This window comes from Athene noctua, chromosome 4 (genome assembly GCF_965140245.1).
Source record: "Athene noctua chromosome 4, bAthNoc1.hap1.1, whole genome shotgun sequence".
Lineage (NCBI taxonomy): Eukaryota > Metazoa > Chordata > Aves > Strigiformes > Strigidae > Athene > Athene noctua.
The window spans coordinates 79,310,995-79,382,188 of record NC_134040.1 but is presented as its reverse complement, the minus strand read 5'-3'; the positions used below and the strand labels follow the sequence as shown (position 1 = coordinate 79,382,188).

The 71,194-nt window shown below is 44.9% G+C and overlaps 1 protein-coding gene across 2 annotated transcripts; it reads left to right on the top strand.

The window, feature by feature from the left end:
* The first annotated feature begins 14,278 nt into the window (after positions 1-14,278).
* On the top strand, positions 14,279-63,318 carry IRF2 (interferon regulatory factor 2). Of its 2 annotated transcripts, none has more exons than XM_074905810.1 (10): positions 14,279-14,508; positions 32,288-32,414; positions 33,357-33,464; positions 44,568-44,667; positions 45,273-45,449; positions 47,478-47,524; positions 51,428-51,539; positions 55,115-55,279; positions 60,493-60,539; positions 61,956-63,318. In XM_074905810.1, exons 3-10 carry the CDS (start codon positions 33,378-33,380, stop codon positions 62,265-62,267), a joined length of 1,047 nt encoding a protein of 348 aa, XP_074761911.1. In that variant the 5' UTR covers positions 14,279-14,508; positions 32,288-32,414; positions 33,357-33,377; the 3' UTR covers positions 62,268-63,318. The 2 variants fall into 2 exon arrangements, with proteins under 2 accessions (XP_074761911.1, XP_074761913.1); XM_074905812.1 differs by lacking the exon at positions 14,279-14,508 and adding an exon at positions 29,203-29,223.
* Positions 63,319-71,194: the final 7,876 nt, after the last annotated feature.

Sequence of the window (71,194 nt, the reverse complement as noted above, 5' to 3'; positions counted from 1 at the left end):
GGCCCACAGCACTCTGGGTTTCTGTAGGCAAGCCCAAAGGGTGGCACTGGCTTATTTTTGTAAGTCAGTCATGGAAAAAGAGTGGAGGTTTGGGTCATGCTGAAATCAGTTAAAAACCAACAGGTGGCTTAGCTGCCCAAAGCAACCTGGATCTGTGATGATGGCGGGAAAACAGACACCTACTGCTGAAACCCTGAGCAGCAGGGAGGGACAGGAGCCCAGTGAGCATTGTCACCTGTGCCTCCTGTCCTCAGCTGGGTGCTTCGAGGCTGTATTCCCTCGGGGCCAGACACAGTCTGGGTGAGCTGGAGAGACCCTGCTGGAGTTTATGGTACACAGGCTTGACCTGCTGAGGCATGTCAACATAGGTACTTTTTGATCAGCTTTCCCCAAATGTACCTCTGTAGGAGGCAGTGGAGAGGGCAGGGAAAGAAAGAGGGGCAGCAGCAAGGTGGGAGATCTGAGAGAGAGGTGGGACCTCCAACTGCAGCCTTTAAATACCACCCAGCAGCTTTGGAAACATCTCTGGGAGAGGAGGCTTTGCAGCAGTGTATCAGCTACTCTGAGTATTTTAACTTGGACGTTGACCTTAGGAATGTAATCAGAGAGCTGATTATAAATAGTTTGTGCAGTTGTTGATGAGATTAAAATGTGCTGTGGCAGGCGGTTGGAAGCGGAGGGTTACTCCAGTGTGTGCCTGGGATGCTGTACCCTCAGTCATCTACGGCTTCACAGCAAGCGTGAAAAGGGGAAGTGGCTAAAAAAATGCTCAGAAAATGGTCCCAGCACAGGGGGAAGGAGGAAGCAGCCTGGCTTACAAAACACGGGGTGAGGGGCAAGGGGAAATGGGTCAGGGAGCAGAGAAAATTAGAGGAGGGACAACAGTCACCGTGAGGGATCATAGTGTAGGCATGAGGTGGACTTACCTTAGAGCTAAAACACAAAAACATTCTGCAAGCAAAAAGACTAAAAAAAAAAAAAAAAAAAAACCAAAAAAAAACCTAAAACCAGAGGAATGTCCTAAATAGTAGAACTGAAAACCTCCAGGTAAACCATTTGTGCCAATTTGTGTTCAGATGGCAGAGTGTGATGGAGCTTGGGAGAAAGAGAGGGAAAAGGAGGTGGGGAAGGAGAAGTGTAAGAGGTGGGTGACCCAGCAGGTCGGGGCACTTGCTCTAGCTGAGAGCTCCAGCAGCACTGTGAGATGGGCACAAAATGTCCAAAGAATGGCCAGTTGTATCAGCCATGAGTTTCGGCAGGAGTTGCTGCCAGACCTGTGATGCCTTGGTGAGTGAAGGAAAGCTACTGCCTCCCGGAAAGCCCCAAACTACAACCTCAAACTCTTCAGAAGCAAAGGATGGGCAAGGAAACAGCAGGCATGTCCAGTGGGGCAGGAAAAGGAGGTGAGGACATGGTGCTGGACAGTGTAGAGGACAGCAGTATCAACCTGCTGTGGAGTTTTCTGCAGTTACTATGAAGAGTTTTAAGCAGAAATTGGAGAGATGCCAGGAGCTGCCAAATGTGGGTGGCAGCTGGGAAGAAAATGGAGGAGCACTTGTTGGGCAACGGGGCAAAGACGGCTTTGGTGGACAGTGGGGACCAGGAAAGGCCTTGAAAGCAAAGACAAGCAGACTATGCCAGAAAACTGTATTTGGAAGAGAACAATGAGGAGCAGAGATATTCAGGAGGAATGGGGCAATGACCAGCGGTGGGCTGGTAAAGCCACCAGTACAGCCACCTCCAGAAAGCAGTCCATAGGCAAAACCATGGGCGTGATGCCCCAGCAAAGTATTGGCTCTGGCCAAGATGTGGAGCTCTTTAACAAGAATCGTAGCTGTATGGATGCCCAGGAAAGGCTGGGTCACTGGATCCTTCGCAGGTGAGTGTTTAGGTAAGGCCAGCTCTGACAGAGTCCCTCGTGGGCTGCTCCCACATTTGGAGAGGTCCTGGGGTGCCCCCATGCTGGTTCCCTGCCAGCTCACGGTGCAGGCAGATAGACAGATATTGTTCAGGACAGATGGACCTGGAATATTTAGGTTTCTGTCAGTCCTGCCTCTGAGGACCACCTGGTTTTTAGTTTGACAGGGGGATGGTGCTGGAGCACAGGGTGGACCTGTCAGTCGGCAGCACAGGGGATGGAGTGGAGTTTGTGTCTGTGGATGAAGAAATCCCTGAGGAAAGGTGTGTCAGGACAAGAGGAGGAGATAACTATGAAGTATCCCTCATTCACTGCTGAAAGCTGGAGGATTTGGGAGAAAAACTGCTCATCTGTGTAATTCATAGATGGGAAAATTTTGCTGAGAGAAGCAGCAAAAAAATGCTATGAAGGATTAAAAGGAGTGCTCTGGAAGATGCTACAGAGCACATTATTTTCCCCCCTTATGTCAAAACAAAATAGTAGTTACCACCTTGTCCTGGTGACTGAAATGCATAGGGCAACTGAAGGATGTCTTATCACTGACACCTGGGTGCATGCACAGCGTGACAGCACCAACTTTCACAGATGCCAAGCTCTATGAACCCATTTAAATCTATACAATACTCCCACTGAGCCAGTCTTCCCAAATTCTGGTTGGAGCTGTGTCCCTATGGCTGGATTTCAGCATCCCCTGCTGTGAATTTTTAGGGTTCAGTGTTACCAGGTTGTTAACATTGCAGGAGGCAGAATGTAAAGCAATCCATTACCTAAAAGTCTGACCAGAGTGAGAAAATGAATGCTCTTTACTGACATAAGACATAGTGGTAGAGCTAGTAAAAATAATGCTTCTATGAACGGTGAAACTTCCGTCATCGAATTTCCTGTGGCTTTATGCTTCCTGTTTATGTTCCTTTCATGCCACGCGTATGAAGGGGTGAGCTCTTCTCGGGGCTTTTTCGGTGCTTTTCACAGTCCTGCTTGTCTTGGCCAGAGCCAATGGCTGTGGCGGGGCTTGTCCTGCAGCACCACAGCTCCTCTGCACCTCTCCTCCATACGCTGCTCAAGTCAGGCAGCAGCCATTTGGGATGATGAAGGCCAGGGAAAAGGGGCATTGACAAAACATGGTCATGGCTTTGGCCTTTTTGCTTTGGGAAGACTGTCTGAAAAACAAAATACAAACCTTTGTCAGAACACATGACTCCTGTGCACATGTTTCTTCACAGGGGAGAGGGTGACAGTAACAGCTGCCATGGGTGATTTGTTCTTGCCCTGATTGTCACGGGGGTCTCCAGTGCCCCAGAGATTATTGCAGTGTTGAAACCTTTGTGCAGCGGAGCAGAGTGAAAGCAGTGCAAAGAGAGCATGACCTTCTAAGATTCATTAATTTTAATGCCAGAGGTGACTTTAAAAGAAAACCAAACCTACATTTCACAGGACTGGTAATAACCCCACTAAACTAGCCACCTTTCCTTTGCTATCTAGCATTTAGGTTACAGTTGGGAAGCATTGGGGATCTTCACGGGGAGCCAATTCACTCACTGGCTTTACTCTGGGTTTAAGCTGAAAGCCACATTACTTATAATCAGGCCTACAGTTAAATTGTGATAATAGGGGAATAAAACCATGGTGGTATGAAGTTTAAGCTGGGAAACGAGGTTCCAGTGTGGACATACGTGCAGATGCTGGCACTGAGTGATGAGGCATTATCTGTGCAAGGACCCTGCAAATGATTGGAGCAAAATGTCGCAAACCTCTGGAACACAAAAATATGAGTTGAAAAAGTGTAAAAATACAGAAGCAAGCTTCTTCTGCCTCAGGCTGCTTGTTTTGACTGTGTCTTGATCTCTTCATAACTGCAAGAGATAAGGTATCTGCAGTGGAGTTCACCACTTACCTCCTTTCTAAAACAGAGGATGGTTTGTTTTGCCATCTTGCAAAATGTTGCAAAACACTCCAAACACTAATTACAGAGGTAAGTCAACAGCGTTGCAGGTGCCACTAGTTTCCAGGCTGCTTTTACTCCCTGTCTTGGAGCATATATGAGAGCCAGTAGCACTGCCACAGCAAAACTCATGCAACTCAACTTGGTGAGGTCCTGTGGCGATTTTGGTTGGGAAATGGGAAAACTGAAACTCAGATCTAAGGAGATTACAGTGAGATCCTGAGGGAGAAAAAAAAAATGTCAAGGAGAATTTAGCCCAGGATTTTCAATATTGTTTTAAGGTGCAGGCAGACCTGTCAGCCTCACCACCATTGTGCTGGGCAGCGAGGGGAGATCTTACCTGCATGCTCGCACTTAGTGCTGTGGTACCTGGCAGTGCATCAGGCCTTGCTGTACTCCATCTGGCCTTGTTTGACTTTGGCCTGCCAAAATCAAAAGAGCTGTGTTGAGTCAGGTAGGCTGAGGGCTGCGCTTCTGCCATTCCCAGTTTACCATAAACATGGAGTAACAGAGATGACCTGTGGACAGAAGGAGCCCTGTGATGATGGACATTCAACAAGCCCTCCAAACCCCATGGCTTTTGTCCTTTAGGCATTTCCTTCAAGTTAGCAAAATAGCCAGCTGCTTTGCATGCAAACAACAGCATCTGAGTTCTGGTGGGAAGTGGGAGGTGAAGAGATGACGAGCAAATTTGCAGCACTGGGCTTGTAGACAGAGGTCATGTCTTTCACCAGAACCATTAATAAAGAGGGAGAAAGAGGGGCACTTTGAGCAACCTGTCTGTCTTCTTTTGCCTTTCTCATGTCCTCAGCTCATCAGGACTGCCACAACCCAGAGCCCATGACTTGAGGAGAAAAAAAACATTGTGTCTCAATCTTCTTTTTTTGGTTGATACAGTTTAGCTGTGCTGTCAGGTCAAGAGACAGAAGAGCAACGGTGAAGTACTTGACATGAGGAGTCAATAGGCCAAATAACGAAGCTCTTCTCAGAGCTACCTTCCATGTCTGGTCCCTTTTGCACATGAAACTGTTTAACGCAGAGGCATTTGGCTTTGGCCAACGGGGAGAAGCCGTTCAACTGGACAGGCTGCGATTTCTCACTTGGAGGAACGAGAGATGTTGCTGCTGAGAGAGCTGGGTGCTAAAGATTGCATGGCTTTGGACAACCGGCCGTGGACCAGCACCTACAGTCAAGCAAGTACTTGCAGATGAGCTGAAATGTTCTTCTTAAGGAACAAGATTCCCGAGGCTGGGAAGAGAGGGGAGATAATATGATGAAAACTTGAAATACACAGTCAGAAAAAAGAGGGGAAGCCTGTGCAAACAGCACCAGCACATCTGCTAACATCTTATGTGTAAATGTTCTCTGCAACTGTTCCACAAATTATTTACAACTGGTTTATGTGCATTAAGTGTTGGCTTGTCAAGCAATGAAACATTACCCTTTCTTTGAAGCTGACTGGGAACTATTAACACCTGCTTATCAGGATTTTACATATCTAGCCCAAGGTATAATTTTATGAAGCTTTCCCACGCAGAGAACTCTTGACTCTTCAGCCAGGTCTACTCTACAAGCGAAATGGTGGTGCGGGAGGAAAAGAAATGCAGTGAAATTATACATAATTGCTTTTCCTCCACCTCTATTATACAGGGAGCAGGTGAGTCAGCATTGCCATAGAACTACTTTGCTGAGAGAGGAGGAGCTCTGGGCCTGGCAGCTGTCTGCCCTCACCTCTGCTTTTCATATCTGCATAGTAGAACTTTCCTGCAGGGCTGGTTGCTGCTTATCAGCGCCCTAACATGCATGCCTGTGGAGTACTCCTTTCTTCTTTCATTAGAAGGAGGATTTGCTACACTACACGTAATTATTTAAAGCAAGGTGCAAATAGGCAACTAGTAACCACAGGAATGTGACTTGTGTTTTTCAAAATAATCCCACTAATTTAATGTACTGCTGAAGTCCATTTGGGTTCATGGGTCCAGGTGTCATGTCATGACCTACAGAGCTAAGGGAGCAAGCCGCCTTCTAGCTTTAAATCACCTAAATAGCTGCTTCTGGTGGTGGTTGTTGTTTATTTCTTTGAGATACTGAAAACACAAGAATAAATAAATTGTGCTACTGGAGAACCACTGTACAGAACAATTTTATTTCTTGTAGCACCATACAAGAGCAGGGTTCCAGAGAAAGCAAGACACATTTGTACCTGGCACTGCAGAACCAACAAAGACGAGACGGCTGTCATCTCTGGAAGCTTATCACCCACAGGGACATAAAAGACAAAGTCTGAGAGAACTAAGAGTAATGGGGAAACCTCATGGCGGGCAGGTAAGGCAACTTACAATTTCCTGAGTCTGAGCTGGCGCTGACTCCACCAGGCTACATTCAGAGGCCATCTCTCTGAAGATCAAGGTTGATTGATCTCATGGTTATTTTTTAATTTGAGCATTTTAGCTCAACCTATTTAAAACTCCCCTGCACAGCAATGTTTTTTTATCTGGCTGCCTCTCTCCGATCTGCACTTGGGAAGTCAGCAGGTAGAGTGTATCGCAAGCCTTGCTTCTGCATTGCATGTCTCTAATTAAAGAAGCCATTCAAAATAAAGCTCCTACTCATATCCTCTATTAATAGCCAACAGTTTTCCTCCTTCCCCACCTCCCACAACCTCTTTCTTTTAAAGTGATAAAGCAACACTGCCCAGGGTTTTGAAATCCCTTGCACTCAAACACCAACTCAGCACCTTTTCAGCAGCATTTCAGCAGCGTTCCCCAAGGTGGTTTCCCCATCAATACCCTGGTAGCCCCATCCATACCCCAATAACAATGGCAAATTCTGGGAACAGATGACTTAAAATTGATGTTAGCTTTTATTATGCCATGAAAGGTTTCTTGTTCAGCCTCTGATACTGATTATCTACTTGCTTCTTGAGTCTCTCCTCAGCTATGTGGGCTTAGCAAACCTGAGAGTGGGGCAACGGTCAAAGCGACAGAAATGACTTGTCAAAAGAGAAGTGCAGCGAGATGGGCTGCAGGAGAGATGAGTCATGGGTGAGCTGTGCTCCAGAAACAGCTCAGCAGGGCCAGCTGCTGCCTTTCAGAAAATGAACTTGCTGGACTCGACAGGCTGGCAGCAAAGGTGCAACAGAGGAGCTCAGCTTCAGCTAGTTCAATGCATCCAGAAGCTGTATCTGCTCTTGTTTTGGAAGGACAGTCAGTTAGGTGTGCAGAGGCTATGGAGAAGCTCTCTGGAGATCAGTGTTGCCAGGCCAAATGCATGCAGGCAGTCAACAGATGGGACTCATTATCAAAAAATTACTTGTTATCAAAAATTATTGCTGTTAATAATTAAACACTGATTAGGAAAAGCAAAAGAGCCAAAGCTTTAAGCTAAAGAGAGTGGTGACTTGGAAATGGTTTTGTAACTTGCGGTAACCATTTTAACTTAAGGTAGAAGAGCCTTAAATCAAATGTTTATAATTGGCTCTTTTTTCTCTTTTTCTTCTAGTCACATTGGGCTGTTACCCAGGCCAACACAGCCTGGGCTGGGGAGTGCACCAAAGAGGAAAGGCTCAAACTATATTTAAGTAGCCCCTCAGACATTTAGCATCAGAGGCTGCTAGAGGGGCAGACAAGCTGTGGGACACACAGAGCACTACCTGTTTTGCTAGCAGGACACCTTCTGAGCAGGACCTCCCTTACTGGCACATCTCTGCCTCTGCCATCCTCGAGGGGGTTGATGAGGTGGCCACGTCCCAGCAACTGCCTCCCCTCCTGAGCTGGGCAACAGTCCCTGCTGACCCCCCTTGCCCAGCACAGGGACCACAGGAGGCAGGGATGGGAGGTGGGATGCTGGTTCATCTATGTGGGCACATGTGCCAGGTGATGCCCAGGGCGGCCTGGGGAAGGCCCCATAGGTGGGTCAGCTCCCTCTGTTTTCCCATCCTTCTGCTCGGCAGGGGAGAAAAATGGCCCTAGCATGGATGGGGTGGGAACCTTTCTCCCTGTCAAAGCCATGGGACCCTGGCAGGAGTCGCAGAAGAGCATTGTCTGCTTCAGACGGTGATTGATGGGTGAATGTGCCTGGTGAACATTTCTGCGATGAGTGTCCCTGGAAAGACTTTTCTATATGTGAAAATCCACTACAAACAGAAAGTGAAAAGAGAAAAAAGTCCCTTCCCCCTCAACAAAGAAAATTGACCTGATTTTAATAATAAGTAAGTTCTGAATTAATAAATCAAAGCCTGTGTTTACACATGATATGAAGTAAAGCTTTTAATATCTCATTATTATCCAGAAGAAAAAGTATTTGTTCTGCTTTGTCAAGCCAATAGGTGATATATCACGTCTTTTTATTCTACCTCAGTTTCACTGGGAAAATTGCCATAAAAGCTTCCACTTCAGTGAAACGCTCTATTAAAGCAGGGCTAAGCAGGATTGCTTTCAGGTAGGTTCTGCTGAAGCAGCCTGGCTCCTGTCCAGGTTTTATCTGCCAAGCTCCATTCCAGCCCTGAAATGTCAAGATTGCTGTACGTGTTTTTAAAGGACTGCTTTCCTCCCTAAAGTTTGCTGTGAGGGCCAAGAGACGTGAGTAACTAAAACCGTCTCACAATGCTGGTGTTAAGCAAATTCCTTGTTCCTTCTCTTTTCTCCTGGTAAAAAAAAAATGAACTGTGTACAGCAGCTGAGCTGGCAGAGCAATAGACTGAAGTACTGCAGCCAAATAAAAGCAGGGACAAGTAAAATGAACTCTAGCCCTTGGCGGTGTTCTCTGTCATATGTATGTTGTTAGCTCAGAAGACAGGCTCTCCCACCTACCTGTCCTCCTGGAGCACCTGGGTGCCAGACCAGTATCACTGGGAAAGTATAAAAATTCCTTAGTAGAAGAGATGTCTGTTGTAGCTTATTTTATCTCTTGTCTCTTTCTGACTGGATTTGCTAAGGGCTGGATAAAGCAGCCCCTTAATGAGGACACTTGCCTTTACTGAAAGTGTTAAGAGGCTTTGAGTTGTGATGTAAAAGTTTTATTTTGCCATCTAGAGAAGTTACTCTTCAGAGATCTGGTTTGAGCAAATAGATTTTTCCATCCTGGAACAGTTTTCTGTAATTATTACTTTAATTTTATTACAAATAAAAACAAAGCAACACTCCCACCATCTAAATTCTTAGCAATCAGAAGATCCGCACAGCTGGAACATAAGAGCTGAGAAGCACTCACTAATTTAGACACGCTGTTAAGCCTCTCAAGGATAGGTCTCCCTGCTGACGTAACCCAACCAAAGACAAAGAAATTATCCCCTGAATGGATTTGCTCTGAAATGTGTTAAGCAAATTCCCTCTTCTTGATGTGAATAGCGTTGGGGTGGTGCTGCTGGCACACAGCATCGCTGCTGTGGATGGGTCCCTGCTGCAGCTGGCCAGGAGGCCCTCAGGCCATGCTTCTGTTCCCTGAGATGACATGGCTGAGCCCCACCAGGAACAGGCAGCGGTCCACATCCCACGGAAGCAGCCTGACCAAGCTACATGACACCCTGCAACTGTTGGAGTGGGAAAGAAAAGGAAGGGAAGACCTCAAAAAGGTTGAGTTAGGGAACCTGGGCAAAATGAAGGCAAAGAGGGCAAGCAGTGAGGCTCTTCCCATCCACGCTCCTCCGTACCCATGTAACTTAAGGCATTTGAAGACTTTCTCTGAACTCGAGAGTAATTGCTCATGTCCTTGCATTTAGTTGGGACTTAAGCGAGTTATTTTTTTCCCCCCAGATGTTGGGTAAGAAAGAAAAGATCCAGCTGGATCTCCAGGGCTCCACCCATGACAGTTTGTGGATGCTTCCTGATGGCCGCTCCTCTGCCCGTCGCCCTCCCCTTGCCAAGGCTGGGGCCACAGCACAAGCAGCAAAGGAGCAAGAAGTCTGAGTTTCTGTGAATCTTAACATAAGCATAAATACTTCTAGAATACTGCAGAAACACCAAAGACCAGACAGTCCTTTTATTTACAGCAGTATAAACACAAAGTAAATGAAACAGAAAACCCCCTCCATTGACTAAAACTCATTTGAGAGGAGGAATGAATTACTGATTGTTAAAGTGTTAGGCAACATTCTTTCCATTATATTTGGGGTGAGTACTTGTGTTACAGTAACATGCAAATACTTTAAATTCTTAACTATAATCAGAAATCTTGTGGTTTGTTTTGTTTGGGTTTGTTTTGGGTTTTTTTTATAAGAGAGGTGCCATTACTACGTTGTAGCTAAAAATATCAGTGCTACATCAGCATCAGAATGTTCTTCACAGGACAAATTAAAATTGAAAATAAATTTCAATGTGCATCATGATTAAAAAATGGGTGTAGGCACTCAGGAAGATGTGGGTAATAATATTAAAGTAAGAATTATAGGACTCTTGCAACTGGTTTATTTTCTTGATAAGCACTGGCCTGTAATACTAATTACCAACATGGTTTCTGCTGGAGAGCTTTCCTATACTTTAATGTATCAGAAAAATAAACAGGTCGGTTGTGGATGAGTACGTAAGCTTGGGGTCCAACTCCATGAGAAAATTTAACTACTTCTGTTCTACAGATAAAAAGTCACAATGCCTGTGACAGTGGTTTTACAAACCAAAAGGATGGTATAGTCAGCTCCACTTAAAGACAGTGTGAAGCTCCACAACAACAAAAAGAGAAAATTTAATAAATACTATTAAACTTTTCAAAAATATTATCAAACTTTAAAAATAAGCTGGATGGCTTATTTACCCTCTGGAACTTAAAGGATTCCTGATTTCAGTTTTTTTTCTCACAGAAATAAAGGCTAGGCCAGAATAGCAGATCTTTTGGGAAGGAAAGGTGGAATGCTAATGGAAACAACGGTTTCCAGTAGTTGGATCCCTAAGGAAGGTGATTAAAAGAGTATGTTGCAAACTTTGGCAATTCTGCAGAGAAAAAGCTGTGGATATTTGATGCTTCTGGGTTAAATTTTCCAATTTTAAAGCTGCCAGGTCTTACTGAAACAGCAAAGTCATGAGAGGTAAAAGTCTCTTTTTGGAGGGAATGAGTCACTGCTGAAAGTTAAATTTAGAAAACAAAAGCTGCCCATTCCCATTACCTTTCAACATCAAAAAAAGTATTACAACAGAAGATTTAACTTCTAGTATATCCTGTGAACTTGTGATGCTAGAAGAGGAGGGAAATGTTTTTGTTAGTGCCTTGAATGTGCTGCATCGAGATCCTTGAATGTGCCCTATTGAGATCAGCTGAAGGTTGTGGGAAGAAATGGCAAGATCGAGCTACAAATTCTGCTCAATGGTTTGGCTAGTGTTTCTCAAGGAAGCCAAATGTGTTTTATTTGACCAAAACCAATTAGTGTCATTCACAGCATTGCCACTTTGTGAATAAACAGTCCTCCAAGTGTAATGCTAAATTATTAATATGACGGTAAGCATTTTTTCCCCACAATATCTGCTGATACATAAACTACAGTCTTTTTCACAGCTGGCTCATTCTGCAAACAAATTAAAAGCACATACTAGAAACAACAACGGCCACTGAGCATTGCAAAAGCCAGCCCCAGCCACTCTTCCCTTTGCTCGGAGAGAGGTGTTGGAGCAGCACCAGGCACCTCTCCTGTCCTGAGCCATTTGCAGGCGTTCCCTGTCTGGCCTTTTTCAAGGCTTTGGACAAGGGCATCTTCCAAACAGCTTCTAGCCCCTAAAAATTCGTGGCTTAGGGGGCTGCTTGAGGCAGAGTGGGTATCTTTGCATTTAATAGTACCTTGTAGCATTTTTTTTCTTCCGTGAATATGTGTGGGTGCTTTTTTTGGATCCTCTGTGAACTTATGGCACCTCAAAGCAGGATGTTCCACTGTTTAATTACCTGCTGTGTGAGGATCCACCTCCTTCTGCTGGCTTTAAATATGCCACCTGCTAGTTTCACTTGATGCTCTCTAGTTCTTATATTAGAAAAGAAAGCAAATAATTAACCCCTACTCTTCTCTACTCATACTGTGTATTCTCTCTCGTCTGACTGTTTTCTGTTGGTTATCACTTCTCCATCCTAAATAATCCTGGTCACTCGAATCCTTGAATCATTCTAACATCGAGGTCACTCCGTATCTTTAGTTATCTTTGTTGCTCTTCTCTGGGTCTGTGCCATTTCTGTTACACATGGGCCAGAGCCACTGGAGGCAGACACGCTGCAGCCCTCCCTGTGCTCTCCACTGCGCTCTGTCCTGATGCATCCCACCAGCTTTGTGACAGTTTCCGAGCACTGAACTGATCCTTCCATAGAGTTACTATGACTGCAAGATCTTATTTCTGAGTGGAAACAAGTTGGTTAGAAATTTCTCGCTTTCAATCACTTTACTGCTCTCTAATCACACCTGGCATAGTAACCACCTCCATCCTGGTCAGAGAGTTATTAATACCAACTTAATACATTTTCTTAATTAGACTTCAAGTGTATAAAAATTGAGCTTTAGTAGCTGGAGTTGGCTGATTTGACTCCTTCTTTTGGCATAGAGTGTATAGCCCCTTTCCCTCCAGCCACAGCCTAGTCTGACCCTCCTATACAAGCTGTGTCCTGTTACCACCGTGTCCTGCTGATTATCTCCTCTCCCCACACATCTGTTCAGTCAACATGCCATTTCAAAGCCAGGCCTCTCAGGTCCCTCATTCTCATTCCACTGTGGCCTCATGGAAATCAGTCCCTCTGGTCTCTTCTCTTCTGGAAGTATCTGGGAGTATCTTCCATGTGACTATGACCCTTCCTTGCTGCTCCTGCGCAGCTGCTCTGGAGACCTGTGTCCCTCCCCATCAGTGTGGACCTCTCCACCCTGCTGTGAGCGTTCCTGGAGAAGTTTTGGAGGAGATGCTCAATTTACCATCCTGCCTGGCACCCTACATCTTGCTTCCAAAACCTCTCCCTTGCCCTTTCCTAATTCACTAGTGCACACATGGACCACAGCCACCTGCTAGGCCTCAGTGGTTTTTGAGAGGTGGTAGGTTCCTGACATCCATGGGTCCCTTACAACCTAAAATATTCTGTGATTATGTTCTCCTCCGTGCAAGGAGAGTACTTTCCAAAACAGGAGGGCGGACTCCCCACCCTGTCACTAGCTCAGTGTCTTCTGCATGTCCAGGGCTGCCACAAGCAGAGGGTCCTCGCTGCACCCAGGACCTGGGGAACAGCTCCCTCTCCACGTACGATCCACGGAGCAGCAGACTGCTCCTTAACCCTCTCCCTGTGCTCCGCACTGCACAACCCCTCGTGTCGTGACATTCCTCCCACCGCTGATGGCTGTGCATCATGTATCTGCACAGGTAGCTATACCGCTTCCTTACCTGAATGTATGTACGTATGTACATACATAAAGCATACATATAGATATGCATGCATGGGAGAAAAATGTGCAGATCTCTCCCTCTTCATAAGCAACCTTTTGTAATTACTACATTTCATATTCCCCCCAGTCCCACGGTGCTTGGGGCCTTTCCTTCATCATCTATGGGTAGGGCTAGGAATGACGTATTGCAACCTTTCCTCAGTCAATTTTATATGCTGTAGTTTGCATCGGGATTATCTAAATTTTGCAGAATAATACCCTTGGTCTCTACATAGACTCCATGACCAACGGCAGTTTGCAAAGCCTGCTGAAATCCAAGGGCTCTCTCTTGAAGTAACCCAGCTGCTTGAGACTCGAAGGATGTGGTCTGAAATTTGTCCTCGTTGTAGGACTGGGACATAGCCCTTTGTGAAAGGCAATGACAGTCCCAGCACGCTGTGTACCAGACCGAAACCACAACTCCCACCTCAGCGGGGCGGGGGATAGAGACGCAGGGAGTGATGCGGCCGGTGCTGGTGGAGCTGAGTTGCAGGGATTCCCCCAGGGTCTCCGGGAGAGCCTGCTGTGAGCCGTGGGCTTGTGCATCCCGGGGCAGTGCCCCCCTCGCTCCTTGCTGCCCGGAGCTTCCCGGGGCTGGCGGCTCCCGCCCTCGGGCCAGCCTGCGTGGGGCTGGCACCCCACGCCGCGCCTCGCTTAGGGCTGGGCGTGGGAGCGATCTCAGCCGCGAGCCAAGCTATGAATAAAATGTCAGATTTCTACGTGCACGTCAGACCTCGAAAGAAAACTGTTTAAAGATGCTGCGGGAGACGGTGGTCCTCTAGCAGCACCCGTGAGAACCTTTAGCACCAAAACCACCCACCACAGAAACCATCGACCGGTCCCCCGGGATGAGCGGGATGCGGGGGTACGGGGAGGAAGGGGCTAATGGGGACAACCGGCTGCCGGGGCCGGGCGGGGGTCCGCCGTGCCGTGCCGTGCCGTGCCGTGCCCCGCCGTTCCCTGCCGCGCCGCGCCGTGCCGCGGCGATGACGGGCGCAACGCGCTTCCGCGCCCGCCGCCGCAGCCCTGCCCCCGCCGCCTGCGCGGCCGGCCCGGCCCGGCGGAGAGGCGGGGGGATTTCCAAGCGCCGGCGGCCTCGCCGCTTCCTCTCCTTGTTTTGCTTTCGATCTGGACCTTTCTCCGCCCGAGCGGAGGCAGTTAACTTTTAGTTTTGCTCCCGCGATTATTCAGCGCCTGTTTTCATTTCCATTTCGCGTCCCCTGGCAACGGCGGTAACCTTGAGGAATTATATAAGGGCCGCGAAAACGGGCCGGCAAGGTAAATTTTTTTTCCCTTTTTTTTTTTTTTTTTTTTTTAATTTTTATTTTTCTCTATTTCAATTGGGTTTTTTTTCCCGCATTGCCGCTGTTTTCGCGTGCGGGGCGGCGGGGCTCCCAGGGCGATGCGCATCGGTTTAAAAACAAAAGGTCGGGCTGCAGCGGCCGGGGCCGAATCCGGTTCCGCCGTTGCATTTGGGAAGGGGCGGAGGGCCGGGGGACGGGGGGACACAGTGTCGGGTTGCGGCGGGGATGAAGCGGGTCGGAGCGGGGGGGGTGGGGAGCTCCGACGGGCAGACAAAGGCGGGGGCGTTGGATCTGGAGGGCCAGGGCGCGGCGCGGGCCGGGCCGGGGGGCCCCGCACTTGTTGCGGGCCTGGAGGCTGCCGGTAGCCCCGGTAAGGAGAGAGGGGGCAGCGGGAGCGGGCGGAGGGGCTGCGGGCGGGGGTCGCGCTGTGAAGGGGGGGGGGGCGCTGCCCCCGCGGGTGCCAGGGGCCGCGCGGGGCGGTCCGTTACACAAGCGGCGGGGCGGGGCCTTCCCGCCTCTCCCCGTCTCCGGCGGGTTGTCTCCCCCCGCGATGGCGGCTGTGGTGCCGGGGGTGGGTCCTGCCGCTGTGAGGGAACGGCAGCCGCGCGGGGCGGAGGGAGGCGCGACAAGATGGAGCGGGGCCGGAGGGGCGGCCGGGCCGCCGCGGGTGTGTTCTGCGGGAGCAGCGGAAGGAGGAAGTCCTGTGAAGGGCCGCTGATGGGCGGTGGTGTTTCCTCGCTCCTGTGCAGCAGGCCTTTCCGCCTCTGTATCTGGATCTTAAAGTAAACACACCTCTTCGAAGCAAACCTTTCTGGTTTTGGGGGTTTTTTGTTTGTGTGTTTTTGGTTTTGTTTTGTTTTTTTTCCCCCTCTACTATATGGTCTTAATGAATCCAGCGTTAGCAAGTCCATCATTTGAACAGCCTTGAACCGCGCTCTCTGTTCTGTTTTTTTCAGGAATAGCCTCCTTTCTTGTGGGTACAGGCAGCCCTGCGTTGGCGGTTTGCAGAGCGCTAGCGAGTGGAGGGGCCAGCCCTGGACGTCTTCCCCCGGAGGAGATTTATAACAGGGTTTTTTTTGTGTAGCACGGAGGGTCAAATTCCAAGCGTCTCGCAGTGTCTGGGGTCAAAGTTGCAAGTGCTTCAAGAGTTGGATCCCGTAGCCCAGATTCCCAGAGATATTTGGGTCTTTAATTCCCTTTTTGATTAGTGTGAGCACCTTAACAACAGAGCGTTTGAGGCTTATTTACTTAGACACAGAGCTCAGATAAAGGAATTTCAGAGTGCAGAACTTTGCTCCTGGTTAGTGTATGTTTATAATTTATAGCCCAGCTTACCATGCTAAGATCTTGAAGACAGCAGTCTCTTGAATGTAGGAGCAGTTGTAAACTACAACCTCAGTTTCTGAAGATGAAATACGACATGTTTAAGTTTCTGCTTATTTTATTTAAGTCTTAATGGGTTTGCATATAATAACCTTCACAGAATGCCTGCATTAGTACCATAAAAAGAGAGTCAAGTGGAGCAGCAGCATTTAAATTCAGCCTAATACAGAAACAGTGACATAAAAGTAGCAGAACTGATCTGTGAGGCAGATGGTTTCCATCTGAATTGCAATCTTTCTATGCCAGCAGCCCCTTTGGAGACATCGGTGTCCTTCTCTGGTCCCTGTTAGTAACATCCCGCAGTGGAATTGCCTCGTGTGCCCCTCGTGTGCAGTGGTTCCTTTTCACTGGCAAATAGTGGTGGAAGGTCTGAGAGTGCCAACTTCTTTGACGTGGTATTGCTTTATCGTGGTCGTGTGCCAGACTGCAGTTCTTCAGCTAGGTACAGGCACAGCAGGGTGTCAGTCTCCTGACCCTGGTGTTATCCTGAGGCTGAGGGTCCCAGCTGGTTAGCAGAGGTAGTTAGAGCAGTCATTATATTTGACACGTATCTTTGTGGTGACACCCGGTTACTTTCTCACTACAAAAGTGACAGATTTCAGAAGTTGTAAAGTCAGTCTCTTGAGAAGAGCTGTTCATCACAGGCCATGTTACATGGAAGTAGTAGCCGTTGCACAGGCTACTACTCAGCTGAGTAGCTAAGAGGTACGAGAAGTAACATACACACTGTTAGGAAAGGGAGTTAAAGACCCCAGTCTCCATTGCATGAAGGTCTTTGATATGTAGGACCAGGTGAAATTAGAAAGAGGCAGAGTCTTAATGCACAGTTGAGAAAATGATACAGAAAAGTGGAGCTAAGATTCAAGAGGAAATGGTAATATTTTTGGAATAGCAAGAGTGTACGTTAGAAGAATGGGCTGTATGTAAATAAATTTGCAGCCAGGCTATGTATGCCTTAAATGAAAACATACTTATTTATATATACTATGTATGTATTAATATAAGTTTGAAAAACAAACAGTGAGAAAAAACTAACGTGAAGAATGTAAAATTTGCTGTGACACATCCCCTTGAAGAGGAGCATTATGCTCATGGTCTTAAAACATCACCGTGATAAAATACTTGGAGTATGAGAAACTTTGTGGAAGCTCAGATGTTATAGAAACAGACCACAGATGGCATAGAGAGGACAGAGTGGCTTGCACATGCATGAAGTGGGATACTTTTTGCTAAAGAGGTAATAGTTGTTTTGGAAAGTAACACAGGATCTCATGAATTGATGTTTTAGGTCTGCATAAGAGGAGAGAGCAGAGATGAGGGCTATATGACTGTCTGCCCAACCAAGATGTTGACAACTGTCATATGTTAGGGGAGAGTAGAGAGGCTACAGAAGTAGGAAATACAATGATAATGGGAGGCTTCAGTTACCCCCACATGGATTATGTCATGCCTCAACATGAAATTTGCCCAGATACTAACTTTTTAGATGCCAAAACCCCCTTCTTCCTAGGTGTAGCTTGTAAGGGTGCTCTATGGGTAGCAACAGTGGATAGCTCGGTAGCAACCAGGTCCTGGCCAGCAAGAATTAAGTTCAGAATTTTAGGTTAAAAATGCCAACCAGCTATGACATGACAGTGATCATAATGTACTTAGACTCAGTGTTACTTCAGAAGCAGTAAAGCCAAGGGTTGTTGTGGCAGTGTTTAATTTTCCAAAGTAAATCTTCATGAAGTAAGGAAAAAAAAGAATAAAGTGGCGAGAGGCAGCCAAAAGTGTAAGATACTTTCAGGTGGCATGTAATTCTTCAACGACACTATAGTAAAGGCTCAGAGCAATTGCATGGCATCTGTCAGAAATACCAAAAAAGCTGAGCAGGGTGACAAGCAAAATAAAGGATCTCAGTGGAAGTAAAAAGACATCTTTCAAAAGCTAAAGCTTTGCCTCCAAATAGGAAAGGTGGAAAAGAACATAAAATCTGTGTTAAATACAATAAGGTAGGCCAAAAAGAGTCATGGAACAAGTTGCTAAAGGCATGAAAACAATTAGTAAATCCTCTTTGAAATGCATCAAAAGCAGGAAGCCTGCTGATAAGTGATCCATGCGTAAAAGGAGTGCCCAAGGAAGATAAAGTCATAGTAGAAGAGAAACACATTCTGTGAGCCTTGCTTCACTGAGGAAGAGTTCAAGGAGATTGCTTTACAGGAGACTTTAAGGAGTGAGCGTGTTCGAGGATTTCTCCCAGTTTGAACTGTCCGTAAGAGGGGGTATCAGAACGAACCATGGAGAAGGGTGAAGTAGATGGCAGGAGGTGATACTTGTTGAAGAGTTTTGAAGGAGTTTAAAATATGAAATTGCTGATACGTTGCCTGTTGTGTGTAACTTGTGTAGACCTGCCTTGGTGCCAAGAATAAACAGAAAGTGACAAATGAGCTGTGAGTTTTTCAAGGTTTCTGGGGAGGCTGGAGAACTCCAGGGTGGTCATTTTTGTTTGCTTGCTTGTTTGTTTGCTAGGGATTAGTGAATGGGATTAGCAAGCGTGAGTATAAATGTGATACATTGACAAAGACAAGGCTTGACTTTTGTTGAGGAGGAGTTGTGTGTTGCGAGTCTTCTGGAGTTCTTCAGAGGCATTGCTGAGCTGTTGTTGAGGTCTGGTTGCTACAGTCCTTCTTAAAGCAGGGCCGGTTTCGAAGTGGGATTAGATTGCTCCGGGTTGTATGGTCATGGTCAGTTGTGTCCCCCCCTGAGTCTGCCCAGGGTCTGTGCTGTTCAGCGGATGGAGGAAGTGATAGGTGGTGATGTGACAAGTTTGCTGGTTGTATTAACTCATTCGGAGCATGAAAATCCTGAAGGCTGAACTGCAAAGACTGCAGAAGGATCTCATATTGAAAGTCCAGGTGTAAATTTGCAAATGAAATTGAGTACAGACCAATGTAAGTGTAAAGCACATGGAAGGGAGTGCAATCTTAATTTTCTATAGAGAAGGATAAAGTTTGAACTGACTTTTTACTCATGAAAAGATCATACAACACAATCCTATAAAAAAATAAGCTCTGTGCCCAGAAGTGGCTAAGAAAGAAAAAGCCAGGTTAGGAATTATTAAGGAGGAGTAAAACAAGAACTAGAAAACACCATCATGCCACTATAAATCCATGTTGCTCCCCTTTCCTGAACGGTATTAACAGTTTTCGTTCCCGCATTTCAAAAAGGTTGTAGTGAAAGTTGATGAGCTACAGAGAAGGGCATCAAAGACAGGCTAGGGTATGAAAGAGCATTTGTGAAAGAGTAGGTAGCTTGGAAAAGAAGTGACTGAAGAGAATGTGGGGATGTTCTTTAATATTGTTACTGTCACTAAAAAAGTGAATAAATAATAGTAAAGTTAAGATAAGTGCGACCCAGATAAAACAATTGGGAGTCAGCTTTAAAACAACAGGAGGTGTTTGTGCTGCAGTACATAAATTGTGGTGCTTATGGCCACTGTGTGTATGTCAGGAGTTTACATGGGTTCACAAGTGATCAGGCAGTCTGTTGGAGAGAAACTTGCAGTGCAACTTAGCAGTCAGAACAGTTCAATATCAAATTTTGGGCACTGACTCCCCACAAAGAATTACTGCAGGTGCTGATCAAGAATCACTGCTGAAAACTGCAAATAGAAACCTCCGCTGAGAAGCATAAGCTATGGTCCATTTGCATCTAACACAGAGATGCAAGACCGTGTATTGCCCTTTGTTATGTGAATCTTGTGGCATAAGATCTTACAAAACTTCCAGCAAAACAATGTTTCTGTGATGATCCTCTTTAATCTGTGCTTGTTACCTCTGGACTTGTTAACGTGACATAAATTACAGTCAGGTTAAGGGCATCCTGTATGCATTTAACATTGCATAAGAGTGGTACCCCACCAAAATTCATCTGATGTTTGCAGGATTAGAACCTCAGTTTATATTCTGTCGATTTTACACTGAAAGTCATGGTCTATTTGTAGCTAAAGCAGTAAAACTAATCATGTGTTACTTATCTCTGTGACTCGTTTGTAAGGATTGCCCTTTTGAAACTCGATTCTTCAAAGGCCTACAATGATTGTGATATTGAGGGCATAAATCATAAGGTCGTGTTTACGGAAGTTCTATTATAGTTTATGGTGCTATAAACTCTGATTAGTGTAAAACGTTTTCTGGTTTGTCCTTTGAGATCAGAAGTGCAAAAGCAAAACAACAAATAAGCAAGCCAAAAAGATTCTGGGTACAGTTAATGAGAGGAACAGTCTTATTAAGTTGCATATTTCTCATGTATGAATAACATTATGGAAAAAAATCATTCAGTGTAATTAAATAATTTCCCCTTGGTATTTTTCAGAAGTTTTGTTGGAACTGTATGAAAGTTCTTCCTTGTATTGACTATGTGTGAACTCTTGTGTTAAGATTAAAATAGATTAAAATAGCCAGTAGGAAAAACTGGATTCAGCAATTAACAGTTATTAACAGTTATTGGAAGGGAATGCATGTTAACACTTAAAGAGTTTAATGTCTGCATGTATGTGTATATATGTGTGTGTGCGCACATGCATACCTGCATGTATATAAAAATATAAAATCAGATGTTTTGTCTGCAGCATAGATAATATATTGTATAGCCCACATTTCTTGTTGACAGACTGTAAAACAGTTTTAAAACTTGCTCTTCCAGTTAGTGCCAGATATCTTTTCAGTTTCTTGGAAATTGATGAGAAATTACTGGTTTTTTTGAATGAGCTAGCGAGAAAAGAAAGAAGTGGTAAGCAGTAAAGTAAGGTTTGGTTTCTTAATGTGTAATATAGTGCAAGGTCACCTTTGTCTATATTGGAAATCTTCTGACTGCTTTGTTTGATTGGGGGCAGATTGCAACAAATGTACAGCAGTCTTTAGGACAAGGCAGATGTTTTATCTTGTTGCAGCTTGGACACAGGCGCAAAATCTGCCTGCATGTAGCATGTTGTTTCACCCGAGGTGCCGAACTCAATTCTAACTTTAAATTATTTTAACATTCAGTTGTTGCTATATAGGTTGCTAGCTTTCAAGATGAGCTTGGAATTAATAATTTCCATATTCTTGGCCCTTAAAGAGTAGAGCAGGTTACAGTTTGATAGTTTTTCAGCTAACCTTTACAGGCTTGGTTTGTAGATCCCAGCATATCTGGTGTTAAGAATAGAGTCAAGGTGTGGCAAAAGCAAGAGTGTTTAAATTTGTCCCTTAGTTTGAACTGCACGTGACAGTGGATCTTGTCTAACCATTTCCCTTTTGCTGTAAAATTATTTTAAGTACTTTTTAAAGACTTACATGCTTAACATTTATATAGCACAAAAGAAGGAAGGGTTTGCTCATAGGTTTTGTTTTAAAAAGTCTGAAGTGTGGTTAAGTTCTGCTTTTTGACATATATGGAGGGATATATGTGACTTGAAGGGCTTTATGAGTGCACAGAAGACAAAGTCTGTACTGTAATATTCCTGTTTATATTGGACAGTGCTTGACAGCATTACAGGCAAACCTCTTACAGCTTTAAGCAAGATAATGCCTTTATTCTGTAATAAGGTATCAGTAAGTTCAGGTCTTCATGGGCATTTCATGCATATATATAACATGCATTTGGCTCACGATGTGGGCTTTTGTGCATTTGGTGCACTGGCTGCTCTTTTAAGGTGTTCTGTTCAATCGTGTAAGTGTACTTTATATGCAACTGAGAGATGAAGCCAGTGGAAAATACTGAACTACTGAATTTAATTGGATGTGACATATAAACTTGTAAAATCAAAATCAAACACCCCCCCACCCCCAAATGCATTCCAGAATTGTGACAGCATCTTAAAAAGTTTACCTAAAATAAAAATAATTCCACAGTGGGAAAAAAGGCAGGGTAGGAGACTAATATTTTTCAATTACTGAAAGGTTTCATTCAGGATCTGAAATCCCAACAGTGTTAGATGAAAAAGATGAAAGCAAAACTTGAGGATAAAATTGAAACCAAATATAAACAAAAGTGAAACCGATTCCATTGGTTTTCATTTCCCAGTTGGCAAGAATGAAAGAATAAACACAGAACAAAGAAGCATGAGAGCTGAACTTTAAAAATTATTTCAATTTTATTATTTGTTTCATCTGTCAGTAAATTTGACTTCTTCATGACAGCACTCCTTTAGCAGACTACACAGTAGGGAGTAGGAGTTGCTCTCCCGGGTTTATCCGGGTACCAGTTTTCCCACCCAGTGGTCTGGGCAACGGCCCCACATATGGGAGGCGGTGCCTTCTTCAGTCACGGAAGTAACGTTTTGAAATGCTGTGGTAATGTGGCAAATTTGTACAGAAAGTACAATGGAGGTGATGACATCCAGTATGTTGAAAGGGTGTCATTCAGCTGGTAGCTGAGCTTGAATTTATTCGTGTTGAGATTTTGAGTTATTAATAGGATTAGATATAATGCATGTGGTGGGCTTTTTTTTGCTCTCCACCTTTGGGATCGGCCACTTAGATCTGGGTCAGATCAACAGTAACCAAAAGATGTTATCTGATATCAGCTTGCTGATGACATGAAATGACTGCGAACGGTTTCACTCCATTTCCACAGATCAGTCAACAGCTAGAAGGTCCTTTTTGACCTTGAGAACTAGCCTGTGACTTAGTCAAAAGATGGCCAAACATTGGGTGGCTGTGGAGTCTTGAATGAATATCTTTCTCATATGTAGAGACGCATGCTCCTGGGCTATATCGAGAAAAAGGTTGGGTGTTGAGAAGCTTGGACAATCGCTGCTCTGCTGAAGCTGTACTAGGGTGAAATGAAGGGCTTAAATTCCAGAGGTCCAATTCTCACACATTTGCACACATTACAGCTGAACATAGAAAAACTAAATTCTTTGGATGCCGAAACTGTTCTGGAGGTTTGAGATTGATGAGGGAAGCTGATGAAGACAAGCTTTGTTTACTTTAATAGTATTATCCGGCTTAGATGAGAGATGAAGATGAGTTCAGTGGTCTCACTTTAGCTCAGTAGGATTTCAGGAAACGGAATTCCAAGATAGAAATAGCTGCTGCAGATCAGAAATTGAGGGTGTCTCAGTGCTGTTGGTCTGTGGTCAACACAAAATCTTTACATTAAGAGCACATCTTGTAACCGATCCTATTAACTATTCATATCTCAACATGAAAATGAGTTAAGAAGTTCCTGTGGCAGTGGAAAAAGTAGCATTTTTATAAAAAGGATAATTATATCATACCATTTCAACAAGCATCAGTATTAAGCATTTAATACTTAGCACTCTTTAAGTGCAAGCCTTTCAAGTGTATGAACAAGAGAAAGACATTTCTCTCTTAAATTCTCCAGTGTTAGGCAATATCTCTATAATAGCTAATTCAATTTATTTTTTGTGCTGAACACATCTGCTTCTTTCATAGTGCTATTTTTGTAACACTAAATAAGTGCATGTGACAGACATGTTTCCAGTTCGCAGTGTGGATGATTCAGAGGATCCCAGGCCCCAAGTCTGTGACTGCTGTGGTCTGTAAAGAAAGCATCTAAGTAACTGACAGAGTGTTCTTTACAAATCCAAAATAGTGTATACTTTGCTTTAATACCTTCTCTTGGAAGTAAACCCGAAACTGCTTTCTTGAAAGGGCTAGTATTGGTGCTTACTGTGAGGTTAAGCAGAAGTAGTTTATTTTTTTTGCTCTTGATTCTGGGTGCTGTGCTAGCGATTAGAAGTTCGGGTAGCAAAAGTGTAGGTGTGGGTTAGCTATTAACTTCAGTGGTAGAAACTGCCCTTGCCCAGACAATAAAATGAAAGCTTTAAGCAAATATTAAATCGCACTTTAGTGTAGTGTGCAAATAGTTTTTGCTGTGTGTTGCAGAACAGTATGTTATACAAACAAAAGTAGCTGTGAGAAACAAGCCCAATCCGAGCAAGGTGGATTACATCAGGTGCAGGTCAGGGCCAGTGAATGTGAAAACTCTTCCTTGAACACATTTCTCAGTGTTAGCTATCCGGAATAATTTTTCTGCCTCTCTGAGTGCTTCTAAAATGTCATTGTCTTCTCAGCAATCCAGTCTGAGCCTCACAAGCCACCAGCGTGGAACATTGAGATTAAGGACTTTCGTTTTACGATGGCTGCTTTTCTTATATATAGCACCCTATAAAGCACTGACCCTGTACTTAGGCAGAAGAATTCTAGACAGGACACGGAGATGAAGTCTGCCCAGGCTTTAAAAAGTATTTTTACAATTTAAGAACCCGATCTTGCAGATACTTGCATGTGTGATTTTCCGCTGCTTTCAGAGGGACACATGTAGGAAACATGCTATGCTTGTTAAAAGTTTTAGGGATGTCTCCTGTAAACTTAGTCACAGAGCATGCAAGAGCTTGGTGTAACAGAGCCATGGAGAGAGTTAAGAAAATGCTGTTGAGCTGCATCAGTATGATAAAAGAAGTGATTGTGGATAATTGTTTGAGCCTTAATAACCTCTTAGTTTTTACCAGGCTGTAAAATTCTTTATGAATCAGGTGTCAAATGCTGAGTTTTCCTGGCAGCTTTCAAGAACATGCAGAGTTTTCCTTCCGTGGATACTGACTGACCTAGAAGCAGCAACCAGTATGTGTGGATATTCGGGAGTGGATTTGTTTGTGAGCACTTAATTCTGGAGTAAAATTGATTTATTGGGGGATAACTGCTCCCCAGTTCAAGGAATTAATTATTCCCTGACAACTGTGCCAGCAGTTTTCTTGTTGTAAACAAGCCCTTCCCAAATTTGCCTGAGTCAAGTACAGCTCTACTACTGAAAAGTCACCACTTCTCTTCTAGGTGGCTTTTGGGGAAAAATAGTTAGACATCCCAGATACTGAAGGCAGATCTTGATCGGTCATCAAATGTAACACAAAGCTTAAGATGAAAATAAATCAGATAAACGTAATGGCTGCTTTTCAGACTCCTGGAGGAGGTGGCTGGGGGAGAGTTTGCTGTAATCACATGCTGTTGACTGTCACTTGCATAGACCATTTGTCATCCTGATGCCACCGGAATCTGGCATCTCCAGGCAAGACCTGGGAAACAAATGAAAGAAACCCTCAGGAAACAAAGTTTTCCTTTACAGCTGAAAGTAAAGCAGTAATTTTGTATTGTCACCAGACTTGCAGACATTGATGTATGTGCAGATGATCGTCATGGCAAGGATACTGCGGAAATGATCTTTAACAAATGTATTTGTTGGAAGCCTGGGCCAAGTTCCCAGCTGATGTAAGTCACTGCGATGCCAGAGAAGTGAATAGGCTCAGCCACAGACATGATGTTGTTCAAGTGTCATGATAATGTTTGACATAGGAGTCAGTGCAAGGGAAATTTTATTGCAGGTATTGAGAGGTTGAGGTGTTGTTTCATTATGGCTAAGTCCAGAAGCAAAAAAACAGCCTTCTGGTTCTGTTGTATTGAAATAAGATGGCTTTTCTTCATTACACTTCTAGTTTGCAGATCCGAGGGCTACCTTTAATGCTGCCTGAGATCACTGCAAAATAACTCATGTCTTTGCTGGTGAGGGATAATAAGCTTTGCATGGAAACCAAAGGAAAGAGTCTGTTTTGATGTGTAATGTCTGAATCCCAGCCAGGGCATGTTAACACCCTTTGGGTGGAACAGAAATGCTATAGGGCTGATGAAACACACTCTATATACAGTATGAGTTCCCATTGTACGTTTTCCTGGGCATGTTTCTCAGGCAGTCTGCAATGTTGATTTCAATACAGGCTTGAGGTATTTGCTGCCTTTGTTTTTTTTGTTTGGGTTTTTTTTTTCAAGGGAATGTTAGGTTGGTTGGTGTTTTTCACCCTCTGTCCCTTGAAGGATGAAAGGGCTTTTCTTCTTTCTACCTCTGTGTATCTTTCTTGCTGAGTGCCTCCCTCCCCCTCCTCCTTGCACCTCCCTCCAGCCTGAGGTGAGCACAACCTGGCCCCTACCAAGCAGGGACTTGGGAAATTGGGTAGCTGTTGCAGCCTGGTTCCCAGGTGCTTTACCACCTCACAGAGCTTTCCCCTTACCAGCTGTGGTCCTGTTGGCCACATTTGGTTGCCTGTACAGGTTCTTCCTAATAGCCAGGCCTGGCTGTCTGCCCAGGACCAGCACCATCCCACCTTGCCTGCTCTCCCTCCAACTGTTGGCTTTCCAGCCTGCCTTGATGGAGTTTCCTCCTTCCTGCAGGCACCTGAGCAAATAAGATACCACCTTTCCTGCCTGCATTGAATTGTTTCTCTTGGTGATGGACAGGAAGGATATGGCAGGCTCATGGTGTCTTTGCTGCTGCCACCAAAGTGTTAGGAAAGAGCAGGAAAAATATTGCCATTGCTGCGGTGTGGATCGATTGTTATAGCCAAGGCAGGAGCTGGGTCTTTGAAGCAGTCGGCCATGGGGTATGCTTTAAGGGAGTGCAGGGCAAGAGGCGCTTAGTGATAAGCAAATGTGCCAGCAGAGTTGTGATGTTTCCCTCATCTCTCCCTTTTCAACAGGATATCACTAACACAGTATTCTTAAGGAACGCAAGAGGTACCATTACATGTCAATTAAAAGACCAGAAAGGGTAGGTTTTGCCGTCTAACTATCCATGAATCCGGAAAGTCTCTCACAGGGTTTTATGCGTTTTCCTGCTTCGTATCTGTTTTCAATGCCAAGATCTTCAGGATGTTATTCTGGACCCTTAACCCTTGTACCTCTGAGAAGAGCTATGCCCACCTTCCCTTGTTCACTAACCCTACTTTATGTGTTCTGCCGTTGGTTCCAAGAAAGATACAGATATTGCATAATTTGGGGTTATCAGAAAGACGGCATGTTAATTCTGCTTCTGCAGCATCAGTGGTGAGATTCTCCTTCTTGTGGCAGATGGAAAATGCACCAGGCAGAAATCTGTCTCCCCATGGGCTGCGGGCAGGGGGATGTTTCATGTCTTCAAAATAGGAGCAGCTAAGTAAAGTGCAGTTCAGTTGTCTGTGTTTCAGCATCAACCTCACATTGCTGAAATATTTCTGGGCAGGTGAGGCTCACAAGTTTTCTTACCCAGGAAGAGTCTCTATGCCTCTGATGAATTTGACTTCCAAACAGGGCTTTGCTGAGAGTACGTACTGTTAAACGTGTACTTAGCTTTGAAAGGGGCATGCACAGTGGAATAGTTGAAAAAGGTGGTCCTATATGCAAAATCCTATATGAAGGCAGAGTCCTAGCTGTGACCAAGGGGCAGAATTTTGCTCTGAGTACTGTTCCTTAAAATAAGATCATGTTTCCTTGTATCCTGGAACAGGCTTGGCACAGGGACAAATACAGAACCCAGTTCTCTGAATCCTAAAATTAGCATATGGTCTCATTTCAGCATATCTGTTTGGCCACACAGGGTGATTGATGCTTTTCTGAACTGCAGCAGCATTAGCAAACAAAGGGAATACTTTAAAAGTTTATCAGCAAAGCACAAGATAGCTTTTTTTAAAAAAAATAGTCAGTTCTGTATTTGCAGAGAAAAGTTGGGAAACAACTGTTTTTTCACAGCTCTGGGGAAAGTCTGTGACATACTTCACAAATACACCTCCAAGTTTCCTATCCCACCTTACCTTCTCACATCCATTAGTAATATTTCCATATACTGGAAAATCTTATAACTGTGTACTTTCTGATAGGGAAAGAAGAATTGATTTTTCAGGTGAGGTTTGTTTTTTTTTTTACTTCCACAGAAATAATTTTTTAAAAAAAGAATCCGTAGGCATAGACTGGCTTGTGTTTTTAGGATAACCTGTGAGCCTTTTCAGTTATCCAGACGCTGTCAGAGGGAGTGAAACTGAAGGGAAGAGAACATCTTGTACTGCTCAGATTTAATGCCTGCAATGCTGTTGCTTTCACTTTCTGTCTACAGCTGCTGTAATTCTAGTGAAGAGCTCTTCATTCTGAAAGGTTACGCTTTCTGTATGGCAGGAGTGTTATATCCGTCAGGGAAAAGCCAAAAGTCAGACTTACGGGAATGTTTTAGCATAGAGTAGGGAGGACTACAAGGTCTTTATTGAACATTATGGAGTGAAATATTTATATGTATATATGAATTGGAACCATCATATCTTTTTCTAATGTCTCTTTAAAGACAAATAGCTCTTGAAAATAAGTAATATTTTTCCAATATCTCTTTAAAAATAAATGAGTGCTGTGAGTTTACTTCTGAAGAGCCTTGCATAAAGAATCTTAACAAAATATACCTTGCGAAGAAGTGTAGAGCTGAAATTCAGTGTGGTTTGTTGTGTCTTAAGGATGCTGTGGTGACAGCTACTTGCTCAATGCCCTTTGTGTGACTGCTCCTAAAAACGTTGCTATACCTGTGCTTCCCCCTCGTAGGCTGTTACAACTCTTCTTTCAGCTGTGCCTATTTTAGGAAGCTGGCTTGCCTGCTTCACCCCAAGCTGCTGGTGTGATTTCCTTGTAGGAAGCTCATTTTCAAGTGCAACATGTGGTAGCAGGAGCGGTGTTATTGATTGGCTGTGTCAGTAACACCAGTCTCCGTGTTCCTAACTGGGTTATGCTGGCCCTGGCTTCAGCAGATCCTCTGTTGTCTGCTCTCCTCAGCACTCTTTCTCCGGGTCACATCTGCAGGATTAGGACAGTTTATAGCTTGTCAGGGGGTAGTCTCCACTATGCTTTTGTAGTATCTAGTTGAAAAAAAAAGGCCGAACTGACTGCAGGACTAGCACAAATAGTGCAGCAAATAAAGCTTTGAAGAAGGTCAAAATAATCCCTCCAGCCATGCTTCTTGCATGGAGCTTGGCTCCTTACAGGCTCCCAGTGGCCTCCCCCTCCAGGCAAAGGCCGTTGAGTTGGGGTTCATGTTTCTCATGCTTGGTGCGTGTTTGGGAATAATTTTATTGATGTCTTAATGTCCGTTGATACATTTAAGCTCCCACCACGAGAAGGCAGCCACGCCTGACTACGGCCCCCTTTAAGAAGGAGGCAAGTGGTAAAACTGGAGTAAGAAAAGGGCAATGATATTCATAGAGCTACCAGCCTTAATACATTTGTAGAAGGTATGGTTAAAAATTGCGTTCTTGAAGATTGGCTCTTTTGTTAAGAATGGCAAGTGTTCATAAAATGAATCCAGGCAGGTAGCCCTGCTTCATGTCTAAATGAGCTTCTCTTTTCTTGTAGGGCAGAAAAATGCGTTCTTTGGTCCCATCTGCATTAGCATTTGACTGTTTTTCTTGGCAGTTATTCTTCCCTTCCCCCACCATGGGACAGCGATAAACTAGAAGGAAAAACAAACAGGAGTTATTTGTGAGGTAATGCCAGAAAGTTTGACTCTGATGTGGGTCTCTGGGACTGTTAAGCATTTTCCTGTGCTCTCCCCAAAGCGATGCCGGGGGCCAGTACTGACCAAGTTTGAAGCTGTGGTCTAAAAGCACAGGACTTCATTAGCAGTGCTGGATTAAGGAATTCCTCCCTGTTCTCCCCAGCTGCTCCTTCCCACTCCCATGCTGGAGTGCCCTCCCTCTTGATCGTGATGTCATACATGTCTTTTAGCAGGATGAGACCCTTGGTCTGGGTTCAAACGGACAAAAAAGGCCTTACAGAAAGAGGTGTTGCTTGTAAGCCTGCTAAGTTCCCTGGTCTTGTTTACAAAGCTGCCTATGAAAAGAGTAGCATTAGTGTGCAGCAAAATTGGGATGGGACTGAAGGGTGGAGGTGATAGGGTGATGTAATGCAAGGTGTTTCTTTGCTCTGGTGGAGCTGGAGCTGCTCCTTCCCCCTGCAGCCCCAACCAGCTCCACTCCTCTTCCCTGGGCATCTCCATCCGTGTTCTCTCTGTGGTGGAGGAAGATGGTGCCAAGTGACCCACAGCAGGCATTAAGCCATTCTTCTCCCAGTTAACCTGGGTATGAAGGTTCATGCTGGAAAGGTAATCTGGCTGCTGGAGCGGTTTGCTTAGGCCATCGGGTGGGTCACCACAGCTCAGGAGCTCATGGTGGTGGTGAAGCCGGTGGGAACTAGATGCCTTGGCTGCTCAGATAATACTGGTAAAAGTCCGCTTGTCCTGCTACAGAAATTACAGACAAATGCATGTAGCTTCTTAGAAGTGTAAATGTGCAGGGGAAGTGAAAAGTTAATGTTGATCAGGAATGGGAGATAGCTGCATAGGTGCTCCCGGTTTTACAGCCTGCTTCAGATTATAAATGTTGATGTTTCATTCTCCTTAAAAGGATTGACTGTTTCTGATTTTTCTTTTCTGCTGGGTAAACAGTGGAGAGAGGCTGGAGTGAAGGAACTTAGCATGCCTGCTGTTTTGTATGGCTCACCTTAGTTTCTGGCTTTGTAGGTTTCATTTATAATTAATGTATTCTGATGGAGGGTGAAGCTGGTTTGACGTTAGGTGATGGTCTCTGAAACTTTACATGCCTTTGCTGCCTATTTTGGAGAATTTCAAAGGTCTTTACAAACTTGAATGACAATAGCAGAAGGTGATTGTCCTGCTACACACTGATGGGTGGACTTCAGGTTCTCCCACCTGGAGCCGTTGGAATAAGATTCCCAAGTGCACCCATTAATTGTGCTTCGGGGCAGACAGAGGCTACTTTTGAGGCACTACAGAAGTTGATGTTTCTTTCTACAGAAATAAGTCATGCATTTGACAGCTCTGGAGGGAAGATGCAGCACCTTCATTTCCCAGTAGGCAATTACTTGGTAAAGTTGACTTGGTATTTTCATCATAAGGATGTTTTTGACATGCAACTGCCAAAAACCCCCATATTTTAGCACTGTTGTAGTAGTGCTGTCCTGAGTCAGGCAGGTCTGGGAGTGTCTTCTGAAGACATCAGGCTTTATTTTCAGCAGCACATACTCTCAGAGGAGCATGGGGTGTGTTTTGATGAGCAGAAGCATACTGTGCTTGCTCCTTTATGAAAGATGTTCTCCCAGAAGATGCCCATCGTTCCCTCCACCTGGACATCATTGCTGATTATTTTTAGCTGGGTTTGGTTTTACTTTCAAATCTTGGGAGCCACTCCTCCCTTCTCGACAGCCAGACCTCTTTTCTGATTACCTTGGATTAATTTGCCTTTGTGTGGGTGATGGGTGTGAAGGTGTGTGCTGACAGCTGCAGGTGCTAATCCCAGAGGAGTCCCAGGGTGCTGAAAAGGAGATGAGCACTGCAGCATCTTTGAGGGAGGAACTGGGGAAGCCCCTGGGAATGTGGGAGAGAAGAGATGATTGGTTTGACTGTGCTGTTTTGGGCAAGACAGGCTTCCTTGTGGTAGAGATGTTGGCAGCTTTCTTGTCTCCTGAAATGCGTTGCTTTTGCACAAGGACAGGGTCTGTTTCTTCTGCGTTGCCTGTTCCAAATGGGATTTGTTGCTGCTGCCTTCAAGATGACTTTTCTGCCTTCTGTCTAACTTGTTCATTCAGATGGGCTTGAAATTTGTCTTAGGGGCGCATTACCCAGAAGACAAGATGAGTCCCCCTGCCAAGTGGGAGCACTCATATATTGAATGCTGAAGATGATGCACAGTGTTTCCAGGAATTGTCTCAAAGTGCATGCACACTTAAAGATGGCTTAAAAGAAAGAAATGCATCTAAGATGAATGTTGCATCTACTTCCTTGCCAGACAAATAACAATTTGCTCATGTCTTTAGTACATTGACATTTGCATTTTTCAGCTTTGACCCAACGTGTAGTAGGGAAAGATGGTAAAGATCTCCTGTAAACACTGCAACCTGGATAAGGATCGTTGGTGCCAAGCAGAGGGGGCTGCAGCAGTATCACTGGCTGCTCGCCACCATCCCAGGCGCTGAAAAAGCTGCACCCACATTGCCCTCACCCAGAAAACAGTTTCCCTCTTGCACAGAGAAGGGATATGCCCAAGGGCTTGGACACTGTTGGGTTCTGGGGTTGGCTGTTTTCTCGTGTCTGACATGAACCTGAAAGAGAGCTGAGCAGTTGCAGCCATTATCTGAGCTATGTTAGAAATTCATAGTTACTGGAAGAGGCTACGGCTGAAGCGTGAATGACCAGCTCCACACAGTAGTGAATAAAATGCCAATATGTTTACTAAGCGATTAGTGTGAACATAGCTGCTGGTAAATTCTCTGAACACATCAAAGAGCCTTATTGTTGCACACAGGTTTTAATTCCTTATTAGTTTCAGGAAATACATGTCCTCAGAGCAATGAGAGGAAACTTTGAACATTTTTCTTCCTCTTGTGCTGGGTGTGGGCTTGGTACTGCCTAATTGTTAGTCTGTCTGATGCCTGTACTCCCATAGGAAGCAAGAACAAACGCATTTACATTTGTGTCATTGCTGTGTGCTTTCAAATATGTGGCCTACTCATTTTTTTCCTCTTTTTTTTAAGATCAAAGGTGACAAGAATAGCGGAGCAGAGAAGTTAAGAATGATGCAGAGAACACAGATGTGAAGAACAAAGGAGAGAGGAAGGAGCTGAGCCTGGTGCAGAGAGGGAGAGAAGCAGCAGCCTAAATGCAAGTACTTGAATGTGAAAATGATGGGTTGCAGGCTGATTAACAGGAGTTTAATGTGGTGTTTTAATATGTGTCTAATGCCGATGGGCGTTTTTAGAGCAGTGCCTGAGATAGGTTAATGTTTTTAAAATTTTCTGCCTTGGGTTCAAGACTTTGGACTCTTGTGTCAATAATTTACAGCTCTAAACAGGGAAGTGGCATCAGGGTCACGTGTGTGTGTATGTGAGAGAGAGAGAGAGAGAGAAAGTCAGTTTGAGTCTTAACTGAATAATATAATGTGGTGTGGTGCAGCTGAGGGTGTTGTAAAGCACTCACTGCTAAGCAGTATCGAAATGTAAAAGAGCAGCTAAAAAATCAGTGACTGAGTTGATCAGAGAAAGCTGAAGGAAGGGATCAAACTACTCAGCCAGAACCAAAATGGTCTGATAAATTCCTGTGATGTAAATTGTATTTTTCATAATTTTAGTCAAGTTTATGGGACAGAAACAGCCATTTGAAAGCACTCTCATTAGCAGGTGCATCATGTTAGCTAGTACAGTGATGCCTTCTGCGTGTGGATTTTTTTGGGTACATTTTTTTTTGGACAGAAAAGTCTTGTGCAAATGCAGGTACGCAGGCCAAAAAGAGGTCTTTTCAGGAGCATAACTCTTTTTCTTTGTGGGCTCTGGTATCCCACCTATATCAGCAGACGAGCTTTTGCCAATATGATGTATCTTTTTCAGGTAAAGGTTTTCCTAATCCAAGTGTACCAGAAGAGTTTTCTGACATAGCATAGGCTTTATTATCTCAGTTGCTCTTAGGGAAGGCTCCCACACAGATCCAAAGTCACTATTATAATTGTTTGATGCCTGCAAAACTTCAATCTCTGTACTGCGCAGAGATGGGTAGCTGCCTGGGTGTTCTGTCTGGAAAACAAGTAACCTCATCCCTTGTTCTCTGCAGCTCCTTCCCAGGTGGGTGACAATGCCTGTCGAAAGGATGCGGATGCGCCCCTGGCTGGAGGAGCAAATCAACTCTAACAGGATACCGGGGCTGAAATGGCTAAATAAGGTAAGGGGGGTGCACGTACGTGTGTGTGTGTACGTTTGGTCAAGAGGGACTTTATAGCTGTGGCTGAGGTTTGGATAGGTAAATCAGCTCATTCCTTGTTCTCAAAGGGGTGACATGGGGAGGAAGGGCAAAGCTGAATGCTTCCTGCTGAACCTGTTCCTCCTGCCTCTCCTGCCAGATCTGAGGCGTCCTGCTTCAGCCTGGTGGATTTATGGCTCCTTTGAAAGCATTTTCCAACTCTTTGTTGTTGAAGTGAGCATTTCTGGAGACTCTGCTAGGGTTTTTTTTAAGCTGGGAACAGATTGCTCACCAAGCAGCGTCAGGGGGATGTGAACAAAATGCTCTCCTGAGGTGGAAGGCTATATTCAGTGTTAGACTCTGGGTTGAAGCAATGATCTCCTCTTTCAGACTGGCATGACGTCTCATACTTCTCAGCCTGGGAGAAAATGGGGTAACTTTTCCCCTGTCAGACCCAAACCTAATATTCCTGGTCCTGAGCTCTTACTGAGAGTTCTAGACACTTTGAGAGCACAAGCATGGGCTCCAAACTGTCAGTGCCCAGTTTGAATTTTTCTAATAGGCTCAATAAAACCAAGGAGTGTATTTGAGACTTTGAACAGTAATAAACCCTGGAAATACTGCATGCATTCTGCAGTATGCAGGGAGAGTAATTCGCCACACTGAAAAGCATGAAGGAGTTCTGGCTACAGAGTCTACTTTGTTATCTGAATGGGTGGAAATGCACAAAATCGGGTGCAGAAACAGGAGCTGCCATTCTGGTAGTCTGGTATCCTCCCTATAGTAGTACTTGTGGTGCTCAGGTAATCATTTTTAGAGCTGAAGAATGGCAATTAAGATTACTACTTTTCATTTCAGCTTTCAAAGCTAGAAATGCTTGTGACTATAAAATTATCAGGAGCCCTTTTAAATTTCAGCTACAAATTTTGCTTCTCAGGAACTTCCTGCATCAGCGACTCTCAAATGCTGTGGCTGGGTAAATAAATATTGCTTTATCCATTCCCTAGTTAGCTGTCCTGTGAATTTGAGTAGGTCCTTGTTCTTGCATAATGGGGTCACAGCTGAAGAGGAGGAAGAGACCAGTTTTTACTGTTGTCTTTGTAATTTGAACCCCACGTTCAGGTCCCAATGGATTCTTCTCCTTGAGTATCTCTACGTTGGTGTCAGTTCTCTCCTGCTGACAGTTGATCTCTGCTGTCCTTTGCTGGGCATTCCTGCCCAATCCTGAAATAATTTCTCTGTACTTAGTAGGGCACAGTATTTCAGATTTGAGCATATTACTCTTAAATAGAATGTTGTCATCTGTAGGTTATGTTCATATAACCTTTTTTGGTACACTCCAGGATTGTACTTGCCTCCCTTGCTCTGCAGTGTGAAAACGCTGCCACTGTGCTGAGGGCTTCATTCTTCCAAGTTTAGCCCACTAGCCCATAAAGGCAGTTTGCAACTCATGTCATGTTGTTCAGTGTTTACAGCCCTCTGATTGTGTTGTTGCGGTGGTTTCTGCCTTGTGCTTCTGGCATAAACTGTTTGCATGCAAGAGTCGGTAGGAGATTTTATCCTTAGTTAGCATATTCTATATTGACAAGGCTTGTCTCACAAAGTTTTTTGTTTTTTGTTTTTTTTTTTTTTCTAAAACAAAGCTCTGGCTTCTACTAGAAAGAGGACACCAGGCTAAGTGGCCTGCCTTGACGTTTATTAAACTCTGATTCCCCACTTCTGCCCCATGATTTGGCATCATTCTGGGTTGCCATTATTGTACTCAACACTGCACTTCTGAGCATTTCTGTTTAAAAATGTTAAACATTCATTCCAACAATGAATCATTAAACCAAAAATATTTCCATTTTTGCTGTAAATCCTGACTGTAAACAAAGCCATGCATGGAATCAATGATAGCGTCATTGGAATCACAGCCCATTGTGTACCCACAGAATTGACTCTGGAGGATGTAGGATTTTGGGATTTATGTATTTTAATCAGAGTTTGGTAAACGTAAGTTCACAGTACAGAAAGGAAGGTGGGTCAGATTAGCAAGAGAATGACACTCCTGTGTGGGTGTGTGCACGTGTGTGTTCGTGTGTGCACGAACTTTCGCTTTTAAGGAAGTAAGATTTACATACTAAAGAAACAATTACCATTCTGATTTTGTCATTGACTGTCTCTTCTTGGGGAATTTTTCCAGACTGAGAAAGTGAATTAAACCTCTCTTGGTTAAAAATGACAAATCAGGTACAGCTGACTTAAGGTCATTCCTTCCCCTACTGTCAGTTGATCACATTATTAGGCCTGCTTTGTGTTCCCCTCCAGAACAGACCCTTCTCTGTATGGCTTAAAAAATAAATACTTGTGTACCTCCCTGGTGAAAATGTTATCCTGCTGAATGGCATGAGGGAGGAAGGAATTTCTTTACCTTCCCAGAGAGACAAAACTGGGAGGTGTGAAGGAAATTACATAGTTCAGTAGAGGGCAGAGGTGGTGTGAGGAGGGGGATAATGAGAGGTCAGTGTCCCTCATGGGTCTGGAAAAGGAAATTAGAGTGGAAACATTCGGAGTAGCTGTAACAGGAGTCGAGAGGCAACCTGCTGCTTTTATGGATGCTTGGAGTATTACCGTCCAGACAGATGCTGCTATTTGTAATTTGTCCTGTGACTTTCTAGCTAATATGTGATCACATGCTCGTTCACCTGCCTGAAGCATTTTGCAATGCTTGGGTTGCAAGCATTTGATACTTTTTTCCTCTTCCCATTTCTAAGAATGAGACACCTTTTCCCTTTTGACGTCCCCACTAGAGTTTGTTTGCAATTCCTGTTATGCTGCAGAAGTTTTGTGGATTGTGCTTTTGACTTTAGGTGAGACTAACTTTTTAATAGCAACACAAGACTCCTACACAAATGTCCAGTGATGGAGTGCTGTACCAGACAGCACATGGTTTTCCAAGTCTAAGAGAAAGCACTGATGAGCCTTTTCCTATTAAGATCATTTTTAGGGAACATTGACTGAAGAAGGATATAGGTAAATGTTTGATAATATGTGAAATAAAAAAAATAGTGTTTAAATAGAAGACATCTAGATAAACTAGAGCAGAACACAAAACCACATGGTATTGCTGCAAGCCGCAGTCTTGTGGGATTTCAGAGAGGATTAGATATTTGATAGTCAATGAGAAAATGTGTGGTTTCTGTATAGGTGTCCTGGTTTCGACCAGGATGGAGTTAATTTTCAGTGGAGTATTTCATACCATGTGATGTCATGCCTGGGTGGGCAGTCGATCTCTGGGCTGGGGTCTCTCCCCGCCCTGCTCCTTGGCGTGTTGCTGCTGTGGGGGGCGGTCACCGCACTCGGTAAGCCAATGTTGCATTTTACCCGTTTTCTTTTGAACTCACTATTGTTACTGTTGTTCTCTTGTTATATTTAGTAAATTCTTTCTTTTTATTCAACCCACGAATCCTCTTCTTTCGTCCCTCCCCTATCTTACCAGAGGGGGAAGGGGGAGGCAAACGGCCGGCCACGTGGTGTCTGGCTGCGGCCTGAGCTCAAACCGCCACAGTTTTTGGCGCCAAACATTGGACACAGAGGTTTTTCTTTTTGTCTGAGATAACAAAAAAAACGGGTAAAATGTGGATTGCTTGGCTCCTTAAGATCTTATCCCCTCATATGCAATACGTGTTTCCCATGCTGTTGCTCACCTTCCCTGAATGGCGGGTTAAGGTTTTGTTTCTGTTGCACTATATGATGCTCATCTATGATAGCGTGTGGTCATCGGCCCTGGGGCTGTTTACAGCTGAGTTTGAGAAATTTGGGGGGTTCAGATATCTGTGGAATGTTGACAAAAACATGTTTGCCGTGATGTTCGGAGTTAGTGTTTTCCTGCATGTGGTTCAGATTTTGTTTATGGTTAAGCTACTTTTTAAGAGTAACCAAGCAACAGAGACTGCAGCCCGGGGACAGGCGCTGCAGCTGAACCAGAGAACCATCCCACGCCAGTGTCAGTTGCCCCCATACAGAAGAAGAAATACACAAGAAAATCCTCTCACGGTATACAGGGTGATGATGAACCAAGCCCATCACGAGAACAGGAGGAGGCAGAGCCAGTGATAGTCACCCAATCCTTATCCCTGTGTGAGCTGCGAGACATAAGATAATTTTTCAGCTGCCAGCCAGCTGAGCAGCTCGTTACCTGGCTGCTGCAGTGCTGGGATAGCGGGGCCAGTGGCATGAAACTAGAGGGCAGCGAGGCGAGGCAGCTGGGATCCCTGTCTAGGGAAGGGGGCATTGACAAAGTCATTGGAAAGGAGACACAAAATCTCGGTTTCTGGAAGCGACTTCTGTCAAGTGCAAGGGAGAGGCATCCCTTCAAGGACGACTTGACATGTCGACCAAGTAAGTGGACCACTTTCAATACTTGAGGGAGACAGTTGTGTGGGAGGTAGTTTACTATGACCCAGATAATGCACAGCTACCCACAGATCCAGATGAAGTCTGATGCACCCAGCCCATGTGGAGCACTCCCATACTGTTTTGTATGGAGCACTCCCTCATCGTATGCCAGTGCGTTAGCACTAATGGACTGGACAGATGAAGAGGGACCAACAGTGAATGAACTGGTTCGCTGACTACAACAATATGAAAAAAGTGTCTCTTCCACCACCATTGCGGCTGTGAAACAATTATCTCAAAATGTCCAGCAACTTAGGGAGAACATGTCCTACTCCCCACCTGCACGGACCAGAATTTCAGCTATGAGGAGCAATTGTTTCTCTACTCAAGAGAACTGGTACACACCATGGGGGAAGCTGTGGCATTGCCTGCATGACCATGGAGAAGACATGAAGAAACGGGATGGAAAACCTACCTACCTCCTAGAAAAGTGTATATGTGAGCTGGAAGGAAGAACAAGTACAAAACATCGTCCTTTCAGGAAAAATGCTACTTCAGTTTCCAGTAATCAAGATGAGGCTGAAACCTGTGCACACCATACTAACCCATTTGTCGTAGACGGGTATTATGACCAACACTAGAGGGGCCCTGCCTCCAGCCAGGCAGAGGACGGGGACAACTGAGTTTACTGGAAGGTGTGGATTCGATGGCCTGGCACATCTGACCCCCAGCAGTATAAGGCTCTAGTGGACACTGGTGCTCAATGCACCCTAATGCCATCACATTTTAAAGGAGCAGAACCCGTTTGTATTTCAGGAGTGACAGGGGGGTATCAACAGCTGACTGTATTAGAGGCCGAGGTGAGCTTAAGTGGAAAAGAGTGGGGGAAACACCCCATTGTGACTGGCCCAGACGCTCCATGCATTCTTGGCATAGGTTATCTCAGAAGAGAGTATTTTAAGGACCCCAAAGGGTATCGGTGGGCTTTTGTTATAGCAGCCTTGGAAACAGAAGGAATTAAACAGCTTTCTATGTTGCCTGGTCTATCAGAGGATCCTTCTGTTGTGCGATTGCTGAGGGTTGAAGAACAACGGGTGCCAACTGCCACTACAGCCGTGCACCGACGGCAATACCGCACCAACCGAGACTCTGTAATCCCGATCCATAAACTGATTCGTCAGCTAGAGAGCCAAGGAGTCATCAGCAAGACGCACTCCCCTTTTAACAGCCCCGTATGGCCAGTGCTAAAGTCTAACGGAAAGTGGAGATTGACAGCAGATTATCATGGCCTGAATGAAGTCACGCCACCACAGAGTGCTGAGTGCCACACATGTTATAACTTCAGTATGAACTAGAGTCGACGGCAGCCAAGTGGTACACCATGATTGATACTGCCAATACATTTTTCTCCATCCCTCTGGCAGCAGCATGCAGGCCACAGTTTGCTTTTACCTGGACGGGTGTCCAGCACACCTGGAATCATCTGCTCCAGGGGTGGAAACAGCCCCACCATTTGACATGGACTGATCCATGCTGCACTGGAACGGGGTGAAGCCCCAGAACATCTACAGTACATTGATGGTATCATTATATGGGGTAATACAGCAGAAGAAGTTTTTGAGAAAGGGAAGAAAATAATCCAAATCATTCTGAGAGCTGGTTTTGCCATAAAGCATAGTAAAGTCAAAGGATTTGCACAAGAGATCCAGTTTTTAGGAGTAAAATGGCAAGATGGACATCGGCAGATTCCAGTGGAGGTGATTCATAAGATAACAGCTAAGCCCCCACCAACTAACAGAAAGGAAACACAAGCTTTCTTAGGTGTTGTGGGTTTCTGGAAACTGCACATTCCAAATTATAATCAGACTGTCAGCCCTCTCTATCAAGTGACTCGGAAAAAGAATGATTTTGTATGGGGCCCGGAGTAGTGACAGGCTTTTGAACAAATTAAGCAGGAAATAGTTCATGCAGTAGCCCTCGGGCCAGTTCGGACAGGGCAAGATGTTAAAAATGTGCTCTACACTGCGGCCGGGAAGAATGGCCCTACCTGGAGTCTCTGGCAGAGAGCACCAGGGGAGACTCGGGGTGGACCCCTGGGGTTTTGGCGTCGGGGATACAGAGGATCAGAAGACTGCTACACTCCAACCGAAAAGGAGGTACTGGCAGCACATGAAGGGGTTCAAGCTGCTTCAGAGGTGATCGGGACTGAAGCACAGCTCCTCCTGGCTCCCCGACTGCCAGTGCTGGGCTGGGTGTTCGGAGGGAGGGTCCCCTCCACACACCATGCGACTGATACCACGTGGAGTAAATGGGTCGCACTGATCACACAACGGGCTCAAATAGGGAGCCCCAGCCGTCCGGGAATATTGGAAGTGATCACAAATTGGCCAGAAGGCAAAGATTTTGGAATGGCGCCAGAGGAAGAGGTAGCACGTGCTGAAGAGGCCCCACCATATACTGAGATACCGGATAATGAGAAGTGATGTGCCCTGTTCACCGACGGGTCCTGTCGCATTGTGGGGAAACATCAAAGGTGGAAGGCAGCTGTGTGGAGCCCCACACAATGAGTTTCCGAAGCTGCTGAAGGAGAAGGTGAATCGAGTCAGTTCGCAGAGGTGAAAGCTGTCCAGCTGGCCTTGGATATCGCTGAGCGAGAAAAGTGGCCGGTGCTCTACCTCTGTACTGACTCGTGGATGGTGGCAGATGCTCTGTGGAGTTACTGGTTACAGCAGTGGAAATGGAGCAACTGGCAGCACAGAGGCAAAGCCGTCTGGGCTGCTGAATTATGGCAAGATATTGCTGCTCAAGTAGAGAATCTGGTTGTGAAAGTATGTCATGCTCGTGTACATAAGAGCTGGGCCACTGAAGAACATCAGAACAACCAACAGGCGGATCAAGCTGCCAAGATCAAGGTGTCTCAAGTAGATCTGGACTGGCAACATAAGGGTGAACAATTTCTGGCTCACTGGGCCCATCAGGGAAGAGATGCAACATATAGATGGGCTCATGACCGAGGGGTGGACTTAACCATGGATGTTATTGCACAGGTAATCCATGAATGTGAGACCTGTGCTACGATCAAGCAAGCCAAATGGTTAAAACCCATTTGGTATGGAGGATGATGGTATAAATATGGGGAGGCCTGGCAGATTGATTATATCACGCTCCCACAAACTCGGCAAGGCAAGCACTATATGTTTACAATGGTGGAAGCAGCCACTGGTTGATTGGAAACTCATGCCATGTCCCATACCACTGCCTGGAACAGCATTTTAGGCCTTGAGGAGAAAGTCTTGTGGCAGCATGGCACGCCAGAAAGAACTGAGTCAGATAATGGGACACATTTCTGAAACAACCTCATAAACACCTGGGCCAAAGAACATGGCACTGAGTGGATATATCACATTCCCTACCATGCAACAGTCTCTGGGAAAATTGAGCGATACAATGGATTGCTGAAAACTACACTGAAAGCAATGGGTGGTGGAACTTTCAAACACTGGGACGTGCATTTAGCAAAAGCCACCTGGTTAGTCAATACCAGAGGATCTGCCAAGCAAGCGAGCCCTGCTCAGTCAAACCTCCTACATACCGTGGATGGGGATAGAGCCCCTGTAGTGCACGTTAGGAATATGCTGGGGAAGGCCGTCTGGGTTACTCCTGCATCGGGTAAAGGTAAACCCAAGCGTGGAACTAGTTTTGCCCAAGGACCTGGGTGCACTTGATGGGTGATGCAGAAGGATGGAGAGGTCTGATGCGTGCCTCAGGGAGATTTGATTTTAGGTGAGAATAGCCAATGAACCAGACTGTCACATAACCCTGTTATTGCATTTAGTGCCTTGCAACATCCCCGTGCCACATCCAAAGCCTCCTCCTCCACTGACTGAGCCAACTCTGCCTCATTCCTCGGCCTTAATGACTGTCATGATAGATGGAACCCGAAGTTATGGACCAAATGAACGCAGCAAACATTGTGGAAGGATGGACCATACACTGAGGGAATGATATCTGTGAGACCTGGGAAAAAAGAGGGTGTGGTGATTCCTTAAGATATATTTAGAAACCTGATCATAACGTCAATGGTATGGAATAGGGGTGGAGACTGTCCTGGTTTTGACCAGGATGGAGTTAATTTTCATTGGAGTATTTCATACCATGTGATGTCATGCCCAGGTGAGTGGGTTGCTCTCTCCCTCTTGGCTTTCTGCTGGAGGTTTTCGGCAGCTGTCTGCTCCTCGGGCCGTGTTGCTGCTGGGTGGGGGCGGTTGCCACGCTCGGTAAAGCCAATGTTGCATTTTAACCGTTTTCTTTTTGAACTCACCATTGTTACTCTTGTTCTCTTGTTATATTTAGTAAATTCTTTCTTTTTATTCAACCCACAAATCCTCTTCTTTTGTCCCTCCCCTATCTTACCAGAGGGGGGAGGGGGAGGTGAAGGGCTGGCCACGTGGCGTCTGGCTGCCGCCTGAATTCAAACTGCCACAATAGGTATGTAAAATTACATATGTATTATTATAGTACATGGATTCTGTGATTTTGTTATTTTAATTATAATTTGCTCTAAGTCTGTGTGCCTCAAGTCACCTGGGATTGGAAAAAACTTTCTGTAATGAACACTGAGACTGCTGTTGAGAGTGTCCTGGCACCTTCCTTTGAAGCAGTGGGTATGGCTGATGATGACAGGGTGCTGTGTCTGGAGTCTTGTTCGGTCTGCTAGTTCCTATAGAACTTTTTCAATTATACGGAATATGAAATCCATGGTATAACCTCCGTAGTGTTGTGTAGCATTGTTCAAACCTCTCCCCATTACTAAGCATGAGATGACTTTTTAATCTGGTCAATTCTTAAAGTTATTCTTGATAGAAATTTTGTTCTATGGAAATAAGAAATTTTTTTCCATGCTCATTATAGTCTATGGGAGACTAAAAGCAGTGAAGCTTTTTCTATTTCTGATTAATACAATAGTGCTGTGGACCACAGGATAGTGGCCTTGAGGCTTTCTTTAGACCACTTCTACTTGGGGAAAAAGGAGAGCATCTCTGTAGGATGATTTAACTACACAGAGAGGGAAGAATAAGGAAGCAAAAGACATGTGAGAGAACTGATGGAAATAGATTAAGTGGAAGGGATGAGACTCTGAGGGTTTGAAGGGGAATGAGGAATGTGTTAAATCTGTGCTTTCACCAAAATTAAAGATGAAGCCAAGTGAGAAGGGAAGAATGCAATTCAGAACAGTGAATGAATGTAAATGAGAGAAAGGATTGAAGACAAGAGTTGAAGGACAATACAAAATGTAGGCTCAAAAAAGAAAAGATCACATGGGAAGGAAGGGAAATAAACCTAACCTTGACTGTAGTGAAATATTAACCAGACAGACAAGGAAGAAAAATGATTATTGGAGGAAAGGGAAAGGGCAAAGAATTTTATCTCACCCATCTGCAGACATCTACAATGCAGTCATTTAAATGGGAGCTGCCTGTCTAGAGTTGTTTATAGTCAATGGAGGGAAATAGGCTCTTTTAGGGTGTAATTCAGTTGATGTAGCACGGGTGGCCACCTCAGGAGGAGGGTGCATTTTGCTCTGGAAGAGCTCTTCACAGACAGAGAAGTGGATCTAAACGTATAGTGGCAGTGTTTATAGTGCAAGATGTCTGCATGTGAAGCCAGATAAGATGTATTTCCCCCAACAGGGGAGAAAAAACAGGTGTTCTGGAACAAACTCCTTTTGTATGGCTTTGCAGAAATGAGCATGAAGCGTTCTGAAGCAGCCCTGTAGGTCATCAGCATATAGGAATTTGTTCCTGTGTTGTGTGACATAAAAGCATATCTGACACAGCATCCGTCTGGCCCAGTATCCTGTGTGCTAAGTGCTTGTGGAAGGAGTATAGAGAACATGCTGTCCAAGCTCTGAAAGCCACTGGGCTTCCAGAGCTTGAGCTGCATCCCAAAACTATGATCTTTAACAGTCACCAGTGTACTGTCTGCCATGAGATTTTCTGATCCCTTTGGGAATCAGTTTATACTTCTGCCACATAACACATGCCCTCATTTAACTACATGTTGTGTGTTAAAAAAATAATTTTAAAAATGCCTTCCTTTGGATTGCTTTAAATTCCACTTCTCTTTGGCCTAAAGTTTCTAAACTAAAATAAGTTCAACTGTCTTCAGTGCCACCCCTTCACATGGGTGTCTTGTAGTTTTTATCCCCACTGGAGAGATGTCTACTGTTGATATATTCATATGTTCATTTGCTTGGCATATAAATTTGAGAGATCCCTTTCCTTTACCATGCTAGTATTTTACTGGCTGAATTCTAAATTCCTTGAATTTGCTCTGTTCCTAGGGTCATTTAGTTTAATACCCAATTTTTCTAATCATAAATGTGTCTGTGCTGCCAAAACTAGCCTTCATTTGAATGTTTAGAAATGTGTAGCACTGCATGCTTTATCCGTGTGTCAGCTTGGAAAGTTGCCAGGCCCATCGTCCGTGAAGGGGCTTCTGAGTATTTCATATACTTAGGGCTGTATTCTGCTTTCAGTGACGCCAGTGGATATTTTCCTATTGAGTTCAGTGACAGCAGCACTGGGTTAGAAAGAAGCATAACACTTGCCAGAGCTGGAACTGTGCTTTGAAATAAGTGACTTTAAAATCGAGGATCCCTCAAGTCAATCAGTGTCAGCATTTCCTGTTTGTGTTCCCTTACAGGAGAAGAAGATTTTTCAGATTCCCTGGATGCATGCTGCAAGACACGGGTGGGATGTTGAAAAAGATGCTCCCTTATTTAGAAACTGGGCAATTCACACAGGTATTGGAACTCTCTTGTAGGACGGATTGTCACACTGTTTTCCCTTTTAAAGTTACATTTTCCTTCTTTCTTGTGTTTTTACTCACACAGCGAGTAGATTTAAGTTTCTAGATTTGTGGGAGGATAAATGCTTTTTTCAAGGCCTGTGATACTTTCCAGCTTTATTGAAGTACCATAACTCATTTGCATGGAGGAACACAGTCAAACTTAATTGATTTGAACGTTAACAAGATTGGGTTCAAAATTGTCGGGAGTGGAGCACACTCAGCACTTTGTAGACTTGGGCCCTTAGGCTTTTTATGCCTTTCTGTGGTTTTGAGCCAGACATAATAAAGGTAAATGCTGTGCAAGCTTTTCCACATTGTTGTGGAGTCACATCTGATCTGCAGTGCCCTGGGTCTTTCTTGAGCAGAAACTGTTCATGATGAGTTCTAGAAATGTGCATGGGAATGAGATCACAACACTCTTCTGCAACCTCAGCTAATGTTTGAATGCTTGTCATGGGAACCGAAGGCTGATACCTTGAAGTTAACGTACACTGTTATTAATTAGCCTTAGGTTTTCAATCGCATGTTGTGTGTGCCTAACTTTCTGTTCTTGCTTAGGAAAGTACCAGTCAGGAGTAGATAAACCCGATCCAAAGACGTGGAAGGCAAACTTCCGTTGTGCTATGAACTCCCTGCCCGACATAGAAGAAGTGAAGGACAAAAGTATAAAGAAAGGAAACAATGCCTTCAGGGTGTACCGGATGCTGCCATTATCTGAAAGACCTTCCAAAAAAGGTAGAGGGGAGAGCTTGTTAATATGAAAATGGTGTTGGGGGCATTGTTATTATTTTGGGGCCCACAAACTGTGCCAGTTCTGCTTCTGCTGTGAAGCTGGATGTTTTTATCCAGATGTTCCCCAGAATTTAGGAATAGCTGTGTGGAAGATGGGCTACATTAGGTTATGAGAAAAAGCCACTTGGAGAGAGGATCAACAAGATGCAATGTGCCCAAACTGGTGATGTGTGTAAATTGTGTTAGTTCTGTTAAAGCTGATGGACTTGTGTTCAGATGTTAGTCCCAGGTCTCCTTCAGTCAAGGAAAATGATTAGGGGAATATTAGAAAACAATGCATTTAGCTCAGTAGGGCCCATTCAGAGTATAGTGGCAGACATTTTGTTATCTTTTTTCAAGGAAGGGTAGAAATAGAGTGGTGCTTTGTGTTGGAGCGTTATACTCTCTGCTCCAAACATTAAACCGTGAAACCACTTTGTTAGTTATGTAGCTACACTAGGCCATGAAAAACCAGCCCCCACGGCATGATAATGGTGAAATTGGAAACTTATGTTTGAATCCCCAATTTTAGGGATTAGGTCTCCCACCTGCCAGGAGAGGACCTAACCACCATGTCAATCTCATGAGTATTTGGTTTCTTATGGAGTAGAAACATAGGCTTCTTCATGTCCCTATGGCTTCGTTACTGGTTTATGGAGTAGACAATGGCTTCCTTAGTCCTCTGGTATCCTCTAGTGTCTAGAATTTTTGGACGAAAAGGTAACTGGCAAACCAAACGCACGGTGTTCCTCTAAGATCCAGTTCAGTTCACCTGTAGTTCAGTTTGCTATTTTCTTAAATTGAGAAGTGAAAGACACATCTTCAGTTTGAGGTCAGTGTGTTTGGAAATTAGGAACTCTGGCATTTTTGGTGCAGAGTCATACTATGAACAAGAGATCAATCTGCAAAAGGTAGCACATTGTCTTTGAAACTGTTGCCAGTGTCTTATCAGTGGTGTATTTTTTATGTTCATGCATATTTCCCAAAACCATAACCTGTCCCATTGTGGTAAATGCTGTAGGAACTAGAAAAGTTCATCATGAAAGCTGAGATTCTGGAGATGGGGACTGTAGCAGGAGAGGATTCTGTAGCTAGTCCAGTTACGGTAAAACTCTTGACATATTTTGGGCCCTGTGTATATTCTCACATGCCATTTCTGCATGGCACATGGCTAAATTTGTGTGTGAGTGAGAGCAAAAGAATTTGGCTGCTAACATTTCTAATTCTCAGTGCTATCTTGTAGTACAGATGGGAGAAATTCCTGGGACATGTCTGTGCAAACAGTGGGGCAGAGCTGAACTTGCACCAGCAAGTCTGAGCTTTTACATCAGGGTCCTGTCAGGTCAGAGCAGGGGCAGCAACACTGGGGTCTGCCAAGGCACACAACATATTGTGAGGGTCATGTGCTGTGTGTTTTTCTGGATTCTCAACTCCAGCATGATTGCATAAACCACTTTTGCATGAATTATAATAAATATTTCCCCCCTCAGGTTGTGACTGTTCAGAAAAGTATTTTTTGAAGTTTATTGTGATCTCTTTTCACGTTAAATCAATGAAAAATCTCCCTGATTCTATAGTTACAGTGAGAGTGTCACAGATGTGATGAGACATATATTTTGATTTTTTTCCCTTTAAGAGTATTTTTCTCCCCCTTCTTTTTTCAACAGACCTTATTGCTTTGTCACTCTTCCGTATTTATCACTTTGATATTTTCACCTTGATTTATTGACTGCAGTTGCTTTCGTTAGTCTCACCATGGTTCTTTTTTGTAGCCCTTAAATAAGAAAACACAAAGCCAGAGTGTTCAAGGTGAATTTTTGACTGCCTTGGCCTTAAGGGGGGTTTAAAATTAAGCAAAATGTGTTCTCCCTTCTTAGGAGATACTACCATTTTAAGGCATGTTCTGGGGCTATTTGTTGATAAATATAGAAAGTATAAAAAGATAACTCATGGCACACAGGAGTTCAAGAAATCTTCCTTCTGTTGTTGCAGGAAAAAAAACGAAGTCCGAGAAGGATGACAAATTCAAACAGATTAAGGTAAGAAGTGGCTGTTTAATAGTGTAAGAGCTTGTGAAAACAATCTGTTGCAATTTTTTTTAATAGCCCCAATAGTATATTGTGGTGGATATTTGCAAATCTCTCATGCTTGTGGTTTGGTTAAGTAGCTACAGTTACATGGGGTGTTTGTTGTTTTGTTTTTTTTTTAAAGTGAAGGCTGTTAGAGCCTTGACTGACGTCATCAGTTGACACAGGCCTGTGTTACAATGCCTGGAGGTTGGAAAACTGGCAGCCTCGGCAATACATTTGCCATTTGTTTGTCTGTGAAAGTAGAAGTACAGTAGTCATGGAAGGAATTTTTCTGAACAACAGAGCTACCTTTTGTTAGCAATTTCTGTGCATAAGACATTGGAAATTCATTGTTGTTTAGTCATGGGGAAGAAGTTCTGTTAGAGCTGCACCTTCTGCTCGTGTTTTGTCAGTTAAAGGACCTCAGTTGTAAAGCTCCTCAGTCAGTGCCTGAGATTTCTGCTTGTTCAGAGCATGGACCCAGACTGATGTTAGCTTTTCCTGCAAAGCATGGTGTTTCCTGGATTTTGCGCTTCTGCCAAGTGCTTCTTTGAGGTGGCCAGTATTACACGCCACCAGGATTTGATCTGCCTTTGATTTTATCAAAAAGCAAATCACAAAGGTTTCAGACTTTCAGCCTTCACCTAAAGTTGGTGTTCTTGTGTTGCACATAGCAGCCATGTCTGCAGCAAAAGGGCAGCTCAGTCGCCTGCTGCTTGCTTGTGAAGGGCTGTGCCACCCTCACCTGGGTACAGGTTTTGCACCTGCTGGCCAGGGAATGCTCTGGGCCAGGTGAACCCAGAGGCCTGGGAAAACTCCTCCATTGAAATGGGGTTTGGAAGGCAGACACTGTCCTGGAAGCTGTGACTTGTGGACTTACATGTCAGAATACTGTGATTTTTAAATTGTCTTAAAGGAACCACTTTTTAACCATCCTATCTGGATCATGCAGCCATGTGTGCTTGTTATAACATGACTCTGATGGTAGCATGTGTTCAGAGGGAGTCAGTAAACTCCTCTGGTCAGAACAGAGCAGCCTGTGGTACCTGCCAAAGCTGGCAGCAGTACTTTGTCATTCCCTTCCTTCACAATCTTTTAGTCAAAATATTATATGCCTGAAAAGCTGTAGAGGTGCTTGAACAATCCCATCCTGTCCATTAATATTAATCTCACAAATAGGCATTGCTGAGGGAGTCCCAGTGATGTCTGTCAGATTAGTACATGTGGCATTATGCCTGAGGAGTAGGTGCCGGCGGGGTAATGCTCACAGCTTTTGGGAGCATTTTCCTCCAGCTCAGTTGTCCTGAGCTGCACAGAAGCATTAGGCCAGGCATCACAGGAGCAATGAGCTGAATTGGCTATGCCTCCAGCACATACACCTACGAGCGATAACTATTACAAGCATATGGTTCACCAGCCACCAACTATGGTATGGCCACTTGGCTCTTGTAGGCTTTGAGCTGGGGCCAGGTAGTATTGCTGTCTGTTGTCCCTTATTCTGACAATTGCGTATACAAGCTGGCTTCCAGATATGCCTAGATTTTAAAATAGATGCTCCTTCCAGTCTTAGACTGACTATTGAATGTTGAATACTATAAGAGCAGAGAAGGGTGATGGATGAATTAGTGCAAATGTACATTTCTGAGCATTGAAAGCTGCTTATAATTGCTTTGCTTGGTGATGTGAATTCCTGAGATCTGAGATGCGTGTTTTGCATTGAATGCCTTGCAGTTACCCTGAAATCCTCTCTTTAGTGGAGGTGAGTGGGAGGCTGCTCCATGATCTGCCTGGTAGCTGCAGTGGGGTAATAGCAGAGCAAGCAGCTGAAGATCTGATTGCAGATCTACAAAGGGACTTCGGTGTACCGAGAGTCTCACATTGAGCCCTCCCACTGCTGGACGCTGTGGGCACCCACAGCAACTGCTGTTGGGGGTGACGAGCACTGTCAGACCTTGCTGAGTGCTCAGGGCATTCACTGCTTGTCCCCATGAATGTGAGACCTTGGCCTTACCAAATATCTGCTCTGCTCTAGGCAAGGGGGACTGCAAGCAGGTCTTCACCTTGCAGATAGGTCTCCTGCCACTGGGCTTTTGGGCAAACGGAGTCTCTCCCTTAAAAAATGATTTCTCAGCAATTGGAGGAAGCCATAAGTGTCTTGAGTAGCCTGGATAAAAATAGGCTCTTTCGTTTGAAACAAAGGACTGAACTGCCTGCCTGAGGCTTTATTTCTACCTTATCCTGGATGTAACCTTTTGACTGTGCATACACCTCCCCGTTGAGACATTTTTTAAATCTAAGTGACACCTTTCCCCATGCATTTAGCTTAGGCTAGACATCTGGACACTGAAAATTTAGGTGAGTTAACACCAACTGTGCCAGTGTCCAAGGCCCTTTGTGGATCTGGCACCATCACCTGAGTTCCATGATGCATGTTTGCTTCTGCAGCTCAAAAGGGGCTACTAAATAAAATTCTCTGTAACCAAGCCTCAGTAAAGCTGAGCAAGGTGCTGTACGTGCAGCATTCCCATGGGGGTTGCTGTATTTGCTGAAGCACTGCACAACACCAGAGGCTCAGGGCTCCAGTGTGTAGCCCTAACCTGTCTCTGCAGTCATGATCCTCAGTGGATCAATAGCAGCTAATTTTATGTTTTCCAGCTCTCCAGGTCTTTGACCTGTGGGTTGCCACAGCCGGTGTAAGTCTTCAAAGGCCATTAATGCTAACTTTGCACCCTTCTGATGTACACAGGGGTCTTGGGATAGAGTGTATATTTGCCTTGTTAATGGCTAAGAAGGTGTGGAAGTGACAGCTCTCTTTGAGTAAATCACAATCATAGCATGTGTCATCCACAAAAAACCTGGGACAGTGTGACAGGTAGTTTTTTGTCCTCGTGATAACAGTTCCTACAGTTAGTGCTGTGGGGGGCTGGCACCACAAGTCCACGGTTCACCTAGCCCTTGCTGAAATGCTTTAGAACAATGAAAATGAGCATGGTGTGACATCAAATCCAACCGGCAGCTCTGCACCTCTCTGCAGATGTCTCTGGGTCAGCAGCAAGGTAGAACTTCCCTCACATGGCCAGCCCAGAGTAGGAGCAGAAGACTTTAGACTTTGAAACTGATAACCCTGTAAGGGAACCAATACCAGGAAGGAGGTTGGACCTGTAGATAATGCTTTAAATGTGTTTATAGTTTTCTAAAGAAATCCTGAGTTTGTGGAATTAAACTTCTAGGTGTCTATTCTGAAGGGAGCTTTTTAGATTCCCACTCAAGTGTACCAGACCTAGAGAGATGCATCTTGTGGAAAGCTCAGTCTATGTAGAACAGGTGGTGTTTTCCCAACGCTATTGCCCTGTGGTAATGTTTATGATGTGATCTAAAAGGCTGTGTTTAGTGTAAACACTTAGGTTTGCTTTCAGGCTTGCTGCAGAGAAAAATTAAAGCTAGAATTTAGTAATTGCTGTACAGAAGCTAAGGCTTCTTTCAGAGAGCGCTAAGGCATACAGCATGTTTGGAAGGGAATGAGGATGAATATTAAATAGAGTACCATTTTAAATCAGTGTTTCTTCCTTGTTTGTTCCAAATGTTAATCTCTAGTAAATAGCAGACTAATTTTTTGGTCTCTGAAGGCTCACTCTAAATCTGAAAATTAAAAATAGCTTTTGTTTCAAAGCAAAAGATTTGGAAATGGAGTAGATTCTGGCTTCTTCTCAGAGAACCAAAATATTTGCTCTAAGATAGTGTCTAGCAGAGAGCAGGGGGTATATGGCAGGCAGAAGCAATATGATTTATTACCGTCTCAGATCAAAGAGATGAACTCAGTCCAGGCTCCTAAAATAAATCAAACCTGACCCAACTGTACTGTTTTCATTCTAGCAAGAGCCAGTTGAATCATCTTTTGAGATTAATGGGCTAAATGACGTCACTTCTGACTATTTCCTGTCCTCCACTATAAAAAATGAAGTTGACAGTACAGTGAACTTTGTAGGTAAGTACTCCTATGCTTTTCTTATATGCTAAGCATACAGGTGACTTCAAAAAACCTTTTGACTCTGCCAAACTCAGCTTCCCATCAGCATTTTCCACTTAAGAGAATGCCGAGGTTGTAGGCAGGTTGACCTATTTCTCACTAGCCCAAGCCACGTGAGGTCGTGGTTGCAGGTCAATCCCGCCACCTTGCAGAGAAAGCGAGCAGCACTGTGGCAGTGTGGTGCCTGTGAGAGTAAAGCACTTACAGACATGCTCAGGTGGCTTTTCCTGACATGAGCTTACTCCACAGGGTAGTCCTCAGCTGTGAGGAGACTGTAGCCAGTGTCTCATGGGAATTAAACTGCAGTCGGGTGGTAGTTTCCCATTGCTCAGAGCAGAGGTTTGTATAGCATAAAATTTTATTTGGGAGTTTAAACCTGCAGATGAAATGGAGGAACTTGGTTCTTTTTACTGGCATCTCAGTAGCAGTTTGTTCTTAACAGCACTGAGTTAACAACAAGGATCAGTGAAGAACTGGATTTAGAAACTGGTACATTAAGAATTAGCTGTCACCTCAGCATGTGAATAATTGGTTCTCAGTAGAATAATTGAGCTAGTCTTTGACAGCTCTTTTTTGGCTGAGGTTGTCACTGCAGCAAGGGCTCTTAGAAATGTGACCCATATACCATTTTGTCTAGAATTCCACTTTTATATATGATGAAAAAGTGTTTGAAAGATACGTTAGTCTTCTGCTGGGAGAGATGGCAGAAATTACATGCAGTGACTATTTTTGATGCCCATTTCTTAAGTCACAGGGCTTTGCATAGTCATTCTCCTCAAGTACTTCTGTGACTGAGGAGTCTGTTAGTATTTTTTCCTCTTTTTATGGCAGTCCATTTAATCAGCTGTTGCTTTGTAAGTGTTAGAACATGATTGTTGCTCCTCTATTACAGAGGGGTTTATAACTTGAAGGAACAGCCCTGTAGTGCTATTAATGCTTCCTGTTTACTGACTGACTCATAAACAAATCTGAAACACCCCAAGGCCAATATGCAGTCCCGTGAAAGAATGCACTTTTGCTTTGTTTTACAGTCTTAAAGTCAAACAGAGATCAATTAACAGCAGTCTTTGGAATGTACCTGGTGTTCCCCAAAATCCACCAACATCAGAGAGAGTAATTTTGCTGCAAACGTCTCAGTTTTCTACAGTGCAGTGTATCCTGAACTCCTGTTTGATTTTATGATGAGGTGAAATGCATGTTGCACATTAGAAGGTCTCAGTAATTTACAGGATAGGACCCATAGTTGTAACATCAACATCTAATGTCATGGAAACCAAGTAAAAGGTTCAGAGGAACAGACTGAATTTGCACCTTAAGGGCTTTATTTTTTCTCTGGACTCGTAGAATCTATTTTCAGGGGTAGGACAGCAAGTGCTCGGGTGGGTAACTTATCCAGTAACTCATCTAGTGTTGTTTAATTAATGACTTGTGAAATGTGCTGCTTATGCAGACTGTAGAGAGAAGTCCTTATTTAGGACTGCAAGCAGGATTGTGATGTAAAGTGGGTGAAAACAGTAAAATAGATCTGTTCTGCAGGAAGGAGGGAAGTCAGCTGGAGGGGAGGAAAGACAAACGGCACCTGCAGTGTTGCTGACATACGTGCAGCTCGCGGGAAATTTGTGGTGTATTGCCCAACTAAGCAGTAATTTTTGCTGTGCAAGTTAATCTCTCAGGGTGGGTAAGAATTCATCAGGTATTAAGGAGAGAGATAAAACACTGCAGATGGCCTGCTTGTATCCCGTCAGGGTTGCACAATACTGGTTTCTCCCAGACAAAAATTAACTCTGTGTGTGTGTGTGTGTGTGTGCTCTTCCCCCCCCCCCCCCCCTTCCCACCACTCAATAAAAAACTGCTTGTTTCAGAACCAGGAACGGTGAAATATAGTGGAAACGAAATATCTGGAACAAAATCTTACTAATTGTAGTGATTCAACTTTAAAAAAAAAAAAAAAAAAAAAAAATTATCCGGAATGTATGTAATTTTCTTTATGCTGAAATTATCTCATAAAATACACATTTAGGTTTGGGGGATTTTCCAGTGGTTACCTGGCACTTCACAAAGCAAAATGACACGCAACTTTTCCCTGAGAGAAAAACCTCTCGCTTTTCTTTTTCAAAAAGTTGTGTTCGAGCATTGTCTAAAGATAGAAGACAGGATATACATGTACGTTCATGTATATTTATCTTAGTTCATCCAGCAATAGATGCTATCTTTTGCCTTTTTTAAACTTAAGAATTAGAGTACTTAGGTCACTTAACAGAAGAATTTCAAGATATACTGTCTTTGATTGCCTACATGTTTTTCCTATCATGGGTCTTGAAAAAAATGTACTGTCTGAATTTCTAACAACATAGCACCACGTTTGTACAGAATTTGTCTGTATGAAGGTTGTTCCTTTTGAAGCTTTATGTTCCAGTGAAATAATATCTATAGTCCTTCCTTTTCTCTTGGACACCTGTGGATTCAGGTTAGCTATCCTCTAAGACAACTCCATCCCTGGGTGCTCTTCCCATCTAGCCTAGTGGCTTTCAGCTCCATGCTGGATAAATGCAGTTGTCATGTGTTCATACTGCTGGGATCGACAGGGAAGTTGTACAAGACAGAGGGAGCTGTCTCAAGCGACTCCAGAGAAGTGAGAATTGGGCTTTCACCATACTTTTGCTTTGCTCAGTAACTTCCTGGTACCTCGGTTTATTTCCCTGTTTCAAAAGGGTGTTGTGTAGCGCAATTGATGTCTGCAAAGCATTTCGTGACAGTTGCAAAGCATCTATGGTGCCTTCACTTTGTAGAAATAAAGAATGTTCCTTTGGTATTAAATATCACGTGCCTGGAGCAATAGGAAAACCCTCTGTTAATACCTAACCAGATTGTAGCTTTCTGTCACAGACCATGGGGATTACAGACTACAGGTACAACTGTGTTTTTCTGCGTACCATCATTGCAAGGATCAGTGAGAATAAGCATCTAATCAGAGGAGAAATTTTTCACAGATTCATATTGTGTATAAATCAGAGTCCCACCATGTTTTACATGACCATGTGGACAGTTTTCTACATGCCAGTTCTGGTCTTCTGGTACATCATGTACATGAGAGCACCCAGAGGCCATGGAATGTTGACAGCTTGCTGGGTAAGGATGCTTTCCTAGATTAGGAGAGATGGCTGTGTCTGTACGTCCTGGTGAGACCACGTTTCTGGGTGGAGGAGCATGGCAGTGGTCTTCCCTCAGAAAGCCTCTGGACAGCTGGTATGTCAAGGAGGGTTCAAGGATGTTACGTGTGAGAACCAGGGGAGAGTTAGGCATTTTCTGTTGTCACAAGTGAGTAAAAAAATGTCTCTGAACGTGATGGAAACTAAATAAATCATAGGTTTCCTTTAGAAGTCCCACCAAAAGCAGGTGGTGGGTGTGGAAGAAAGTGCTGAGACAGTATTGAAGACTCAGTCAAATACCAAGCAGGCTTCAAGGACAGGCTGTTGGAGATCCAGCAGGGCTGAGGTGTGCTGACTAATAAATTTTTTATTTCTAACTCCAAGTTGTAGGACAGCCGCACCTTGATGGCAGCAGTGAGGAGCAGGTGATAGTTGCCAATCCTCCTGACATTTGCCAGGTAGTAGAGGTGACAACAGAAAGCGATGAACAGCCCCTAAGCATGAGCCATCTGTATCCCCTACAGATCTCCCCCGTCTCATCCTATGCAGGTAAGCATTCTGGCATTTCTTTACACTCTCTTTTTTTGGAAATGTTTAGAAGACACTGGGGGAAAGGGGGCTCTTCCAGGGTAGCTGGCAAAGATCCAGAAGTGTCTGTTCAACTGCCTTCTACATGTTTAATGAAACTCAAAAACTCACAGTCCTCTACACATTTCACCTTGGCAAACAACTTGACGGATCTGAGGTTGGAAATGTAAGCTGCAGATTTTAGCCTGTGACTAATGGAAAAAGAACCTTTTTAGATGTAATACAGAGAGGTCTTTTCATCTTTTATTAGAGGGGCATTTTCAGTGGTACAAATGATGTGCTGCAAATACAGTGTGTGCCCTTTGCCCCCTGACTTACTAAACATTAAAGGTCTTCTCTGCTCTGTTTCCTCAGTGCCTAGCACAGTGGGCATGGAGTGCTAAGGGCTGCACTAATGGTGTATAATGTAGACGTGAAGCTGAGGGCCCTGGGGGACTAGATCTGTCTTGTTACACATACTCTGCAGGCTAGAACAGTCATGTAGCAACTGATAACAAGTGGTCCTGCAAGCAGCAGAGCTGTGGAGGTCTGGCTTCCAACGTCTGCGTCCCATCTGGATTGTCTTGATATCTAAAAAGGGGTGAGATAACAAGCTTTCCCTTGAGTCAGGGTGCTAATGGTTTCTCTGTTTTTGTCTGGCCCCTTATTTTCATAAAACTGGTAGGAAGTCAGGAGTCTTTGGCATTCATTTATCCCTTATCCAAGTCTGACAGTGTGTTCAGAAGTTGTTAGGGGAGAACAGACACAAATGCATACATGGGCATGCTATATAGAGTCACTACAATCACACAAGCCTTATTTCCGTAGGAAGCAGGGCAAAGCCACATTTGAAAGTAGAAAAAGTTTCAGATCCAGCGTGTCCTTCCTTTTTCAATGTGTTGCTAACTTGCAAGCCTCAAGAGACTACGTAGAAACACAAATGTCATCTTTTTAGGCAAACTTAAGTATTAATCATTCCCCTTGCAATTTATTATTTTACACATGGTTTTGCCTTTGACTCATTAGGCTGAAATTACTTCCAGAAACATTTTTATAAAATACGTATTTAGTAATTTTTATCTTTGTGTCTGAGTGAATAGTACAATGTTCTTTTGAACAGCCTCCAATGTTAGTCTCACACATGTTGATAAACGATTATGCTTCCCAACGTGTTTAGTCTGTAATGGCCAAAGCATTTAGAAGGGCTTTGCAAAGTGTAAGGCAGGGGGATGAGGGTTCTTTAACTTATTAGCAGCTGAGAGATGGGGCCTTTGAAACATTTGTCCTCTTTCCAAATGCTTCTTGCAGAACTTTTCCAGTCTCTGTGAACACGACAGTGATGCTTTCTTTTAACCTCAGCTATAGGATCTAAGTTCTTGGAATGCAAACAAAAGTCACTGTCTTGGTCTGGAAGTCATGGTGGTTGCTTGGGCTGGGACGATAGAGGGGGATGGTCTGGTGACAGCAGAACCACCCTGACATGAGCAAGTCATAAGCTGCCTCCCCTAAAGTCAGTGCAACAAGCCTGCATAAGGAAAATGAGGCGTGATTGAAGTACTTCTGTTATCCCCTTGTTGTCTTAGTATCCTGGTGGCCTTCAGCTGTCCTAATTTATAACAGAACCTGCTAGCCCATAACTCAGATAACACAGAGATAATTTCATGGCACTGACATGCTTTTGAATGCATCTCGAGGCAGCTCTTGATGATCCTGGTTACTCTAGCTAGAGGCCAGTAGGAAGTGCAGTACTGCAAAGGTCTGTCCTGGGACAGGTCCTGTTTAATATATCAGTGAGCAGAAGAATTGTTCACACACTTGTGAAGTTTGCATGTGACACCAAATAGGGGACACCAGTCGATATGATTGAGGGCAGGGCCACCATCCAGAGAGACCTGAAGAGACTGCAGAAATGGGCTGGCAGAAACCTTATGGAATTCAGCAAGGACAGATGCCACGTCCTGTGCCTGGGAAGAAAAAGCCCTTTGAAGCAATAGAGGCTGGGGCAGGTGGGATGGGGAGCAGCTCTGCTAAAAGGCGGGTGGACAGTGAGCTGAATGTGAGACAGCAGAGCCACCTGGCCACAGAGAAGGCCACCAGCTTTCGGAAGCATGGCCAGTAGATCTAGGTAAATTATTATCCCTCTCTACCCAGCACTAGTTACACTACTTCTGGAGTGTTGAGTCCAGTCTTGAACCTCCCCAGTCCAAGAAAGATACAGATAGATGGGAGCAAGTGAAGGAAAGGACTACCAGGATGATCAAGGGCTGGAGCACTCACTCTGTGTGTTGAGGGACTGGGGCTTGTTCAGCCTGGAGAGGAGATTGTTTTGAGGACCTCATAGCCACCTGCCCTTACCTGCAGGGATGTTATTGAGAAGGTGGAGCCAGACTATTCAAGTGGTGTGTGGTGGGAGGATGAGAAACAGCATAAATTCAAACAAGAGAACTCAGTCCAGCTGGATAGAAGAAAAAATGTCACCTTTTTCACCACAAGGACAGTCAGGCAGTGAAGCAGGATTCCTAGAAAGGTTGTGGTGCCTCCATCCTTGGAGGTTTTCAACACCTGACTGGATAAGGCCCTGAGCAACCAGATCCTGTCCTGTAGTTGGCCCTGCTTTTGAGCTAGAGGTTGGGCCTCCTGAGGTCCTTTACAGCCTAAATTGTTCTGTGAACCTCTGTTTATTTAAAGCATGCATTTGCCCTTGAGGGAGGAGTGAGGACAAGGGTCTGTGGTTTGTTAGAACCTTGAAACTTGGTGGACACTCTTGTGACTATTTCTGTCTTTGTCTTGCTCCACACAAACCTATACAGGAGAACCACAGGAGGTCTAGCCCTATGCTCATGGTTTTGCTGGGCAGAGCTGCCTGCTGTCAGGTGCTACAACTGAATGGCAGGAAAGAGTATGACTGTAACAGCTGTGCAGAAACAGTTAATTTAGCTCTTCTGAAACAAACAACAAAAAAAAGTAGCCTAAGGTATCAGCTGTCCTACATAAATCTGTTTTATTTCAAAAGCACCTCTACTTCTTTTCTGAGGTTACCAAGGCAAATAATGTGAGTGGCCCTTGCAAGTTTTCTCATATTTCCACTGATGTCCATGAAATCCATTTTTTTAATACCAAGGCTGTTGTCAGCCTCCTCTTGTGTTCAACATTGATTCAAATAACCTTCTTGATTGAAATAACTTCTTTAACTTTCCATGCCCGAGTGGCTAGTTTCCCTGGCTTTGCTAACTATAGTGCTATCTCTTGCTCAGCATTTTGTTATGTATAAACACCAAGGATGGATTCCTTTTTAGCTGCGTCACCCTTTTTTTGTTGCCGCATGTTTCTTCACGTCAAGGAATATCTGTTTCTTGTCTCTATGTGGATTCCTCCTATTGATTCTATCTCTGGACCATTTCTCCTTTGCACAGATTAATTTCTGCCTCTCCTCCCCCTAGTATTGCTTAATTAGCCAGCTTAATCATGTTGGCACATCTCTTTACCTGGGCTGGTGAATGAGAAGCCCTTCAGACTGTTAACCTCGCAGGGCTTCACAGTTAGATCTAATGTTTCAGACTGCCCCTCTGCTTGCTGCATGTTGTGGTAGAAACTCTGGTGTAGGGGAAGTGCTGGTTTTGGCAGTAGCAGTCTGGAATAGCTGAGCTGCCCGCTTCTTTGCCTCAGAAGGACTTTGGGTGCAGCTTAGATCTTGGGGTCTGGAAGAGTAATTCAGACTATGGGTTTAGAGCCCTCTGCCTAAACCTAATGCTTAGCCAAGCTTCAAGAGAAGGGCAAGGTGCTGCCAGGCTCTGAAGACGTGCCAGGGCATGATCCACAAGGCACAGTCTGCACATCCTTAGCACTCGTGTTGTGTCTGGTGCAGAGCACAGAGTTGCTCTCTGGGAAGGCAGGATTGTGCTTTATGGTCGCAGGGGTGCAGGGGCTGTGCAGAGCAGTCTGCATGGGCTAAAACGTGTAACACAGAGCAGAGAGTGGAAACTGGGACTTAAGAGCTCCCTTGCCTGCTACTCATCACATTGTTCCTTCAGCTCTGTAATTTCTGTCTTCCCATTGGTTTAGGGCGTGGACGAGCCCTCTCCGCTCAGCCCTGGTGGTGGGGTTGGAGAAAGACCTCTTCCAAATGCTGTTGGTAGCCTGATAGATGCCTAGGCTGATAGATGGCTCCCAGGAAACAAGACAGTGGTTCAAAACCCCACGAGCTGAGCGGGACCAGGCCTCTGCTTTTCTGGGTGAGGGTCTGGACACTGGGCAGCTGTGCAGAAGGAAGCAGTCATTGCTGTAGACCGATCCTAAAAGAGGGGTTTGTTCCCTGTCTCAGATGTATCTGAGGCACAGCACTCTCAACCAGCCTGTGGGCTAGGAGCCTGACCCTCAGACACTGGGAGACCTGTGCTCAGACAGATGGGAGCTTGAAAATACAGTCAAAATTCCTGGATTTCAGACTCTTCTGCAAGGGAGGGATGCAGTTGCAGGAGGATGGCTGTCCTGCTGGAGCTGCACCCCTGTGTTTGTGCTCTGGTTGAAGTGATGAGGGTGAGGGAGGCTGTGTGTGGTGGGGGAAGGCAATGGGGCTGGAGATAGTAGCATTGCTACTATTGGTGGGTGAAGGATTGAGAGACCGGGGCGGGGGGGGCCGGGGGGGGCTGGGCGCGGGTGGCAAAAGTGAAACAGGAGCAAAGTATAACAACAGTAATAAAGTGCCAGAAGTGACAGCATGCCCTTGAGGCGGCAGGCTGAGATAACAGTTCATGAGACAAAAACACACTTATCTCCTCTGGGGTGGAGTTGTTATTGCTTTTGCAGGGAGATAAAAATAAGGATTTGGACAGGACTTTGCTCTTTGCCAGGCCTGGAGCTGCCAGGAGAGGGCAAGAGAGAGGGGGCATTCTTCCCTCTGCCCAGAAAACACAAATCTACTTCTGCCCTCTCCATTGCTGTTTTTTCCAGGATATAGCCATGTTTACTGTGATAATCATGTGAATTTACCCCAGTTGTTCAGTGCAGCTGTGCTGTCTAGCCCTTGGATTGGTATTGCTGCGGCAAGGGTCCATGCTTCTCCATTGTTTCCTGGTTGTTTGGCTTGATTCTGTTTCTTTCCACTTGTTGAAAGCGAATCAGGCCTCTTGAGCTGGATTTTGCTACTGTAGACAGAATAGCATGAGTTTCATTTTTGTTTCTGTTTTGTTCAACAGAAAGTGAAACAACCGACAGTGTTCCAAGTGATGAAGAAAATGCAGAGGTAAGTGCTTTCTGAATTTTTCACACTTTGGAGTAAGGTCTCAAGAACAATGTCCTGAGGTATTCTTTCCCCTTCTCTGTTTGCAACTCTGTCTACCAGTAAAGAATTAATTTTAATAATAGCTGGGGGAGAAAAACAAACCAGGAAGGTTCAAGTAAGATAGACATTTGGATGATGGTCGCAGAATGAATATCTCTACAAGTTCTTTCCTCCTAATCTGTCCGAAGACAAGGAGATTAATTTGCGTGATAAGATGTTTGGGAGAACAATCAACAGTACCAACTAGTTTGTTAATGATGTATTGACATTGCTGGGTAGTGAGTATTTTATCTTGGTTGAAAGCATGCTTGCTTTGTTTTCTTAAATGGCACCTGAACTCATACAATTGGAGGAAATGCTTACACACATAATAGAAATGCTACTTGAATGTTTGAGGTATGGGAGGCAAAAAGCTTTCCCGAGCAGTCAGTTGGGTATTGCTGGGTGAAAGGAATCCATGGAGAAAATACCCACCCCACGAACATTTCCTGAGCTGCACCTATGAAAAAACAGCACTCACCTTCTCTTTTGGGGCTGCCATCAAGTGATGATGAGACCTTCCAATCTCCGTGAGTACTTAAGAGGCCAGGGGAAGCTCACTGAGGGCACTTAGATGTCCGGTGCTCCAGCTGCTTTTTGCAGAAGGCCTCTTGCAAATCTCTCCTCTGCTGTGCCCCCCAGAAAGCCCCCTGAATCCTCCTTCTTGGAGAACTGCAGGTTGTGCAGCCATATAATGGCATAGCTAGCTCTCTTGGTTTTGTCTCTCATGCCTTGGTTAGGGTGGAGCCTGTGTGTAGACTGCCAGTAATGACTCCCCAAACCTCCTTTGACAGAACACACCATTGTGGCATGTGTGATGGGGAAGGGACTGGATGCTCATCTCCTGGGTGAATCTCTTCCCTGTGATGGGGGACGCACCATCAAGTGACCGTGGTTTTCCCAGCAGCCTCACCTGTGTTGACAGTTTGGGTGGTGCTGCTTGAGAGGTCTTGGGTCTCTGTGCCTCCCTGTTGGCAGGAGGATGCTCTCTCTGATAACAGAGGAGACACTTCCATTTGGAGCTCTGAGTGTTCTCTTTGTTGTCTGTGTCCATTTTTATCTCTGGCATACTGGGAATAAAGCCTTTATTTCATCAGAAGAGTGGGCAGAGCCTCTTGAGTGCTGGAGAGCCACCTAGGTTTAGGCACACAACTTCAGAAAGGGAGAAATGGCTGAGAGCAAAGACAGTCAAAGCCAGCTGCTAGAGGCTCAGGCTTTTAGAGATGGGTTAATTTCTGTGCAATTTGTGGATATTTCTGTCTTCATCTTGTTACTTGGAGCACTTCACGAAGTTGCATTTGCTCATATAGTCTTCCCTCCTTTTTCCCCCTTTTCTAGGGACGACTTCATTGGCAGAAGAAAAACATTGAAGGCAAACAGTATCTCAGCAATCTGGGAATGAGGAACACTTCTCATATGCTTCCCAGCATGGCAACTTTTGTAGCCAACAAGCCTGACCTCCAAGTCACCATCAAAGAAGAAAGCTGCCCACTGCCTTACAACAGCTCCTGGCCCCCTTTCCCAGACATCCCTCTGCCACAAGTAGTGTCCACAGCCTCCACAAGCAGCAGCCGGCCGGACCGCGAGACACGGGCCAGCGTCATCAAGAAAACGTCAGACATCACCCAGTCAAGAGTCAAGAGCTGCTAAGCCTTTGACGGTGTGTTTTTTTGGCTTTGTTTTGTTTGGTTTTGTATTTTACATTTCTCTAGGAGAGGTTCATCCCTTGACGCACACAAGACAAATCTAAGGTAAAGCCTTGGCAATATAAAACATTGCTGTGTCCAACTCCAGTGCCGGAGTGTTTTTAACTCAGGACTCCAGCCGTCAGTACGTACACCTGAACCCAAGCGGATTTCCAAGGTTGCTATGTAGGAAAACAACCCAAGAACTTTGGCCCACTCGCAGGTTCCAGTGTTTCTTAAGAGGACCAACCGACCACAAGGGAAGTGGTGCTGCTGCGCTTCTTGCTGTCAAGGCTGTGATGGAACTGAAAGCCTCAGAATGGAAGAGAAAATGTGAACTAGCTGGAATATTTTTAAATAAAGAAAAATCTATTGTGAATATTGTACATAGTGCAGTACTAGCAACGTTGCAGTCTGCTTCTGCACCTTATTAAGAAAGCACTTACGAAAGGCCTTTTATTACCTTGCTCTACTTAATGGCACATTGAAGGTCCCACCCCACCTGTATTCTTTTCCAAGGCTATTCTTGCTAAAGTGTCTTTAAAGAATAGAGGAAAGGAAAGGAAGTTAAAACTTCCCATGTGGATTTCATATGTTTTAAGACTGCTTTTCTCATGTTTGTTTCTAATCTGCTATGCTTGAATGCCGCGTGGTACAATAGGAAAAGAAAAAAAAGAAACCTATTACAGAGATATTATGCAAATTCCCAGATTTAAAAAAAGAAGAAGAAGAAAAATACTCTAATTCTAACCAGAGCAAGCTTTTTTATTTTTTATACAGGGGAATATTTTATTCAAAGTAAAATTCTAAAGTGAATATAATTTTTTTTAATCTTTTCTACAGCAAATTTATAATTTTAAGATTCAGTCCTTGGTTATCAGCAGTTATTACATCCTTGTGGCACATTTTTTTTTTTTTAATTTTGTAAAGGTGAAATAGCTTTTATGAGCTCATGTAGCAATCAGATTATCCTGTGGATTGATAATAAATATGGTATATAGTTAAATTTTTAATAATCCTCTTGTTTGTCTCTCTCTTTTAATCTTTCAAAAGCCCCATATGGCATGGGTTTGATAGGTGAATATGACCTCTCGGAGTGAGCAATTAGCATGAGCCACCTTACAATTTCTGGAGTACCCATCTAGTGATGGGAAGTACTGTGCTTGAGGCATCTTGAGGAGGAAAGAGGAGCTAGAGTTTAAATGTGGTGTACTCAAGTTTGGCCTCAGGTGCAGAGGTGAGAAGTTGGGGCACCTCTTCTACTGTTATTCTGTGGTTCGGCTTTGAGCAAGTCACGTCATGGAAGGGAGCTTGTGAAAGTCCATCCCTCACCCAACACAGGCTCAGCTGTGCTTGCCCCATTCCTCAGATCTCTGTTTAGCTTGCTCCCAGTTTCTTTGTCCAGACAAATTTCTTTTTGCAGAGTTTCATGCGATAACTTCTTATTGGTGGAATGAATCGAAAGTCAAATATACATTCCCCAAGGCTTTCAGCCATCTACCAAATGATGGCAAGTTCTGATTCCTCTGGGTCTTTGAGGGAAGCTGTTGAGCATCTAATTAAGGGTGTGCAGTGGCTTGCAGGGTTTTGTGATGTGGTGGACAGGCTGTGCCATAGACTCCATGGAGTGTTGTACACTTCGGGCTGTCACTGACTCAGGCAGAAGTTGAGAGCACTTACCCTCTTGCAGTTTTTTAAGCTGTTGGAAATTGTACAGGTTGATTCAGGTATGTAAAATATGTGGACACAGAGTATCCTTCGGGTGTGATTAGCATTCTGGATACAAGCCTGACAGATAGCTGAGCCAAATGCCGTGTATGTTGGGCTGATGAGCAGTAACATGCACAAAAATGGCAGTATCACTGGCAGATGCGCTAAATGGCTCCTGTAAATGAAAAGCAAATGGTAGGATTTTGCTGTGTTCTTAACCTAATGCCACAGTTCCAAATTTTATCACAAGTCCATGTGAAACTTGCAATTTTGTCTCGCCAGCCCACTGCCTGGAGGCCTGGGAAGACAAAGTTAGAGCTTTGGTTAGGGTTGGGAGGAGGAGGAAGCCCCAAGCAGTATTTAACTGAGGCTGAAAACTTGTAATGGTTAAAATCATCGTATGTAAACTTTCTCATCTCTGTCCCTTTCATTTGGTTGTGCAGAGGTCACAAGGTTTGGTCCAAAGGCCACAAGGTTTGGTCTTCCTTATGGAGGTTGTGTCTACATGCATGTGCATTATAGTGAGTCTCTGGCATCATCCCAGGTCCTTTGCCAGCAGGGTTATGAGGCTCACGGCAGGTTTCTTTTTCTTGATTTTGGGGCTCCCTTGGGATTTTTTTTATATTTTCTTAACATGGTCTGTTTGGGTTTTTTTAAGTTTTTCCATACTTCCAAGCTAAAGTTTGGAAGTTGCTCTGTAGCATCTCCTAGTCCCTTTTAAGATGATGGGCTCTTGTTTGTTAGCGAGGGACCTTGTAGGGCCACAGACAAGCTGGAGCTGGAACGGATCCCTGGGGCACATTGGGTCCAACCTTCCCTTGAAAGCAGGATCTTAGAGTGGGTTATCCAGGGCCCTGTCAAACCACATCTTGAATATTTTCAGCAAGGAAATTTTCTTCCAGGCTTCATGAATCCCTTTCTTCCAGCCTTTCTTTGTGTGGCAAGTTGCCTGCCCTGTGGCTGGCCCTCAAGGTAGCGTTGTGATTGGGGCTGGGAGCTGCAGGTGGCTGGAGTTGGAGGAGACTTGGGACTGAGAGAAGAGTCATCTCCTGATTAATTTTTATTGTGAGGAAGGAAGAGTTGCTTTAGGTAGAAGAGAAAGTCCAGAGCCGCAGTTGTGCTGGGACTGGGAAGGGGCTGCCAAACTCAGTGGAAGGCTGACGCTTGAACCCTCCTCTTGGGAAGGTTTGTTTTTTGGATAGGAAGGGCTGCAGTGCTGGGGCTGAGGCTGGGCCTAGGGCAAGGGTCAGAGCTGAGGGAAAGAGAAGGCTCCATCGTGTGGGACTGGAAAGCATCTTGTAAACTAAGCGACTAAGCGCTGGCGCTCATCTTCCCTTTTGAGGACTATTTAATCTGTGGATGGAGAGAGCCTTTTGCTTCTGGTGCAGCCTGAATTTAGTATTAAGAGCTAAGGCTGAGAAAAAGCCCAGAGGTGGGGTTGTAGGGGGGTGATGGAAAGCATCTTTCAAAGTAGAGAGAGCTGACTCAAGGCTTTTGCTTCTGTGAAAGCAGTTTGCCTCCACAATGGCTGCTCTCTCCTCACTGTTGGACTGGTGGTGTTGAATGTTGGGATGTCTCTGCAGGCCTCCAGGCAAGTAGCCGTGTCCTGTGCATTACATACTGCGAGAAGCAGTGGGCTTACCTCATCTGTAGCAGCAGTTTGAGCTCTCTGTCCCTCACCCACAGCACTGAGGAAGCATCTCAGAGGCTTTGTACCTTTCTGCAAAGCCCCTTTTTATGTCTGACCTTCTTGCACAGGTGCTTCCTGATCTCAATCCTGTGTGTCCGTCTGAGAGACAGAACACGTTTGCACTTTATGGTGAAATATTTCATTTTTCGTAGTCCCCAAGGCTTACTCAGATGCCTGCATGGAGCCTGGCCTCCAACAGGGCTGCTGAAGAGGAGTGAGGACTGAGCTGCCTTTTCTGTGTCCTGTGTGACTTCAGGTGAGAGCCTGCCTTCAGCAAGCCCTGCTGGTCACTGGGGTAAGGAGGTGGCTGCCCAGAGGCTGCCCAAGTTTCTACATATATAAATGCTTGTCTGCAAAGTAAACTGTCACTTGCCAGGTAAAGGATTTGCTACTCTTAGCTTCAGCCACCTGAAATTTAGGAGTAGTCAATGGGGAAAGGCAGGTACCTCCAGTTTAACCCATGCATTAACCTTTACGTAGCTAAAGCAAGTTGTGTGGTCACATCTTGTTTCTGGTCATTTCGTGCAAGGGTTAGCGCCAGCGTGCTGATGGCTGGGTAGCCTGGCTCACCCTCCCCTGAGTCCTGTGAGGAGGGTAGCTGAGCTGCAAAACCACAAACCCCCACCCTGCTCTGGTAGCTGCACAATAGGAGACACACACACATACCTCTGGGATGGGTGTGCATACGTGGTAAGTTCCTCTGTTCCCAGGGCTTATACATTTGAAGCTCTCCCAAGAGGTATCCAAGCACTGAAGTTATAGTATGTGTCCATAACACTGTTGCATCAAAGAGAGTGTCCACTGTGCAAAGGCAGTGACGCTTCTGCAGTTTGCTCAGACCAAAAGCAGTTGGCCAGCCTCAGGGTGATGTAAATGCAAAGGAGGATTTCTTCAGGCTGGGACATCAGACGGTTTTTCTGAAATGCAGTGTTTGATTACATTCGTTAGCCATGCTTGCAAAACTATGCAAAGTCATACAAAACCATCTAGCCTTTAATAGTGCAGTTCTGAAACACTGGAAACCAGATTCCTGTCCATTAGCACTGAGAGTAATACCAAGTTAATCTCGTCATACAATTATGTGACTTGGTCAGTAGGCGAGCCTGCAGAAATCTCCCTGAGCACAGACTGGGAGGGAGGTAAGGGCCAGGCTCTCCCTGCGCAGCTCCCACATGGCTTTTGGCCAGGATGCTACCCATGCCCTGACAGCTCAAGCAGGGGAGCTCAGCTAGCAAGGAGCAAGGAGCCATGACATCATGGCCTCTGGCAAAGTCTGATCCCCTCGAAAGGGCTGTCTGCGGGACTCAGGTAGGAGAAAAGTCATCTGGGGAGTAGAAGAACTGGAAAATACAGATTTGCTTGGGGTCTGGGCTATGTTCAGAGTTGTTTCCTAGGGTGGGGGATATTGCTGAAGCTCCCCTGTTGGCTAGGGCACTCACACAGCCTCACCTCTCTCCCACCACCCAGTCTCCTTATGAACTTTCTAGTGAAGGGTTAACCCTACACAGCAGCCTCTTCCTCAGCCAGATTCTAGTGAGAGGTGTCTTTACTATCCAGGTACATGTTTTCTCAAACTTGCAGGAACTTTCCATTTATAGGACACGTCCTACTGCAGAGCTGTAGAACAATTTGGGTCAGGCGGGACCTCTGCAGGTCACCTCTGCCCCAACCTCTGCTCCAGAACTTAAAAGGTAGGTCAGGTTGCTCAGAGCCTTATTTGGTCAAATTTTGAGTAGCCCTGTGGGTGAACACCTCTCCAGATGGAGCTGCCTCTCTGGGCCCTTGCTCAGTGGTTTCAAAGTGTGAAGGGGGGCAGTGGGCACAGGCTGATAGGGTTCAGCATGATGACACGCTTGGGAAATCAAGAGGTTTAGTCTGTGGAGCTGAAGGCTCCCTGTGGTATCAGCAGGGGACCTGCCTGCATGAGATACTACAGCCACAGAGAGACCTGCATTGCAGTCTGAGAAAAAGCAAGGGGCAGTGGTATTTAGGGAAAAGGAGATTACAGAGCACAGGCTCCCCCTGTATTTGCAAATTTACCACAAGAGGTGGCCTTGACTATCGCTGACACCCATCACCTGGGCTTGCATTTCTTGCATTTTTCAAAATTGCCTGGAGTCAGCCTACCATCACTTGGAGAAGGCACCAAAGTACAAATATTTCTGTAGCACCTGAGAAAAAATAGAGCTCAAGTACAGGGTCTTGGGGATTGAAAAGGTGCAAGTGTGATGCATGCCATGAGGCTAATTTTACACGTTCTTCTACTCCAATCCCAAATATTAGTTTACTTGAGCGGATGGTACCTTGAGGTAGATGGTATTTCCATAGGGGGAACATATATACCTGTGCGTAGTAGATGAATTTACAAACAAAGCAGTTAAGGGAAACTGGGTTAGATCTGTTTGGAGGGATCTGTTCTCTTGTCTAGGAAAGGTAAGCCCAGGCACATCCATTTTTTGCAGAAGAGTTAATAAACTAATATAAACAATTTTTTTCTTGGGTTTGGAAGGGGCCAAGAGAGCTGGTGGAGGACTTGTGCAAAGACAGGATCATCATTTCTGTAGCTCAACAGAAATAATGGAAAAAATGAGGGAGAACAAGAAAAAAATGAAATAATGGCCTCAAGCATAAATTTATCCAGGTGTGCTTATGAGTCAGTATAATGTTACAACCCAGGTTTCCACTGGTGTCTGGGGCTGCCACTCCTGACATCCTCCTGGAGCCCAGCAAAATTCATGCACACAAAGATAGTCAAAGTTACAATAGGTGAGTGAGCTCAAAATTCCCCAGGACCAGGCCCTTAATATTTTTCCCCAGCGGGTACCACTGGCCTCAGTTTCTGTTTGTGTGTAACTACCTGGCTGTCTCCCTCCCTCCCTCCCTTGCCTGCGTGCGTTGACAGCGGGGGAGGTGGTGATGCCTGGTTTACATCCGGATGCACTTGCACTTTTGTTGGAAGTATCACGAAGGCTGTAGTTGTACATAACCTGTGCACCTCTTTGTCACAGGACTGCAAAATACATTCACTCTGCACTTTGATAAGTGGGAGAAAGATGCATCCGTAGGAAGTGTGAAAACTGCCCGTGCCTGTCAAGTGCTTTGGGTTTCCCCAGGGCTCCTTGGAGACGCCAAGTTTGCAGCAGGGCTTCTGCCTGGGCCAACAGAAACCGGCTTTGACTTTGAATTGTTTCTTTCTTGCCCAAGATGCATCTCTGTCTCTTTTCTTTCCCTCCCATCCTGCTTGCAGCTGGGGCTTCCCCCGAAGAAGGAGAACGGGTGCTGCCACATGCCCTTCACTCCGGCCTCTCCCTCCCTGTTGTGGGCTCAGGTTGGCTGCCTGACAGGGGAGCTGGGAGGTGACCGTGGCACGGGGCTGTGCAATGGTGGCCTTGGAAGGGTGTGCACAAGGGCCAGGGACTCTGGCTCACATCCTCAGACGCCTGGGGGAAGTACTCCCTGCCCATGCCCCTTACGGCAGCATCCTGCCTGGGAATGCAGGCGGCAGGCCAGGTTAACTTCATCCCCGCTGCCTCCCGTTAGCTGTTTTGCTCTCGGTCTGGATTTCATGAGGAGGGGGCTGGTGGTGGGGACTTGCCAGCCCTTGTGCGAGCGCTTCTCCTGCCGGAGAGGCTGTGCTGCCTGCCTGCCGATACCGCGGCAGAAAGAACAGGCCAATGACCTTTCAGCGAGTGCTTGGAGGAGTGTTTCCTCTGCACTAAGAGCAGCAGGTGCAGGATTTTTCTGTCAACAATAATGAAAATAGTGGTGGAGAGGAAGGAAACTATGGGGGCCAACAGCGACTGCTGTCACAGACAGTGCTTTGTCCAGGACACGGCTTTCTGAGGACATGAAGGCAGTTGCAGTAAGGCTTGAGATACATGAAATTCAGATATTGGACATTACAGCTCCTTGAATGAGCTCTTCTCTGTGTGTGGCAGCTTTAAATAAACCAGCAAAGGCAGAGGAAGCCCTATCCAAGTTCAGTGTATTATTTTTTGATGAGTAGCTGATGATAGGTAGCTCTTTTGGGCCAGTTCTGCTCTCAATTACACGCCTGTAGACTAAATAATTCAGCAGCAGCTAAAAGGTGTGCTGTTGAGCTTCCTGCAGCTGCAGCACCAAGCACTGCCCAGCCTCCTCCATGAATTTGTGTTCAGAGTTCATTTTGGACTGGCATCAGGAGGTGAAATGTCACTGGAAATGTTTTTTTCTTTCATACAGGCTAATGCTGGTGTAGAGGTGGTGGAGAGGAATCAGAGTTACTGTTTTCATTTAGATTTTGTAAGGACTACTTCTTTCAGAACCTCTGGAGAATACCTGATAGCGCAGCTTTCATTCCCTCCACTCTGATGTATGGTTTCTCAGCTGATTTATACACCTCATCCTGCCCTTTAAACTTAGTACCTTTCCATATGTTTTTCCAGACTGTTCCTTGGGAAACGGTGAACTTTTAAGATGTCCAAACCCAGTCGGCAGGCTGGGGATTTGCTGGGATGCTGCATTATTAACCCCTCGCGGTTTCTGCCCTGAAACCTGGGGAAGCAGCAGGAAACTGGGCGGGTGCTGAGGACATTTGCTGTAGCACTTGCTTTTGCATGTGCCCGTTTAAAGATGTTATCTCTCACAGTCAATGTTGTCAAGTTTCAGTTTTCAGTAATATTCTTACTCTCAGGCAAATTTGTTGTGGTTTTTTTTTTTCTTTTTTCAAAGAGCTAAAAAAAAAATGCCATCTGACTTGCTGTAACATTTTAAAGGCCATTTTTTGTTCCTATCTCATGTGACAAGGCACAGGTCTATCAGGTGCAGCAGCCCAGATACCTTTCTGAACAGAGTTCTCTTAAGGGCAAAAAAATATGGACACGTAAATAGAGGTGTGGGTTTGTTTCAGCTGTGAGCGCCCAAGAGCTGTTAAAACCTGTTTAATGCCTGTGGCGGCAAGGTCAGTCTCACCACCCAGGGCAGGCTGTGCCGAGCTCTCAGGAGGTAGCCGTGTTCACATTCAGCTGCCCGAGTGTCCACAGGGCTGCTGCAGCATTGGCCACCGTTCCTCCTGTGAAATTTCGTTTTTGTTTTCCATTTCACTTCCCCTCACTGCTCGCTTTCTTTGGCCTGATTTTTACTGTTTCACACATGTATGGTGTGACTCCAGCAGCTGAAGCCTGCCTCATATCCCTTTTGTTCTGCTCATCCTTTATCCCTCGCCTCTTCTCACTTTCCCCTGCACACTTCCCCATCAGTTTGTATGGCCCCATCAACTCCTGCCACCCCAGCCCTGATTTTCTCCAGTTAGTAAATTAAAGAGGAATTGTATGGCTTGGTGCTTTCACCTTCTCATAAGTAGCCTCCAGCAATGCTCTGGGCATCTGTAGGGAACACACTGGCACAGACCCTGAGGCAGAGACCATAGCATTGTCCAAGCCTTTTACCTCCAGGGGACAGCCATGCAATGCAAGAGGATAAACCATTTTACATGGATTATATGAAACATGGCA

Coding starts and splice junctions, on each gene's coding strand:
- IRF2 (XM_074905810.1), top strand. CDS start 33,378: ATGCCTGTCGAAAGGATGCGGATGCGCCCCTGGCTGGAGGAGCAAATC. Junction 45,450..47,477: donor TGAAAGACCTTCCAAAAAAG/GTAGAGGGGAGA, acceptor CTGTTGTTGCAG/GAAAAAAAACGAAGTCCGAG. Junction 51,540..55,114: donor CAGTACAGTGAACTTTGTAG/GTAAGTACTCCT, acceptor TCTAACTCCAAG/TTGTAGGACAGCCGCACCTT.